This window comes from Triticum aestivum, chromosome 2B (assembly GCF_018294505.1).
Source record: "Triticum aestivum cultivar Chinese Spring chromosome 2B, IWGSC CS RefSeq v2.1, whole genome shotgun sequence".
Lineage (NCBI taxonomy): Eukaryota > Viridiplantae > Streptophyta > Magnoliopsida > Poales > Poaceae > Triticum > Triticum aestivum.
Genome location: NC_057798.1, coordinates 527,677,341 through 527,749,429, shown reverse-complemented (window position 1 = coordinate 527,749,429; position 72,089 = coordinate 527,677,341). Strand labels below are relative to the sequence as shown.

The 72,089-nt window shown below is 47.7% G+C and overlaps 2 protein-coding genes across 7 annotated transcripts; both read right to left on the bottom strand.

Annotated features, from left to right (window-relative positions):
- Window positions 1-15,694: 15,694 nt before the first annotated feature.
- LOC123045838 (uncharacterized) lies at window positions 15,695-32,422 on the bottom strand. 4 transcript variants are annotated; one of them, XM_044469019.1, is made up of 7 exons: window positions 27,563-32,422; window positions 27,160-27,245; window positions 21,319-21,426; window positions 20,627-20,948; window positions 20,482-20,545; window positions 18,728-18,939; window positions 15,695-16,089 (listed from the first exon to the last, which is right to left on the bottom strand). In XM_044469019.1, exon 1 carries the CDS (start codon window positions 31,213-31,215, stop codon window positions 29,305-29,307), a length of 1,911 nt encoding a protein of 636 aa, XP_044324954.1. In that variant the 5' UTR covers window positions 31,216-32,422; the 3' UTR covers window positions 15,695-16,089; window positions 18,728-18,939; window positions 20,482-20,545; window positions 20,627-20,948; window positions 21,319-21,426; window positions 27,160-27,245; window positions 27,563-29,304. The 4 variants fall into 4 exon arrangements, with proteins under 4 accessions (XP_044324954.1, XP_044324955.1, XP_044324951.1 ...); XM_044469020.1 differs by lacking the exon at window positions 15,695-16,089 and adding an exon at window positions 16,111-18,211 and having other exon boundaries at window positions 18,728-18,910; XM_044469016.1 differs by lacking the exon at window positions 15,695-16,089 and adding an exon at window positions 16,303-18,211.
- Window positions 32,423-35,805: 3,383 nt separating this feature from the next.
- Window positions 35,806-41,094, bottom strand: LOC123045839 (uncharacterized). 3 transcript variants are annotated; one of them, XM_044469022.1, is made up of 4 exons: window positions 40,613-41,090; window positions 37,575-37,714; window positions 36,189-36,261; window positions 35,806-36,110 (listed from the first exon to the last, which is right to left on the bottom strand). In XM_044469022.1, exons 1-4 carry the CDS (start codon window positions 40,928-40,930, stop codon window positions 36,105-36,107), a joined length of 537 nt encoding a protein of 178 aa, XP_044324957.1. In that variant the 5' UTR covers window positions 40,931-41,090; the 3' UTR covers window positions 35,806-36,104. The 3 variants fall into 3 exon arrangements, 2 of the variants coding, with proteins under 2 accessions (XP_044324957.1, XP_044324956.1); XR_006421609.1 differs by lacking the exon at window positions 37,575-37,714 and having other exon boundaries at window positions 40,613-41,069; XM_044469021.1 differs by having other exon boundaries at window positions 35,806-36,261; window positions 40,613-41,094.
- Window positions 41,095-72,089: the final 30,995 nt, after the last annotated feature.

Genomic DNA, 72,089 nt, shown 5'->3' with positions numbered 1-72,089 from the left:
CAACAATTATGCTCTCTCTATCCAATTCACCTCTAAGCACAATGGGGAACAATGGATTCTCACCAATGTATATGGGACATGTGAATCACAAGAGAGACTGCTTTCCATTGACTGGTTTAAAAACTTTCACATTTCAGAAGATAGGAGTTGGATTATTTTGGGGGATTTTAACTATATCAAATATCCTCATAACAGGAATAGAGGGGAAGGTTGCATTGAGGACATGCTCACATTTAATGAGGCCATAAATCACCAAGATCTGATTGAAGTCCCCCTTAAGGGCAGGAACTATACTTCGAGTAACATGTAAGATGCTCCACTGTTGGAAAAGTTGGACTGGTGTTTTACCTCAGAATCATGGACATTACAATATCCTGCCACATTTGCTTACCCATTGGCCAAGACTACCTCTGATCATGTGCCCATCAACATTAAAATTGGCTCCTCTATCCCTAGATCCAACATCTTTAGATTTGAAAATTTCTGGATCAAACATCCCCAGTTTAAAGAGGTGGTCAAATCTATCTGGTCACAAGATGTGAATGAAGTGGATAGTGCTAAAATTATTGCAGCCAAATTCAAGAGATTAAGAAAAGGGCTTAAGATTTGGGCCAGACAACTCTCAGACCTGAAGAGTACTATTGTAGACACTAATTTCCTTATACTCTGCTATGATCGTTTTGAAGAATTCAGACCACTTACCACAGATGAAACAAATGGGAGAAAAATCCTTAAGGATCATATTGCTCAGCTACTGGATCATCAGAGAATTTATTGGAAGCAGAGAGTTACCATTAGGCAAATTCAGATGGGGGAGGCAAATACTAAATATTTTCAAGCCAAGGCCACTATTAAACACAGAAATAATTGTATTGCTATGCTCATGGATGAATCTGATAATGAATTTCATGATCACCAGGCCAAGGCTGCCATCCTGTTCAGGGCTTTCAGAGATAGATTGGGAACAAAAGTACCTTCTGAAAATCCCCTCAATCTTCATGAGCTACTGCATCCTTCAGTTGATCTAGCAGAGCTAGAAATCCCATTCACCAACAAGGAGATTGATGAGGTGGTCAATCATTTGCCATCAGACAAGTCACCTGGGCCAGATGGTTTTAATGCTGCTTTCCTTCAGTCATGTTGGGATATTGTGGCTGTGGATTTTTACAAACTCATTCATGATTTCTACCATGGCAATGTCAATATACAAAGCATCAATTACTCCTTTATCACTCTCATCCCAAAAATTGATGCTGCAGCTAGACCATCTGATTTTAGACCCATCTCTTTGCTCAACTGCACACTCAAGATCATTACCAAGTTGCTGGCAAATAGACTGCAGAAAGTTATCCTAAAATTGGTCCGCACCAATCAGTATGGTTTCTTAAACAATAGATGCATACAGGATTGCCTTGCATGGTCTTATGAATATATCCACCAATGCTTCCATAGTAAAAAAGAACTGGTCCTTTTGAAGCTTGACTTTGAGAAGGCATTTGACATGCTTAATCATGAGACCATCATTCAGATCATGAGAGCTAAGGGTTTTGGTCCAAGGTGGATTCACTGGATACAAATGATCTATGGGTCTGGGTTTTCTTCTGTTCTTCTCAATGGAGTTCCAGGTAAACAGTTTCTCTGTAAGAAGGGTGTTAGACAAGGTGATCCACTATCACCCCTCATCTTTGTGATTGCTGCTGATCTTCTTCAATCCATGATGAATGAAGCCATGCAGAACAATTTAATACAATCTCCATTGATGCATCATTCATGACCTGACTACCCTATAATTCAGTATGCTGATGACACTATCTTGGTGGCCAATGCTGATAGTAGGCAGCTGGAACATATCAAAAATCTTCCGCTCCATTATGCTGCATACACTGGGCTCAAAGTGAACTACTCAAAGTCAACTCTCATTGCTATCAACACCCTCAGGGACAAGATGGACACACTTTCGTAGTTATTGGGCTGTCAAATTGGAACTTTGCCACACAAATATCTGGGTCTTCCTTTGTGTCATTCTAAGCCCAAGATTGTGGATTTTATCCCTATGTTACAAAGGATTGAATCCAGGCTATTGAGCTGCTCTACCTTGCTATCAACTGGTGACAAATTGACCCTCATCAAATCTGTCTTCACCAGTATGCCCACTTTTTTCATGTGTACACTTTGGATCCCTAAAACAGTGGTCAAGCAGATCAATTCTTATCTCATGAACTGTTTTTGGAGAAAATTTGGTACCCAGGATAGAGGAATGGTTATGGTTTCTTGGGATAAAGTTTGTCAGCCCAAATCTCATGGTAGCCTGGGAGTCCTTGATTTATATAAGCATAACAGGCTCTGCTCATGAAATTCTTGCACAAATTCTTCAACAAAGATGACAAACCTTGGGTCAGGATTATATGGGAAACTTATTATCAAGATGGTCTGCCAAGTAACAAATTGGTGGGCTCATTCTGGTGGAAAGGCATTCTGCAGACATTGCCTGAATACAAGAAGCATTCTAGATGTATTCCAGGAAAGGGGGAGACTATTCTGTTGTGGCATGACAATTGGTCGGACCTACCACTTCATCAAAATATGCCTGAGCTCTATTCTTTTGCCATCAACAAAGATATCACACTAAACCAGATACATGAGCTACATGCACTGGAGAACTGCTTCCACCGACCTCTCTCACAACAGGCGTTTAATCAATTCTACATCCTTCAAGATCAACTGCATGGTCTGACTCTCACTGATGACTCTGATAAGTGGACATACACTTGGGCCTCACCAAACTACTCTGCAATGAAGATGTACAAAAATCTATTTGACAAGAATGGGGCTCACTTCATCTTCAGGCAGCTATGGAAATTGAATTGCAGACTAAGACACAAGATTTTCCTCCGGATGCTACTCTATGACAGAGTTAGTACGAGGAACCTGCTACACAGAAAAAACATGTATCTGCCAGACTACAACTGCGCTCTTTGCTTGGACAGGACACAAGAACCTGTTCTGGGACTGCCACTTTGCATTTAACTGCTGGAACTGTATCCTCCCAAACAGACAGAGGGGGATTTCGACCTACGATGAGATTGGAATGATGATTACGCTTCTTCCCCAGGATTTGGCTATGGAGATCATTATCATGGGCTGCTGGGCCATCTGGATGGTCAGGAATGATAAGATTTTCAGATCTTCTCCTCCTAGTTTGAACTCCTGGAAATTCTATGTTCAGGAAGGCATGCAACACATCAAACTCAGATCGAAGGAGGCCAAGGCCGCAAAGATAGACCAGTGGCACAGACTCTGTAATTCTTTTTATTATGATACCTAGAACTGGCATTGGGTGATTTGTTGATTCTTGTACTTTGTACTTTATTTATAGTTTATATGAAAATACCGTAGAACAATTGTTCTACGGTCACAGGGTCAAAAAAAAAACATTTTGTATGAACTAAACTGGAAGCCATTGATCATGGCCGGTGCAGCAGTTGTTGTCACCGTTTTTTTCGGATAACGTACGTGGTATGGCCGGTTAGTTAATTACTCTCCTATGCCGTGAAAACAACACGGCTGGCAACAGAGAGACGTACGCGTTTTTCACCGCCGACGTGAGGTCACTCTCCGTCTAGTTAGTAACTAGCGAAAGGGCCCGTGCGTTGCAACGGGAGAAAAACAAATCATAATCTCAAAGGCCATGACAACATTTTGCTGCATCAATGATAACATTTTGATGAACAATTTCGTTCAATTTCATTAACATTTTTAAGTACATGAGTTTTTTTTAAAAATCATCAGGAATATTTTTTATTGTGCAAACATTTTTTTGAAATTGTGAACATTTTTTGAATATGCGAATATTATTTTCAAAAATTACACACATTTTTTAATCCACAATCATTTTATGATTTATTGAACATTTTATTTGGAAAATTCTCTTTTTTATTTTAAAATTCTTTTTGAAGTACGAAATTATTTAAAGGAGAAAAAAATGAAAATGGAAATGAAAAACTAAAAATAAAAAACGAAATTTTAAAACAGGCCGTCCGCATATGGGCCGGGCCAAACAGGCATGTTGCGTCCTCTCCCAGCGTGATCCATGGGCCGGCCCAGGCGGGGAATTCCCCTGTGTGAAACGTTTGTCAATTATAGGTGGCATCGATGGGTAATATTTTGCAACTTAGGGGGCGATTTATGCGACGTGCCGTCAGAAATACTGATGACTTTATTATTAGGTATAGTAAATTGCCCTTGTGTTTCCACGGGTATAAATATTCTAGTGGTCCAACTTCAGTCATGTAAAACATACATCTTTATGATCCTCATGCACATTAAGCAACATTTGTTTTTTATTTCTACCGATCTTTTATGTCGTCGTCCTCCCCCTCCCGCTCTTCATCCACCACTGTCTCCCCGCTCTAAGCTCACTACCACTGTTAGTGCCGCACCTGGCTCAAAATCATCAAACCTTCCATATTCACACTATAAATTTTGAGGGATTATTTTGCCATTTTTTTCTCCTTTCAGAATCGTCAAACAATAATATCAACATAGAAGTATTTAGCGTAAAACATTCCACCTATGAAAGTGATGTTCTGATCCCGAGCTCATGTGAGCTAGGGTGAATAGTAAAACCAAAGAAATCTATTTTTGTAGTAAGTATTTATTAATGTTTTCATTGCTTGCAAAGTTTTAATGCAGGATGACATTTGTATAAAACATAGCAAAAAAAATCGATGCTCCAGAATGCTTTTGAAAATGACATTTTGGAGCATTGATTCTGGCTTTTTTTGCCATGTCTACCACAAATGTCATCCGAAGATTAAACTTTGCAAGCAGTCAAAACATTTGTCAATGTTTGGCAAAAAAAAAATCAGCATTTCTGAATTGATCTTCCATTTTTTTACTGTTCATCCGAGCTCGCACAAGCTCAAGGATCAGAACAGACATGTCCATGTCCACTCCCCCTTTTCCCCTTCTACTGAATCAATATTGTATCATCTGGTGAAAGAGAAATTGGCGTAGTGCGCATGAAATATGTGGAGAAAGTTACGGTCGGACACTACAGAGGTAGAGCAACATGACAAAGAAAAGATCATGCTTCTCATCTTCAGACTTCTATCTTTCCCACCTCAAAAGGAGCAAGGTTCCCGTTTCTATTTGATGCAAAACAATATATTATCTTCTCAGCCGACATACAATTAGTCTATTTTACAGTCAGCGTGCTGTAATAATTTGGTAATCTTAGAAGAAGCTTTGTACACCCTTCTCTTCTCTATTGCAAACCACAATACCCCATCATCTACATGCCTTTCGATTATTTAGTTGGTGTTGTGCATGTGACAGATCAGGTCGACCAAATGGGGGTTACAAAATGAGGAAATGAGGATTCAGTACCTACTGTAATCTTCAGTCCACTAAAAATAGAGAATAAAACGTATGCACTTCAGAGTTCAGGAAGCGGATATAAATTATCCAGGTTATGAAAAACATGACCTCCTGAAGACAGCTCTAAAGCTGAACCTACAATAAAAGAACTTGTACAGACATCTGGCCCTCTTTATTAGAGAGAAAAGGTTTGCTTACTCTCTGCTAGCCAACAGATGTAAGCATGACAATGTAAACACCACCGGGAACCATTTTAGACTCCTCAATGAACTGCTAGTTCAGAATCTACAGGAGCAAATAAGTCAAGGAACCATGTCGAGTGTTTCAGCTGTAATTTAGCAAATAATATATGGTCTTATATGTAATGCAAGCATGAAAGAATGGTAATAAAGGTGGCTCTGAGATAATTCACTTCCCTTTTCATCGCATCAAGAACCATGTGAATCAACGAGAAGATTAGGTAGAGATTAAAGTTAGAAATTGGGAAAAAAGTAATAATAGTTTAAGGATGACCAAAAAACAAAAAAATGATTTTTTTCACTCCTTATAGAAAGAAAAAAAACTGTTAGTCTTAGAAACCTGAAATTATATATTTATAACCAAAGAACGAAAAAAATTAAACTAATTCAGAGACTTTCATGATCCTAGAATATACACCATGCAGATATACATAACCGTGGCACCACTAATTCGAAGCCACGACAAAGTGGGGGGCATCATGCATCCCTTCTTGACATAGATATATAATCTAGCACATATGATAGATTCATAAAATTGCAACGCAATTTGAACAATTTGTATGTATCACTCGAATTTAATCTCTGGATTTACATGCCAAATCGCCGAACAAACTATGTGCACCTCCAAATCGGCACAAACAATTGGGTAAAATGCATCTGCGATACTGGAATCAACACTAATATTCTACCTGGGGAGGAAACATCAAGCATTGAAGTACACATAGCATTGAAGGATGCAATCTGGACAACATCTGAAAGTTTTCTATCTTAGCTCTGTATAGTCCAACAATCTGAAAGGATTCCAGAAAATCAATCTAACCACGTAGCCCAACCAGCCAAGTACACACCCATGCATCATTAAGTAGAGGAATAAAAAACCTGAGAGTTGGAGGGATCAGAGTTGCTTTGCTGACGGAGTACCACAACCATCCTTGTATGATATATTGCCAAAGTTATCCCTAACAAACATGTATCAACAGTCGACTCATATGTAACAAATAGGATTCAGAAAAATAATCCATTTGTCGGTTAGGTTCCTCATTCGCCGAAATGCCTGCGGATTATCGCCCTTGAATCAACTGCTGAGCTGAGCTGGGAGACTGGGTGGAGAGTTTTACACGAAACTGTTTTTCGCTTTAACCAAATTCCCTTTGTTGTCTTTCCTCTCTCTGTTCTTTCCTCAACTGGAACTTCACTGACAAAGTTTGGATTGCCTCCTTCCACCATCTGCACAAAGCAGTCTTCCAAGGCATGAAATCTGTGTCCAAATTGTTTAGCTGCGTGAGTGAGAAATTTATGTGATTAAAGATTTAGTGTTCTACCAAGTTTAGCATGTGATGTACACTGAAAAATGCCAAAAAAATGGAGGGGGGAGCTAGTCTACCTTGCTGGCAGCAAGCCCATACTGCTGTTGCCGTTCTTGGTGCTGCCCTCCCATTAGGTGGAGTGCCTCCAGGTCGAGCTCCGCATGGTCCTCGGAATTTGGCGCTGGATCAGAGAAGTTGTGCGCGATGGGGCAGGCGCTGACGAGCACGGGGCCCTGGGTCGAGGAGATCGAGTCGGCCAGCCCACGCCCGAGCAGCATCTCGTGCAATCGCCAAGCAGGCAGCCACCAGGGGCCCCGATCCCCTCGCCCACTCGCTCGATCCCGAGCGCCTCCAGCTGCTAGGGAGGAGAGCTCCCTCGATCCCCGACGCCTCCGCGCACCCGCGCACCGGCGGGCGAGGACCGCCGCGCCACCGCCAGCGCCCGCGACGAGCGCGCGCTTTTGGAGGAGGTGGAGGGCGAAGGCGGCCCTGGTGCATAGCGTACCCACCTTGCCTCCTTGCCTTCCCGTCCTCTGCTGCTCCACCTCGACGCGCGGCAGAAGCCGTCTCCGTCGCACACGCCCCGGCGAGCGTTGTCCATCCTCCCGCGCGAGGCACGACGGCCGGTCAACCACCGCCACTGCCCGGCCTTGCCGCGCCGTCTCCGCCACACACGCCACCACCACTACCCCGCCTCGCCGTGCCGTCCTCCATCCTCCCGGCGAGCGCCCTCCGTCCTCCCGCGCGAGGCACGGCGGCGGCCATCGCCGACGCACGACGGAATGGGCGAAGCCGCCGTCGCGGTCGCAGGAGAAATGGATAAGACGACGGGAGGACAGCGGGTGGAATTCAAATAAGTACAGGGTTTTTTTTGCAAAATTGAAACGTTATATAGAGACCCATTAAAACGAGGACTGCGGGTTGAATTCTCAAAAGTAGAGGGGCTTTTTCGCAAAAACGCCGACGACGTACGGGCAGAAGCACTCTGTGCTTATTAGTAGGTAAAGATAAAGAGGTAAAGATAGTATCAAGCAGTTTTCATTAGCGAGAAATAACGAGTCTCGAGCTAACAAGATTTGAACGGCGAAAGCACAGTCCGGTGCTTGGCACTTGGCAGCCAAGATAGATAGAAGCGGCTGAAGCTGAGCTGAGCTCGTCCGGTTGGGAGAGTACGACACCACAAGGTGCGGGCAGATGTTTCCTTTCCTGGGCAGTTTCGTGTCTCCCCGCCTTTTCCCTCAACTGCTCAACTCTCCCGTTCCTACTCCCTTTGTTTCTAAATACGGAGCATATATTTTTATAGAGATTTTACTGTGTTTTTTTGAAACAAGGCAAAAGACTTGACATTTTCATTTAATAAGAAAAGGTTTCAACAGACATCGCCAAGCAACGGAAAAGCAAAACAATTACTCTCGCAGCATTATATTACGCAAATGCTTAGCGCCTGCAGTGGCCTAAGTAGAAACTTCCTCTTTGATGCGCCGCATGACAGTCGCCACCGGCGCTGCTTTGCTCCTAAAGACACGAGCATTCCTTTCATTCCAGATCTCCCATCCCACAAGAAGTAACAGGGAAGATAGGGCCTTCGTTGGGAGTGTGTTATCAGAGAGGACCGCGTCCCACCAAGATTTCACCGAATCGAACAGGAGCCATGGGGCCGTGGGGATAGCGAGCCCAAGCCATGAGAAGACCGCATTCCAAATCCGAACAGAGAAACGACACTTGAAGATCATGTGTGCTGCAGATTCTTGCACCTGACTGCAGAGTGGGCATTTGTCACAATTTGGCCATCCTCTCCTCTAAAGCCTATCAGCCGTCCAAACTCTGTTTTGGATAACGAGCCACGCGGAAAATTTGCATTTGGAGGGAGCCCACGCCTTTCAAACCGTAACAGCCAAACTTGAGAACGGGAGGTCATGAAACTGCACCAAATAAATAGACTTTGCAGAGTACTGCCCATCATTGGTTGACTTCCACACTATAGAGTCCTAGACACCCGGCTGAATGGCCACAATTGCTAGCTTCTCCCAAAGGGCCAAGAATTGCTGAAGGTGTTCTAGAGTGAGGCCAGCGTCAATGTTGATTTGTGCTATCCAGTGCCCATCCCTTAAGGCCGTGGCGACCATGACACCTTTTTTACGTGAAATATTCAAAAAAATTGGGGCAATATCTTTGGGCCTAACGCCCTGAAGCCAAGAAGATTCCCAAAAGGAAGCCTTCTTTCCATCGCCGATCTTGACCTCAGTCAAGACCACGAAAAGGTCGCGGTCAGAAGTCGTGCAAGGCGTCCTCAATCCACACCACGCAAGAGGACTACATACGTAACAAAATGAGTGAAGCTATACTCTAAAATACATCTATATACATCTGTATGTGGTTCATAGTGAAATCTATACGAAGACTTATACTTTAGAAACGAAAGAAGTAGTTATGGGCGTGAGCGGCATGGGCATGTGCGCCAACAAGACTTCTCACATATCCTGCAGCTGTGTCTCCCCAGCGGAAATCCCTATGCGCCGCTCACTGCGTCAAATTGTCGACAGAACGCACAGGCATACCCCCGCATTGCTTTCAACGGGCCGGCCCATTATACGAGAGCTAGTTAGCCGGTTTTGGGAACCTTCTAGAAGGTTACCTGAACCGTTTTTTTCCTTTTTGACCGGTTTTCCTGTTTCTTTTTTGGTTTTTTTGTTTTTTGTCTTTCCTTTTTCTGTTTATTTTTTCTTTTCCTTTTTCCTGTTTTCTGCTGTTTTTTTTCCTTTTGAAAATTGTTCGGAAAATTCAAAATTTGTTCATTTCAAAACGTTTAAAATTCCCAAAAATGTTCGTGTTTTAATTTTTTTCATAAATTCAAAAAATATTCGCATTTTTCAAAAATTGTTTGGGCATTTCAGAAAATGTTCTTGTTTTACAAAAATTGTTTAAATGTTTTTGTTCAACTTTTCTAAATTTTTTTAAAAGCGTTCCCGTTTTCAAAAAATGTTCATAAGTTCCAATTTTTTTTTCATGTTTTCATTTATTCAGGAGTTACAAAAAATGCTCCAGTTAAAAAATTGTTCACAAATTTCTATAAAATCGTGTTTGCAATTTTTGTTCAGGAATTTCAAAATATGCTCACGTTTCCAAATTTTGTTTTGAAATTTTAAAAAATGTTCTCGTTTCAAAAACAATTGTTCAAGATTTTCAAAAAAATGTTATAGTTTTTAAAATTTGTTCACAAATTTTGGAAAGTGGTTGCGTTTCGCAGAACATTCCATTTTCTGAAAAAAAAATTGCTTCCGAAATTCCTAAACTGATTCGGATCTGCACAGAATGTTTGGTTCTTTAGAATCGATGCTACTCTTTAATCAGCTACAGCTGCTAGCTCAGTTGGTATGAACTCATCATGTATAGATGTGCGTCATGTGTTTGAATCCCGGCAAAAGCATATATATTTTTTAGGCTCAGTGCGCGTTCGATTTCGGTTTGCTCTCTTCATGGGCTGGCCCAGTTGAAGCCCCGCCTGTGCGAAACGGCAGCAACTTGATGCAGAGAGCGTCATATAGGAGGTCTCCTTCCCAGCAGCCAGACACAAGCTCGTCTTGCCGCAGCCTCTCAACTAATGGACCGGCCCAAGTAGCTTTGCATGTTAATACGTTTTTCTTCTCTTTTGTTTATATGTTCAAAAATATTCTAAGTACATACATTTCAAAATTTAAATGCACTTAAAATTTTAAAAACCACAAATTTGAAAATTGTTAACACAATGTAAATAAATATTAACGTAACTACAAGAAATGATGATAGCAATAAACAAAGATTTTTTACATTTAAAAATGTTCACAAGATTCAAAAAAGTGTATGTGACATTTAAAAGTATGTTTATACAATGTAAAAAATGTTTCATAATTCATAAAACAAATGTTTGTACCATTCAATAAAGTAAAGGGTACATTTAAAAAAGTGTACACACTTTCAGAAATATGTTCTTGATAAAATGCTCAGCACATATCAGGAAAATGTTCAAAAACATGTATATGAAAAAAATGTTAATCATGTAACTGAAAAAAGTTAATTGTGTATAACAATAATGTTTCAGATGTATACCAACATTTATGACGTGTATGAAAAAAAGTAGACATCGAATCATATATTTCCAATACATGTTACGTATTTGAAAAATGTTAAACATGTAAAAAATATATTTTAAATGTGTACGGAAAATGTACAGATGTATGAAAAAAAAGCGTAACAACAAAACATATATTTGAGCGTACCAACCTGTACATTTGTATCAAAGTTTATGTCAGCCTTTCTCCTAAAAGAGAAAATTTTATCTTGAATTGGAGAATACAACCTTGCGACTGCAAATTAGCCAGTGCAGTAAAGTTGAGTGCAAACCTAGTTGTGGTCAGTGAGTAGGCTTACTAGCTTATGATTTTAAAATTCTACTCATGAAGATAATTATGTGTGATATATGGAACTTTTGAGTATTCACTGCTTGCCACACTAACATGAAGATCCACAAAAAAATCATAGTTTTTTGAAAACATTTACTATTTTTGTGTTACTGTTCACCCAGGAGCATGTGCCCCCGGGAGCCAAAACGCCCCTCCTGCCAAGAATGCGCTAGACAATTTATCCCAAGTGTCAAAAGTACATGCAGGGTGAGGGCGGCGATTTGATGTCCGGGCTCAGATGAGCCCGGTCATGAACAATACCGCAATTTAAAATAGAAAAAAGTTCAAAAAAATTCAAATTCTTTTGTAGTGCAAGATGCTCCTGTGCGTGAACTCCGTGCAAAATTTTGTGAAGTTTGGATATTCGAGGAACTGATGGCAAAAAGGACAAATTTTGGATGTAAGAGGAACTTTTCAAAATCGCATTGTTCACGCCTGATTTTGTCTTTTTTGCCACGAGCTACTCGAATGTCCAAACTTCACAAAATTTTGCATGGAGTTCACTCACAGGAGCATCTTGCACCACCAAAAAACTTGAATTTTTTTGAACTTTCTTTCTATTTCAAATCGAGGTAATGTTCACCGGGCTCATCTGATCCCGGGTTCCGGGTTGAATTATCGATGCAGGGTGAGTTAATAGCCAATCTCGCTTCGACGACAATGAATGACAGAAAACTTAAGTTTCATTTCATCTTAAGTAAAGATTTTTAATTTAAAGTCCCACATAAATCTTCAAACTGATACAAATATTTATACAGATCCGTACCATCACTTGTGAATTGCTTACCGAGTAGAATCGGATTAGTTTCCCTCGCAAAAAAAAAAGAATCGGACTAGTTTCATAACTCTCCTCGGGTCTCGGATTATGAGAACCTCAATGAGAGGATTTATGGGACAAGATAGGTAAACTGGCAACCGTTTTTGGTTAATGTGGATCATCATGTAGTATAACTGTATGAATCATCAATCTGCAGGGTTAATGTGGACAACGATCGAGTCATGTGGTAAATGTAATGCATGCAAAGATCAAATCTACATACTCCCTCTGGCTGATCTGATGGATGAGGCTCTGAGTATATCTAGGATGATCTATAATTTTCATATTGCAAAGATCAGTCGGACTGCCAATGGAGTGGCACATAAGATTGCTAAGTTTAGCTTTAGTTCTATGTTCGATGGGATTCTTTTTTAATTCTGTTCCGCCCTGCGTGGTGTATGCTGTAACGAATGATTGTAAGAACCTTTCGTTGGCTTAATTAATATATGGGTGTTTCTCAAAAAAAAAAAAACTACGTACTACCTGATTCACGCGCGATGGGAAGAGCAAAGAGCAGTCCTGGAGTCGGCATGGCATGCTCGTCGCCTCGGTCTGGATCGTCTCGCTCGGCTTGTCAGTCCCATTCGTCTCGCTCGGCTTGTCAATAAACCAGCTAGCTGCAGGACCAAGAGGAGGAAGATATGAGGCGATACCCATCCTTATGCGCTTCACCGGCTTCTTCTGCGCCATCGAGCCCCTGCCGTTTGTTTCCCCTTCTGCTTCCTTCAGCGACCAAGACGCTCCTCCTTTGGCTCATCCCAGCCTACCTCGTCTCGGGGCAAACAAGCCGTGAGTGATCTCAAACTGAGGAAGGAGTGGAGAGGGGGAGAGCACTTGCCTGCGATGGCTCCGAGGAGCGTGGATCTGCATCCGAGGGTAGAAGCACCTTGTCGCCGTCGCCCCGGCGTCCCAAGTCATAAGTCGCACGCGCACCCTGCACGCGGATGAATCACTTCTTCCAGTATATATAGAGATGGTTTGATCTCAGAAGTAGGCATGACGTAGAGATTTAGGAGGCTGTGGTGCCGCGGATCGATGAGGTGGGGCAAGCCAGACCCTTGCGGGCATCCTAGAGCGTTTAATGACATGGTGATCTTTTTTCACCAAAGAGAATTATTAAATTTCGTCAAAAAGAAAAGAGAATTATTAAATGGCACGAGGAGCCCATCCATCCGTGTATACAAAGCCAATATTATAAGACAGTGCACACGGCCGCATGCAAGCGATCCATACGATTTGTTCGCAAGTCATGATCATAGTTCCCGAACTAAAATGCTCAATCAACGCTGCCTCCATTGGAATAATGAATTTTGTAATCTCTGATTATAGACGTTTCATTTCCATGGATCCGGACAAACGTTCCTATAGGTTTCACCATCGCGATGAATAACTAACTTAATCTTAAATGGATTCCGATGTGGAAGTGCTGCTTTAAATGTCTCCACGCCGCCGCCGCAGCCGCTGCAACGATACCGTTCAAGAGGTTCGTCGAGATCGGGCGGGTGGCCCTGGTGAACTACAGCCGCCTCGTCAACCAGAACCGGGCACTTGTGGATGCCCCTGATATGGTCAGGTGCCAGATGAACTTCAAGCGTCTTTCGCTGACGACATCCAGATTGACATCCAGTGTGAAAACCAAACTGGAGGACAGTTCATGGGGCAAGAAGCTTTTTGAATGAAGAGCTTGCCAAGCTCAAGAAGGAGGTTGCTGCTTACTGCACATCATTCCACCAATGTGAACCGCAACATTGCTACAAAGCGAATAGCCCATGAGCATTATTTTTTATTAATTTTTTTGAAACGGAGGCAAAAATTGCCTCATCTATTAATTAAGCAGAAGAGAATTGCCCAGTTAATTACAGAAAACCGGACGAAAACCGGAACAACAAGGGCCAAGCCCACACCCAAAGACTGAAACACACAGGGCAAAGCCCACCCTAATCGACGACATGTCGACCTACGGCCAGACAACGCAGCTCCGACTCTGACGGAGAACTCAGAGGAACAAAACCAGGCACGGCTGGCGCCACGGAAGATCACCGAATGGACCATCTGCAGCCAGTCATCGTACACCACAGGGTCCTGCCACCGCAGCTTCGACTCCACAGCAACAAACAAACCGAGGCAATACCGTGAACACGTCGGAGAAGAGTCGACTACCGCAACCATTGCCGCGTTGTCGACATCGCTCCCACCATCATCGTTGCCATAGAAGTTTGGTCGCCACAGTGATTCTCTTGGGGCCGCCGCCCCGACATCCACCGCTCCGTCGCGCCCAGCGCAATCAACCGGCACCGCCTTCCGGGGCCGCCGCCCCGACATACCACCGCTCCCCCAGAGCAGCAACGCCGCACAACCCAGCTGCCCGCAGCCCACGCTGCTCAGGGCAACCGCTCGCAGACCACGAACGTCGCACCACATCTGGTGCCGCCGCCCCGACGTAAAGTCAGATCGCCCCCTCTGGAGCGCATCGACCGAGCTGACACTCCTACCGCCCAAGCGGGACAAGGATGCCACCCAACCAATGTCGAGATAGAGCCCCGCCACATAGAGCTGCCACTCACATTGTTCCCGAGATCGCCATCTCGGCGCACAATCAGAAACCACCCGGAGCCGCCGCTCCGACGTCCACTGTCCCCGACGACGAAGAGATCCATGCAAACTGCAGTATGTTGACTCTCCAAGGCAATGCCTCAAAGAAGGAAACGACGTGGCCGCCGTCATTGCCCGCTTCGACCATCCGAAGCTAGGGGTTTCTCCCGGAGAGTCGTGCAATGGAGCTCCATGGCAACGCCTTCAAGAAGGGGAACGGCGCCATGGCGCCGCCGTTGCCGGTACCGACCCAAAGTCAGTGCTGGACTTTCGCCCGAAGCTCCTCCACACCTCTGAATCCAAGCAGATCCGAAGCACTGCACAACACACAATCCCCATAGTCGACGTCCACCGGCTCCACCTCGTGGAGCAGCTGCCGCCGCACCTCTCAACCGCGCCGGAAGCCAACGCATCCACCGCTGCACCGCCCAAGGCCCGCTCCCACCAGCCACCACCGGCGCGCAACCGCCCGACCATCACCCAAGCCGCAGCCCGCCCCGCAAGGAGGCCCGCTGGCGAGCTCGTCCCGGGGCCGCCGCCCCGGCCTCCTCTTGCAGCCCCGGCGCGCGAGACCACCGCCGCGCCGCCCCACTCCGCGCACCGCCGGAGCCTCGGCAGCTCGCGCCGGAGTCGCGCCCGCGCGCCTGCCCTAACCCACCGCGCCTTCGTGCCAGATGCGCCCCTGCGCGTCGCAGAAAGAAGCCCCGCCGCCACCCTCCCTGGATCCAGACCGGGCTTCGCCAGCGGCCTCCTCAGGCGGCGGCGAGGTGAGGGGTGGAGGGGGGTGGGACGGTGGCGGCGCCGGAGGGGATCCCCCCGTGTTGCCCATGAGCATTATCAGAAAAATAGAAAGGGAGATAAAAACAGCTTCAAGAACACAAGAGGCCACAATGTACTTTGTGGCACAGTTTCATTCCTGCTTGTATGCTTTACTTATTGATCGGGGTAAGAATACATGACTTTTGTCATCTACCGAGTGGGAATTATCCAATGTATGTGCCTCACGCCCATACATGAAAATAGGTAGTTATAGCAGGCAATATACATCACATTTGCAATTGTCGCAATCTTTGCATCGTGCATCACATTCAACCCAAAAGACCCAACCAAATTTAGATAGGAAAAGCATGTAGAATGATAACTTTCCAGGCTCCTATATCCTTGCTTACTAGTTCATGCACGACCAAAGCCAACTTGTACAGTACAGAACAATATCATCAACTTGGAACACATAAAGCAGCACGTCCGGCCCTTCTTGCCATTTTGTCTCGTGCTTCCAGACCTCATCTCTCCAGGACGAAATATTGTCGATAAATCTGAAGCACAACACATGCAGCATCATGTAAACAACAGCTTAATGCAGCACTTGCAAATCCTATAATAATGTAAAAAAAAAATGTATGCGCAACAAGTTACTTAACAACCAGGGAGCAATCAATATCATCGACAACGATCTTCTGATATTTTGAGTACTCGACAACAATCTTGAACTCACCATCCTCTTTGCAAGTTTGAGAATAGAAACGACAAAGAATTACAAAGGTGTGACATCTTTTGTAGAGGCAGGAAGGAAATCTACAGTCATAACAACATAGCACGGCTCTTGTGATATTCGTAAGTGAGGGACTCCTCTCCCCCCGCTCCCGCAACGCGCCCCGCGAGCGCGTCACGGGAGATTCCCCTCCGTCGCCGGCGCAAGGCTCCGCCCTCGCTCACTCCTCCTCCTCGCCGCTGCCGGAGGGCGTCCGCCGGGCGAAGCCCGTGCGGTGCTGGCAGCGGCGGGGCTCTCTCCTTCCTCTCCTCGTCGGGATCTCGGCGGCGCGGGCCGCCGCTCGTGGGGGAGCTGGGTCCGGCGGGGCCTCCGGCGGCGGAGGCGTGCGGATCTGGCAGCTTTGGTGCTGGGAGGCGGCGGTGCGGCCCCGCGGCGGCAGCGGGGGTTTGGTCTGGCGCGGCCGATCTGGCCCTCTGGGGGCTGCGGGCGTTGCGGGTGGCGGCGGCCACTGCTGGAGAGGGCGTCTTCCCCTTGTCGACGGGGTTTGACGCCGGCACTCGGTGCGCCGTCTTGGCCGTGTTGGGCGGCGAGTCGGCGGCGGGCTTGGATTCGATCTGAAGTTGGCGGCTTCATCACGCTTTCCTCCTCTGCTGGCCGGTCTGCGGCCTTCCTCCGGACGTCCTGCTCGGCTGGTTGGCGGAGCAATGGCGATGCAAGCTCTGGGTCAGGGGAAACCCTTGACCGGCGGTGCCGGTCACGATGTTGGCGACGCTCGCGGCGCCGTTCTCCCTCTGGTGGGCGACATCGAGACCCTCTCCTCGCCTCCACCCCATGGTCCCGGGCGAAAGCCTAAAATCTCTTGATTGGGCGGCGACGGCGCATCGGCGTCGTTTTCTTCTTGAAGACGCTGCCTTGGGAGTCCAGGATGGTCAGGGGATCGGCGCGGTGGTGGTTTGCCTGTTTCTGTCGTGTCCCTGCTCGGCAATGGCGATGGGCTTCTTGGTCTTGGCCGGTGACGTGCGTGATGTATGGGTTCCTGTGAGAGGTGAGGTGGCCAGGGCTCGTCCTCTCCCCGGCAACATGTTGGCCAGTCCATCCGTGCTCAGGGGTGAGCTGTTCTGCCTCCTGACGGGTCGGCGTCCTTCGATCCAGGACGAGAGGGCAGGGGTGCCCTCTTCGGAGGCAGCGGCAGAAGGTAGGACAACAGGGTTGGCCCTTGGGAGTTGATGGAGCGTGGCCTCCCTCCGGTGGCGAATTGCTCCCTTGTCGCAGTTGCGTCGATGGCATGATCGGAGGCCGTCGCTTGTTGTTCCGTAGTGTTTGTACCCTTGTCGATTTTGTTTTATCTTCTTTTCCTTCTTTGTTGTGGTGATGGCTGTAATGTGTGGTTGGTGCTTTATATATAAAGCGGGGCGAAAGCCTTTTTCGGTATAACAACATAGCACCCACAGAATCTTGCAAAGCACAAATATTGTGACGACAAGCTCGGATTTACGCTTTTGGGGATAACGACATCAGTATCTATCGCACCAACACTAAACACATGCCCTAAATAAAGTTTGGAACTAAGTTGCCACTGTCGTGCATCCGAAGCAATCCGCACCACAGAAAGAAATATATGCAAAAGCCATGGGAGCAATCAATATCCATTAACTCCTTTGGAGTGACCCGATCGCTAACTATGAATTTCATACTCTGGTTATAAAAGTATCATTTCCGGGGATTCGGACAAACATTAAAAGGTTTCACCATTCTATGAAAAAATATCTTAATGCTACCAAAAGTATGTTGCTAAACCGGCAGGTGATCATAATGTGATGATTGGAACAAAATTTAACGAGGGAGAGGGAGTACTCTCGGAGCCTAGTTTTCCTTGTATTTCAACCCTTTCTAATCAACCTGTGTGAGTTTCCAGGATTTGTAAGGGCCAACATCTTTATTTATCCCTGCAATGCATCAGGCAACAAAAAACACAAACAGAGATGGTTTTACGATTGCGAACTCAAGCAAGCAAAACAGGACGCTGATGCACTCCATATCAAGGATGAAGCTTCATTCATGCACTGCAAATCCACCAAACAATTCTCAAAAGAAGTAGCTTTATCCAACACCACAACAAACTAACTAAGTTGATGAAAACCCTTCACTAACATAATGTGCTCTAAATTTATCCACATGTTGTTTACCTAGTGCGGTGCTAAAAAAACACAAGTTGCTCTAGCCAATTAAAATGTAGGCTAACATTAAAAAGCTCAGACTTACACTTTTGGGGGTAACTGCATCAATATCTATGGCACCAACACCAAACATTTGGGCTAAAGTTTGGCACTAACTTATCACTGTCGTAGCATCACATAAGTTTTGTTGCAGAACTCAAAACCATGCTGAACAGCTACCGTAGCTCAATACCCATGGGCACACAGAGCATAAGATAAAGCAGGAGAGAGGAACCAAAGTCCTACCTATGCCGGAGTCGAAGAGGAAGCAGCAACCAAAGGCACCGCACAGGAATGAGCACCGAAACAAGCAGGGCTGCTTTGCTGACCAAACTCATGCTAGACAACATCGTCTCTGCACCGTGGTCCATGTAGCCATAAACGGAAACAACTCTGCTCGGCCACCCTGCCCTGGTGGTTCTGTATTGCCTGTACGACAAGGTTCTCGGCCTTAGAATCTGAGACATCAAAATCAAACAAGCAAGCACATCAAGCACAGTAACATAATATGTGAAGCAACACAACATAAATGGAGGCTCCGTGCAGCAGTGATGATTTTCTTATTTCATTTTATATCCTACATTTTCTTATTTCTCTCTACCTTGCACTGCTACATATGGTTTTGCAAATCATGAGTAAATAAATAAACAGTAAACCATGACATTTGTTAGTAACAATTAAGAGTCTTTAAATTCAGAGAAAACTAATTGTCCCGATGGGATGAAGCTAGCCAGTCTATAAGCTTCACTTGTGGAATACATTCAAGTGGAACCTGAACAATACTGCCTCTGTAACTAAATATAAGACGTTTTTGTAGTTCAGATTGAACTGCAAAACAATTTTATATTTAGTTACAGAGGTAATAGAATTCACCTTCACATGTACTCCCTCTATAGCAAAATATAAGACATTTTTTAAAGTTCAATTGAACTGCAAAAGGAAAAAAATAAGGGCACTGTTCAGAATACAAGCTTAAAGTGTCTCACTGTCTTAGGTGCAGAAAACCTAGTCTCAATTTTCTTCCTTTCGTGTTGTAAGGTTCTTTACCTTGTTCTGTTTTGCTAATTGTGTAGATTTCAGGCATCTTTATAATAATTAACATAGTGTTATTTCTCAAGTACCATACAACCATCAGATCTTTTATAATTACATTATCCCAACCAGCTAGCACCACATTAAACAATCAAATGCAATCAGCTAGTCCATTTAAATAAGCAACCAATACCAAAAATAATAACTCGCACCGAACAACCCAAAATCAACTGATATCACTGTGCGAGCCAGCCAGCCACCATATTATTAGAACATAAGACAAAGTCAAATCACACAGCGATCGAGGACATGGCAAACTGACAGGGCGACATTTGCCATCAAGCCTCCAAAAAAATTCATAAAAACACAAGATTAAGTTGGCCTCACAACGACGGATTCGCTGGTGCCCGTGCATCGACAACAATTTACTTGATTATAACGATTTGACAATCACAAATTCATCGTATCTTTAAGTCTCAGAACAGAAACAACAAGAGGCTATCTCATATTTTGATGAGATTTTTTCCGAAGTCCTAACAGAGTTAGTTGACGTGCCAGAGTAGGTTGCTTTTATTTCTAGGTGAACCATTCTGGTACTACTGCTGCCCACTTGACCCCTTCCAAACAACAAAGTTGATGCGTGAGGACAGCACTAACTGAATCATAAGGAAACAAGGTTTTCCAGAAAGAAAGAGCCTAACTATAATATCCTACTAACAAAAAAGTGGTATAGTTAGACCGCCCTTCATGGTAAGGAACCAAAAACCCACAAGCACCAAATTGTTTCCTTTGTGAGTCAGCCAAATAAGCTTTTGCCACAGGAGTGAAATAATTGAGTCAAACATCATAAGATTTTAATATGTTTACCCCTCAAAAAATTAATAATGCTTGACACATATGTGCTCATTTGATCTAATTTGACATGAAAAGACTTACAAAGTCAAAGTAAAGTATTTGACAGTAGTTACCATAAGATCAACACAGGTCCGATGCTTGGCGTTATCAAAAGCATGAAGTTTAACATCTCGCCGTCTACATGAAAGATCACAGCTAGTCAGAAACAAAACAGAGATATTTTCCATGTCAGGATGAATGAGGAAATACGGTATGCACCTTCCAGTTCCAATCTTTTCGACTGCAAGCACAAGTGTTTCCACTTCAGCAACAGAGAACGGACGTCTAATTTGAGCTGCCTCTTTTTCTAATGATCTCTTCACCTTATTTGTTGGAACTATCGCCTCTGCTCGAATCTACAGGTGTAACTGGAACAATAGCTCGCGAGTTCGCTACAGCTTTCTTAGCTGAGGATATGACCCCAGGAGAGTGCACGAAATCATGATCATTCCCTCGGTAATTAGCTGTCAACGGTATCAATGCAAGTGCCTTTGAGGCATCGACTTCTCCGTGCTTCAAAGACGAGTCAACATGTGTGATCCTGCATTTAATAGAGTGCACCAATCAGGCTCAGGTTTTCATAACAGGAGGCGTCCTTAGGCCATATGAAAAAGCACTCTAGTAGTAAGCGCGAACCCGACACCTATATCAAACAATGTTTGCCTACTCATGTTGGGACTTGTCTACAATTCACCTATAACCATATTTTGCCAAATTCACCTACAACCATATTTTGCTAAAATCATCGCAACCACAAGATTGTGGTGGCCGCAAGACCACCTTCACAGACAGCATGATCATAGAACCAAACCGTAAATCATTGGCTCGATGGCCAGCACCACAATATGCCACGACTCGATAGCCGGATCATCACGTGGCACAGGAAGAAAGGGAGTCGACCATGGACTCACTAGAACCGAGGAAGCTGCGGCCACCACCTCCACGGTGCACAGAAGATGCGACACCAACTGGGCATCATCTCCTTTCTAATCCCATGTAATCAAGAAATCATAGCAAATCTGAATAAAAGCGCATCCATCGGTCAGTGTGCAGAACATCAAAAACTGAAACTCATACAAGAACTCATTAACAGAGATAAGAAAATCAGCTCATGTTCATATAAGAACTAAGCCATGTACTGTACCACTAGAATCCTGGTAAGAAATCTTTAACATGGTGTACGTACAACAAGCAGTTCGGTTCAACTCAAACACACAAATCCTACTACGAAACCTTCGCCAACAATGAGACACTGCGCTTGCTTGGGTTCATTCCGAGTGGTTAAAGAGCCAAACAGAACTGCATCCAACAAATCTTTTCTTTATGCAGCGGACACATCGAACGTATCCTACTACTCGTACTTATTTTCATGGTCACGAAGAAAAAAGTGTGTATTCTTTGAAGATAAAAAACGAATCTACATTGGTAGATTGGGGTGCAATACAACCACCCACAACACTACAAGTCAGGACCTCTTCAAGGCTGTCAAATAAAAAGGAGCCCTTCGAGAGAACTTCTCCACAAGCTGCAATATGTTCTTCGAATCAAACACATTAGGAATGTTAGGAATAAGCAACTTGTATTCCCATGAGGCCATAGGCCGATATATATATACATGTACAGGTGTGTAACATATGCAGGAAACCCCTTATACAACGGGATAAATACAAAGGGGTACATGACTTATATTATAACTCAAACACCCCCCTCAAACTCATGGTGGATGAACACTGAGTTTGGAGAGATAAAAGCCATGTTGTGCTCTAGTCTGGGCCTTCGTCAGGAAATCCGCCAACCGTAACTCGGAAGGCACATACTGAAGAGCAATAACCTGATCCTGCACACCAGCGCGCACATAGAAAGCATCAACACCAATATGCTTGGTGAGCTCATGCTTCACAGGATCGGGCGCAATGCTAATAGCACCTGTACTGTCAGATAAGAGCAGAGTCGGTGTAGTGACAGAAACACCAAAATCCTGAAGTAACCACCATAACCAAGTCACCTCTGCCGTCAAAAGAGCCATTGCTCGCAACTCAGCCTCGGCACTCGAACGGGAAACTGTAATCTGTTTCTTCGTCTTCCAGGCAATGAGAGAACCACCAAGAAAAACACAGTAAGCAGAAAGTGAACGGCAATCTGAAGGATCACTAGTCCACATAGCATCCGAATAGGCCTGAAGCTGTAAAGAACTGGAGCGAGGAATGAATAGACGGTGAGAGATCGTGCCCCGAAGATATCGGAGAACACGAAGGAGATGACTATAGTGAACCGATGTGGGAGCAGAGACGAACTGACTCAGAATATGAACCGGATAAGAGATGTCCGGACGAGTGACAGCTAGATAGACAAGTCTGCCAACAAGATGACGATAACGCGTCGGGTCAGGGAGAGGATCACCATCAGTAGCACGGAGGTGAACATTGAGCTCCATAGGAGTCTCAACAATGCGCTCGTTAGTAAGAGCAGCACGAGCAAGAAGATCCTGGATATACTTTTCCTGGGATATCAAAAAGGCATCAGAGGTAGAAGAGACTTCAATCCCAAGAAAGTAGCGAAGAGGTCCAAGATCAGACATAAGAAACTGCTCACTAAGACGGGCCTTTACAAAGGCAATATACTCGGGGTCATCCCCAGTGATGATCATGTCATCAACATAGAGAAGAAGAAGAGTCCGACCACGAGGAGAAAGGTGAATAAACAATGCTGGATCATGAGCACTGGCTGAAAAACCAGCGGCAGTGACCACAGAGGCAAAACGCTCAAACCAGGCGCGGGGGGCTTGCTTAAGGCCACAGAGAGAGCGACGAAGACGACATACCATGCCATCAGGAACAGAATACCCAGGTGGTGGCTGCATGTACACCTCCTCACGCAACTCACCATTAAGAAAGGCATTCTTAACATCAAGCTGAGATATAGACTAGTGGCGTGCAGAAGCAACGGCAAGAAGTGTACGAACAGTGGTCATATGGGCCACAGGAGCAAAAGTCTCGTCATAATCACGACCATGCTCCTGCTGAAAACCACGAGCCACAAGACGAGCTTTGTGACGCTCAAGAGAACCATCAGAGCGAGTCTTAACCTTGTAGACCCACTTACAAGTGATGGGACGGACTCCGGGAGGAAGAGAAACAAGATCCCAGGTACTAGTGCGTTCAAGAGCAGCAATCTCCTCTGCCATCGCAAACTGCCATTCAGGATGAACAACAGCCTGACGATAAGAGGTCGGCTCAAGAATAGCAGCACCAGCGGTGGGAAATCCAAAGTGATCAACAGGCGGACGAGGACGAGAACGCAAGCCATAAGTAGGCTGAGAGGAAGATGACGACTCATCCACAGAGGCATCCACAGGGCGTGAACAACGAGTGTAATGCTGAGGAAAAGATGGAACAATAGAAGGAGGAATCGCCAAGGTAGAATTGGGGGGTGGCGACGAAGAAGTCACCGGAGATGAAGGTGTAGAATCCGATGACATGCTAGGCGAGGAGACCGGGGAAGATGGTGGCTGCAAATCGACTAGAGTTGGAGAAGCAGAGGGAGTGGAACGAATAGGCACGGGCTCGACGGGGGTGATAGGTGAGTCAGGAAAAGTGAGGAAAGAGATATCCTGCACTAAAAAGGTCAAGGAAGATGGGCGTGGGTAGAAGGGACGAGACTCATCAAAAGTCACGTCTCGAGAGATATGCATCTGACGACCAATAGGATCCCAACAACGATAGCCCTTATGCTCACCACTGTAGCCTAAGAAGACACACTCAACAGACTGAGCGGTCAGTTTGGTGCGTTCGCGAGGGGCAAGAAGAACATAGCAAACACAACCAAACAAGTGAAGCATCGAATAATCGGGAGAACGATCAAAAAGGCGCTCGAAAGGAACACCACCCTGTAGAGCAGCGGAAGGCTGTAGGTTGATGAGATAGGTGGAGGTGGAGACGGCCTCAGCCCAAAAATGAGGCAGGAGAGAGGCAACAATCATCAATGCACGAGCCATCTCAAGAAGATGACGATGCTTTCGCTCAGCCACACCATTCTGAGCATGAGCACCAGGACAAGAGAATTGAGAGAGAGTTCCTTGCTCAGCAAGAACACCACACAACATCTTAGAGATATACTCGCCAGCGGAGTCAGCACAAAAAACACGAATGGGTGAAGAGAACTGAGTATGAACCATGACAGCAAAACACTTATAAATAGACAACACCTCACTACGAGAAGTCATGAAATAAAGCCATGTGTAACGAGAGAAGTCATCTATGAAAATAATATAGTATTTACGACCACCTTTCGAAGCGAAAGGAGCCGGACCCCATACATCAGAATGGACTAAATCGAAAGGACGCTTAGACACTGACTCACTATGTGAATATGGTAACTGAATCTGCTTGCCAAGACGACAACCCTGACACTCTAAAGAGACATCTCCTGAGACAGACCCCAGAAGACCTCGACGAACTAAAGACGACAACCGAGAACCACACAGATGACCAAGTCGATGATGCCACTGCTTGAAGGAACCAGTAACGGAGGCGACTGAAGCGGAGGAACTGGCGATAGTGGTGGTGGCGGAAGGAACATGAAGCCAGTCCAACTCCCAAAGACCCTGAGAATCACGGCGGCGAGGGCCAGCCCCAACTAGAGTGTGCGTGCGACGGTCCTCGACAGAACGAGAGTCAACGTCAAGGATGACGCGACAACCAGAATCAGTAAGTTGACCAGCAGAAAACAGATTCATGGTAAGTCGAGGAACATGAGCAACATCAGGAACAGAATAAGGAGTGGTAAGATTGCCTCTACTAACGACAGAAAGTGGAGTACCATCAGCAGTGAGGACATGAACAGGAGAATCCAGCGATCGAAGAGAGGACAAAGTGGAAGAATGAGAAGACATATGAAAAGAAGCTCCAGAGTCCAGAACCCATGGGGATGTACCTGACTGTGTAGAGGGTGGTTGCTCAGTGCGGGAAGCATCAATCACAGAACCAGCAGTACCCATCGAGGAAGAACCTGAAGCCGCGAGCAAACGCTTAAGTCTCAGAATATCCTGCTCAGTCAAAGCAATGGCTGAAGCTGTCGAGGTAGATGACGAAGTCCCTGAAGATGATGATCGCGCCTTGCGCAGGTGTTTCCTCTTCGTGTAGCACTGGTACTCAATATGACCATCATTGTTGCAGTAGTCACAGTGTGGACGAGGGCGACCTGAGCCTCCAGAAGGAGTGGGCAAGAGCGGCGGAGCACTCGAGCGAGAAGGGGTCGGTGCAGCAGGTGGCGTAGAAGGAGCCCGAGTAGCGAGCACAGAGGGAACCTCCAGCAAACCAGCACCACGTAAGCGAGTCTCCTCAGCACGAATCTCAGAAAGCGCCTCCATGAGAGAAATACGGCCACGAGCAAACAACTGAGCACGCCCGGGCTCAAACTCCTTACGAAGCCGAGACAGGAACTCGTAGACGCGATGAAACTCCAAATTGGCCTGGACAGCCCGGCAACAGGGGCAAGTACGACAACCAGCACTGCGGAGAGAATCAAGCTGGCGCCAGATAGCAGAACTCTGTGCATAGAAGTCATCAACAGTAGAGTCACCCTGCTGAAGAGCATGCTCCTGACGGACCACAGAAAGGTATAAGGCATCACCAGAGGGCTCATAACGTTGACGAAGACGGGTCCACATCTCAAAAGCAGTAGGAAGACCCAGAAACTCAAAAGCAAACTGAGGCAGAACACTAGCAGTGAGAACAGCTGCAACACGAGCATCATCATCAAGCCACTAGGTGTAAATAGACAGAGCACCATGATACGTCTAAAGAGCCTCCTCATAAGCCAAAACCCTCTCATCATAAGCACGGTCAGCAGCCTCATCAGCAAGCTTAGCCGCATCCTTGGCGGCCTGATTAGCATCCGTAGGAAGAACTGGTGGAGTCAGCGGAGTAGGGGCGACCGAAGGAACCGGACATGGCGGACAGCAGACCTTGCCAGAAAGAACACCCCAGAGACGGATGCCACGCATGTGAATGCGCATGAAGCCAGTGAACTCGGTGTAGTTAGTACCATCGAAGATCACCGGTCAGCGAGGGACAGCAAGATAGCCCGATGCAGTAGACATTTTTTTACCAGAGATCGATCTGGGACGAAGACCCGCAGAGGGCGGCGGGGTCCGGGGCCGGCGGGAGTCCGGGGCTAGCGTGCGGGAGTCCGGGGCCGCGAGATCTGATCTCCTGCACTGCTCTCGCCGGGATCAGATTGGGGCAGATCAGGGCTGCGGGAGTCCGGGGCGGGCGTGCGGGAGTCCGGGAGTCTGCGGAAGACAGAGCAGAGCTGCCGATCCAATCGGGAGATAAAGGGGGCTTCGATCCAATCTCGAGAGGAAAACGAGCAGGCGGCTTCGATCCGATCTCGAGCAGAAGTCGGGCAAGGAGCGATCGGGCGGGCAGCTTCGATTGAGGAGACGCCATGGGGACCAGCAGCAGGAGCGGACGTGGGAAACCGGTGGCGGAGAGAGAAGCAGTGGCGGCGCCATGGGAGGATCAACCACACGAGTTGTGGCGTGTAAAAAATTGACCTAGCTCTAATATCATGTTAGGAATAAGCAACTTGTATTCCCATGAGGCCATAGGCCGATATATATATATATACATGTACAGGTATGTAACATATGCAGGAAACCCCTTATACAACAGGATAAATACAAAGTGGTACATGACTTATATTATAACTCTAACAAGGAACATGGTTTGGATTGACAGAGGGGGTCTCACCTGTACTTATAGCAGGCGAGCTCGACAACCTGGGCATGTGGTCCCGCATGTTCCTCGTCAATGTCGTCCATGGAGGGTGCCTCTTGCTATGAATCGAACAAATAAATTAAGGGATCTGAGAGACTAGAACTCCAAGCAACAATCTTTTGAGTAGAACATAGTGCTCGTAGAAGCCAACTAAGAGTGTACTGTCAGACATCAAAAGAAGACTAGCTAACTGTCAACCATCCTAGCAACATCAGGAGCATGACTATAAACAACACTTGCGCCATATATCTAAATAATCTAGGAGATTGTCATCCACCAGAATAGTCTAGCATGAATCCTAACATGTAGAGCAATTCTTAACCAATCTGTTGTCAATTGCAATAGACAAATAGTATTGCCACTAGCAACAACATACCGGAGGCCAAACATGGTTAAGCATGAACCATAGAGTCATTAGTCAAGCTAGCGAGTTAAACCATGATAACACCAGTAGCTTAGAGTTGAATAATTGATCATGACCAGACCATGGCATTAATTCCATGAAGATAACATCCCAATACACCAACCACTAGCAAAATTTAGCATGCAGCCAGAGAACACATTCATTAAACACACCCTCCCTTCATGAACTGCCTCCCGCGTTTCGCGCAGAAGTGCCGCGAGTCAAGGCCGAAGGAGGGCGGGGGTGGGGGTGGGCGCGAGCCTCGATCCACCGAGCGCCCACGGCCTCGATAAACCCGGTCTGGGAGAGCCAGAAGGTCTCAAACCGGAATCGAGGGGTGACTGGCGGACGCTCGTCAGCAGAGGAGAGGAGAAGGGGCACATGATCCGAGCCAATCCTCGTGATGGCGCGAAGGGAGGCTAAGGGGCAGCGGATGTCCCAATCTGGGGACACTAGGACCCGGTCCAGGATGGACTGGGTCGGGGAGGCTTGCCGGTTGGTCCAGGTGAACCTGGCACCAATCCTATCGATCTCGCGAAGACCGAGATCAGCAATGAAGTCATTGAACATTTGCATCCGCGCAAAGCAGACATTATCATTGCTCTTGTCTTCCACCACGCGCAGGAGGTTAAAATCGCCTCCCACCACCATCGGAAGGGAGGCTGCAGAGATCTTCTGGTGGAGCTCCTCTAGGAAGGCAGCCGACCGACTATGGTCAGCAGGCCCGTAGACGATGATGACCTCCCACTTGAAGTTTAGAGATCTCTCGAACAGCTCCATGCTAACGAAGAATTCCCTTCGATCCATGCTCCCCACCTCAAAGGTGGCATCCTTCACGCCTAAGAGGATGCCACCCGAGTTTCCGGCGCTCCCACTAGAAGGGAGCCAATGCCACGCAAAGAGGTGGGAGCTCAGACGGTCAAGCTTAGGGAGCGAGAATTCAAGATGCATGGTTTCTTGAATGGCAACTATGTCAATGTGCTCCTCCCGCATGTACTCCACAAGTTGGCGGCGTCGGCCATCATGGCCGAAACCGCGGATGTTCCAGAATAATGCAAGCATTAAGGCGCCATCGGGGGGCTGCTTGACCCTAGGACACGAGAGGCGCTTTGAGCGCGGAGGGCCGCGGTGCGGGAGCGGGTGCGACCACGGATCTCCACCCCCACCGATGGGGGGGGGGGAGGGGGGAGCTGTCAGCCGCGGCGCGGACGGGGGAAGGGGCTCACCAGCCGCAGGAGGGACGGGAGGTAAAAGGAAGGCCGCACGGGCCTCCGCCAACCTCCCGTCAAGAATCTCGCGGGCTCTAATAGCCGCGATCTGGACTAGGGTGGGACCAGCTTCCCCCTAAAGATGATAGCGGAGTCAGAGGCAACCTTAGAGAGGTTGCCGAGAGGAATGGACTCGAGCGCAGAAAAGGAGCAAGAAGAAGCCGAAGGGGGGACGGCAGGCGTACCTGGCTCCAGGTTCCGAGCAGCAGCGCGGAGCTCTGCCCACTCGGGGATGGGCAGAGCCGGACTGCCCTCGGGGTGAGCAGCGTCCAGCTGAGCGCTCCGACGGGAAGCAATCACCGGGGAGGAGGTCGACCGGCCGCGGCGAGAGTAGGCGGCGGACCGTGGAGGGGGGGGGCTGGGCAGCCATCGGGGTGGTCACCCTAGCCTCCCCGTCCAAGGTCAGGGCCTCCGCGGGCGAAGCCAGAGGTGCAGTCCCGGAGCAGCCTAGGAGGAGAGGAGACGGAGACAAGGTCGCGGATGAGCGCAACATCGGCGGAGGGGGGGGGGCGCAACCCGCGGCAGAAGCCGCCGACGGAGGCGGCGGGGGAGGCGGCGCCTCGGTCGGGGTGGGCAGAGCGACCGTGGGTGGCGACGCCGGAGGGGGGAGTCCACCGCAGGGGGGTCATCCCCCTCAGGAGGAGCCACCGAGGTTGCAGGAGGCAGCCTGGGGACCGGAGCCGCCGGGTCCATCGCGACGGGAGCAGACGAGGAAGGGGAGCGAGGTGAAGATGCCGGGCAAACGACCAGGCCAAGGCTGGAGATGTCGCTCGCCCCGGAGGAAGTCGCCACAGAGACTGATGGACCGCTGAGGAGCATGCTGGGTGCGGCCTGGTGGCCCTTACCCCCCGCGGCAGGGGGAGGGGGGCGGGGAGCGGAGCAGGAGTCCTTCGAACCCCCCTCCTCATCCGAGCGGTGGGAGCGCGCACGGTGACGACCGTGGTAGTCCCCATCAGTTCCCGGGTTGCCACCCGGGAGGCCGGCGTCGAAGGAGCGGGGGCGGCCGACATGGTTGGGGGGCTCGGGGGCGATCCTGAGGTCGAAGTCCTGGTCGTTGAAGAAAACGCGGACGGTGGTGTGAAGCTTGGAGGAGTCAAGGCACTTGACCTTGACCCGGACGACCTCCTCCTTGCGCAGAGAGAGCTCATCGACCACCACCACCTTGCCCAAGAGGCGGGACATCTGGCGGATGACGAGCTCAGACCGCGCAATGTGAGGGAGGCCGGAGACAAGGATCCAAGCGGTGTCGAGGACGGCCACGGCCTGAGCGTCGAGGATCGGCTCGGAGATGTCGACAACCAGCTGGTTGAGCGCGAGCGTGATCCGGCCACTACGCGTCGTGTAGCCGAAGCTGACAGAGTCGGGGAAGACGACGGTGAAGATGTGGCCAGCAGTGGGGGTGACCACCCAGTCCCACTGGCGGCGGTAGAGGTGGTTGAGCTCGGCCTCAATCATCTCCGGGGATGCCACCCCGTCAACCACCGTGACGACCGCCTGGAGGGAGGGGGAGGAAGGCGGGACGTCGGGCACCTCAAGGTGGAAGAAGCCCAGCCCCTCGATACCGTGTCCGTACATCATGAGCTCCGACACGACCGGTCGATCCGGGCATAAGAGCGCGGGGTGGCCTGGATCCTTGCAGAGGTAGTAGCATTGGGGATTGACACAGTTGACTTGCGAGTGTCCCCCCACCCCGCAGTTGAAGCAGGGGGGCGAGGGAGACCAGAGACGGGCCCGGGCGTGGTGGAAGATCCCGGGGCCGTCGAGGGGGGCATGGGCGGAGCACCGCGGACACCCCAACGCTTCTTCTTCTTGGCCGGCCCCGTGCGGCCGCGATCGGCGCCACCGCCCGAAGCACGAGCCGGGGCCGTGGCCGTGGGGGCGGATGCATGGGGCGGAACGTAGCATTGGGGAGTCGGAGTCGGAAGGATCCCATCCCGAGCACGGGGGGAGATGTGCCGTGAAGGTCGGGGAGGGGAGGGGGAGCGCTCCCCGAGGCAGCCGGCCGAGGAGACCGCGATCGGCCCCGACCCTCCCGACGCTCGGGCGAGCGGCGCCCCTCCCGGAGCTCCCGGAGCTCGCGCCGGAGGCCGTCCGGAGAAGGGCGGGATGGCCGCGGGAGTCGTCGGCCTTCCTCTTGGACCGGGCCGCCCCATCATCCCAGTCACGCGGCATGGGGGGCCGGAGTAGGGGAGGGGGGCGGGGGCGGTGGGAGAGGCGAGGGGGAAGGAGGGGGGCGGCCGGCTGGGGCGAGGGAGGTGCCGGACTTGGAGCAGGGAGGGATGCGATGGGCAGGGGTTGGGCACGAGACGAAATGGCGGCGTAGGGGAGGGGGGTCGAGGGAGGCCGCACGGTAGCCATATGGAAGGGGCCACCGCCCTGGGCCTAGGGCAACCCGGTGGCCCAGCGCAGGTGGGCCGGCCCAGGGGGAAGGGGAGCCACCCGGCATGGCAGAGATGCGGCCCAGCAGGTGGGACGGGCCGGGGCCCAGTAGCCCAGGGACACCAGCAGCCCGGCCCAGGCGGCGGGGGGGGGGGGGGGGGGCAAGGGTTTCCCTGCCAGGGGCGAGCGCCGCCGCCGCCGCCGACGCGACTCCGGCACAGGCGGCCAGGGCGGAGAACCGGAGGTTGGAGGACCCGAAGGTCGCGATGAAAGGCCTGTATGGGGAGGAACGCAAGAACGGGGTCGGGGAGGAGCCCGCGGAGCGCGACGCCGAGGAAGAAGGGGAGGCCGCCGGGCGGCGCCAGGAGGAGCGGGCGGTGCCCCGGTCGGAGCGGCCAGCCCGCGAGCAACCGCGCCGGTGGCGAGCGGATCCACCAGTCAAGCACGCACCTTGGCCCTCCTCCGCCCAAGACGGGCTCGAGGGCGTCGCCGGCGGCGACCGCGGCGCACGCGGGCCTGCAGCAGAGCCCCTCACGTGGGGGGCTGAGCTGCCAGCCCGGCGCGGCGCGACGAGGGGCGGCGGCGAGCGAGGGGGCGGGTACGGCGGGAGGCGGGAAAGGCTCATCGTCGGCGAAGTCCGCCCAACGGTTCCGAGGCGTGGAGGGAGCGGCAGCGGGAGCTGCAGGGTAGGAGGGAAGAGGCGCGGCCGCCGGCGCGGGGCATTCGCCGGAGGGGGCGGCAGGAGTAGAGGCGGGAGGCGCCACCGGCGACGGGCACGCGCCGTCGCAGGCGCCAGAGTCGCCAGAGCTCGGGAGCGCCATCCGTTTTGATGTCACACGCTAACAATCATGCTGCCATTTCAAAACTGGCCGCAGGGATTGAATAGGCCAACCCCCTCTGATCCCCATGAAACTCTCTCAATCCACGTGGTACAGAAAACCCTAGTAGCCACTCGTGGAACAGAAAACACGCAGGGACGCTCACTATGCTGCTGCTGTTGTAGGAGGCTTAAAAAATAGAGAGATTTATGAGGGGATGGAGATTAGTGAGCAATTGAGGGGATTGGTGGAGGAGAGGGATTCACCAAACCCTCTCAAATCCTCGTACCCTTTTGGAGCTACAAAACCTCCCCTATCAAACAAGGCCTCAGGAAAGAATGCATTTTTCCACCGAGCATGGCAAGTGAGGCAGAAGGGCACTTACCGTTGGGAGCCTTTTACAGTTGAAGTAGGCCTCACATCAACGGACTCGCTGGTGAAGTTCTCCCCCGCACACACCACACGACAGCCTCTGGAGTATATGACTCGACAATCGTCTAGCAGTTACGGTAAATACCTGAGAAAAATATTAAATATCTTCATCAGCTAATCCATAAATCACAATATAATTCAGCTTAACAAGTAATGAACATACTAGAATATTCTGTAACTTAAGGCATGAATGAACGAATGAAATTGGCTACAGCCAAAAATAAGGGCACTGTTCAGACTACAAGCTTAAAATGTCTCACTGTCTTAGTTGCAGAAAAACTAGTCCAATTTCTTTCTAGGGTGATGTAAGGTTCTTTACCTTGTTTTGATTTGCTAATTGGGTGGGTTATAGGCATCTTTATAATAATTAACATAGCATTATTTCTTAAGTACTGTACAACCATCAGACCTTCTATAATTACACCATCCAGTCTCAACAGATTGACTGATACTTAAACAATTAAGTGCAATAAGCTACTCCATTTGAACAAGCAACCAATACCCAAAAACAACTGGGAACTAACATCCCAAAACCAACTGATATCAGTGTCCCAGCCAGCCAGCCACCATATTTTTAGAACATAAGAACAGAGTCAAGTCACACAACGATTGTGGACACATGACAAACTGACAGGGTGACATTGCTATGAAGCCTCCAAGAAATTTCACAAAAACAAAAAATTAAGCTGTCCATACACCTTGGCGCCTTACAATAAAATAATAGCCTCCCATATAAACCATCATCAGACTAACGTCAATCTAAAAAATGTTTAAAAAATTCAAGCTTTCGGACAGCAGAGAGATGAATGATTACCTTGGATCTAGAAGCTGCTACAAATGTGGGAAGCTCCAGTGGTGTGGTTTGTGGTTGTACGGGATGTGCAGCTACCTGACAGAGCTTGTGCACCCCAAGGCAAGAATGAGGCCTTGCTGAGGCGGCGAATCCGCATTGATCCATTCTGGATCCATCCACACGACACGCCACTTACAAGCTTCGTTGGTCGGCATTGACCACTCCTCTGCGCCTCCTCTGATGTTCCTCCATGGAGGAATCAGCGGCAGCGTGGACGGTAGAAGATGGACGTGGGAGGAGCCGCTTCACACTGAAAGAATCTTAGTTAGGAGATAAAAACATAAACAGTGTGCTCGGTTCATATAAACTAATATTGATGATTATCATGAAATAAAATGCATGATCAAACTGCATAACTTAAGTGTTCAGATCAGAGTTGTGACGGTGACAAACTAACTAAGAGCATCTCTAGCCGCACCCCCAGAACGGCCTCCCTAGGCGATTTTTTCGCGCCGGCGCCGAAAAAACGGCCCAGTCGCGCCCCCAAAGGCCCATTTTTCGCCGGCTCGGACCGAAATTGGCGCCGGCGGACCCAGCCCGAACCCGGCGCGCCGGCCGAAACGTTTTTGGCGCGAAAACCGGCGGGCCCTCCTTGGCAGCGACTCGGCTCTTCTCGCCGCTTCGTCGTCCTCATCGCCTCGGTTCCCGCGGTGAATCAATGCCAAAGCTGCCGCGCCGGTCAGCCTCCTCCATTGATGCCTCACGGGCGGCGCAGTGAAGACCGGATGACGCGCGTCCCTCGCCCGCCACGCGTACACACGGCAGCCACGCGTACGCGCGGCGCCTCCGCCTATATAAGCCGCCCCCAGCGCGCCGGTGACGCACAGACACTGCATCGCCGACGCCCGCTCCTCCCCCGTTCCTCCCTCTCCCCTCGCCGTCTCTAGTTCAGCCATGGTCGAGCGTTTCCCAGGCGATGGCGCGGCCGCGAACGGCTTCGGCCGCCGCCACCTTCACGAGGACGAAGCTCGGCTCCTCTTTGAGGCCGAGTACCCGGTCCCGCCGGACATGCGGGTGCCCGGGGCGTGGAGGATCAGCGCCGGCGGGGTCCCGGTGCCATCACCGCCCACCGGGGCGGCGTGGCATGCGGAGATTGTGCGTATCCGCGTCTCTCTGCCGCAGGCGGCGAGGGAAGGTCCACGGTACGTCCCCGACAGCCCGCTGTGGGAGCCCTACTTCCGTCGCCGCCACGCCGAGCAGCTCGAGGCCACCAACGGTGTCGTGCCCTCAGGGAGGCTCAACTCCGAAGGCCGCCGCCGATGGTGGGGCGTGCCCGGCCGCACGCTGGAGGCCGTCCTCGAGTACATCGAGGGCGGCAACACGCCCAGGCTGGAGTACCCCGCTCCACCGTCCTTCTCCCACCGGCGTGGGAGCTCGTGGACGCCGAGGCACATGGACCCGGGGGCGTCCTCCTCCTCGTCCGGCCGCTCGACCGGCTCTCCCTGCCTCCCCCCCGTCAAGCCGGAGCCCCAGGACACGCCGGTCAGCCACCGCACCCGCAGCTCCGGCGTCCGCATCGCCGACCCCTCCCCCGCCTTTGGACGCCTCAACCTCGTCAGGCCGAAGGCAGAGCCCGGCCTCCCCGCGGAGTACGAGGCCATAGCCTGGCGCGGCTTCTCTGATGAGGAGGCCCTAAAGTGGGCGCGGGACGACTACCTCCGCGACGAGATGGTCCGGCAGCACAGAGCCCTGGAGGAGATAGCCGCCCACAGGAGTGGGCGCGAGGACGAGCACGTCATGGTGATCCTCGACAGCGACGAGGACGAGGACGCCCCCGGACCGTCCAACCCGCCGCGCCAACCTGGGGAGGGGTGCAGCAGGGATGGTGGCCGCGGAGGAGGCGACGACGACGACGACGACGATGACGGCGGCGGCGGCGACTACACGCAGTTCTACAGGCGCCTCGGCATGTAGAGCTTCAAGGGCGGCGGGCGGCGAGGAGAGGTGAGGGCAACAGCGGGCCTAGTAGCGTTTTTTTTTTCTTTTGTGTAAAATATTTTAAATATGTATGAACTCGCCGAAGTTTGGTTGAATTTAGCCGTGTTTTAAACGAACTCGCCGAACGTTTTCTTTTTTTTAAACAATTAGACGCGCCTGGGGGCGGCCCTGGGGCCGGCGACTGGGGGCCAGCTCGCCCCCAGACCGGTTTTTTGCGCCGGCTCGCCCCCAGGCAGCGATTTTAGGCGCCTCCTGGGGGGCCAACGGCTGGAGATGCTCTAACAGTAGTGTGTACTACTAGAAAGCATATCTATTTCCCTAGTTGTTTGTCTGAAAACACAAGGAAAATGGTAACTAGAAAGAAAGCCGCACATAGATCACATGCATCAACTATTTTCTCATGTCAGCCATTCAAGCATCACAACCCTCTTCTAAAGGACTGCGATGGGCTAATCTCATGTTACCATATATACTTGACTAGTACAATTGAAAGTCCGAATAATTTTATTTGCGTGGACAAAAGTCAGATAATTGATATGTTTCCATGTGAGATTAAATCAAGTTACTGGGGAAAATCCATACTTTAACCGTAACAGGAGCATAACAACACATACCCAATACAAAAAGAATTGACTAGTATAGGGTCTGCACTTGTACAACTCGTGGATATACAGTACAATGGCACTCGTGATCATAACAGGAATACAATGGCACCAGTGAGCAGATAAAGAACATGCAATATGCTAGCCAGTAGTACCATTGTGGAGTAGACCCTCTCATGGGACTCGTCGAGGATGGTGTTCCTGGCCAATCGAACCCCATGCTCTTCATACCTATCTTGGGAGAAGATATTGTTAGGTGCCTGAGATGATTAAGCAGGGCAAACAGAAAAGAACCGAGAATATCTTAACTTGCTTGGCTTTGAAGAACCACATTTGCTGGAATGACCCAAGAGATGCAAGGATGCTCTCTTCAACCGAAACACTGCACTCAAATTAAAAATATGTAAGACATGCCAATGAAAATCTAAAAAGATGAATCTCAACACTACCGTCCACCTAGACAGAACCAATCTCCCTCGCACCCATTCAGACAGTAAGCATTTTTTGGCAGTGCCCCTTCCCTATGGACACGAAAAACTTTACAGTTTTACTGGAATGGCGATCAGCATGCTTTCACCAAGTTTTATACCAATTTCAGGGCAACAACTTACAACCACTCATGTAGTCAAATCAGTAAAAAAACAATTTTACTTTCCACTGGCAACAAAAGCAAACATTCGAACTGCTCTGCTTCTAACAGGATCCATTGAGGATAGTCAGTGCATACAAAGACAAGCAAATATACTAGTCTAACCTGCTTCATGGATAAAAACAACAAAACTATCTCTCAAACAAAGGAGGAATAATTGAATCCGTGTTTCTGTTGTGTTTGGCTCTGTAGAGTGGGTACGATGTTGTCTGTCCATGCCAATAGAGGAATGATTGACTAATGTGAAGGGTTAATAACCAAAGCCCACTAAATTTTAAACCTCAATTGCTAAAGTGGATAAAAAATGGTTGCATTGATTAGGCCCATGTGACAGAAAAACAGTCTCTTCTAGAAGAAGTAATAGGAAGGGCAAAGATGTCATGTCCTCTCATGATACCTCACTACACGCTCGCAACAACAGCAACTACAGCTCTGCACTGACGCACTAGTATATATACAGCAGATCACAGTCACTTTTGACTTCTCGAATATTTTTAGAACTCCTAATTAACCTATTGAAAATAGATACCCCTTGCAAAGAAATAACAAGGTGATTTTACCGCACTCATTTCAATTTGCAAACTGACATTGGAAGGTGATGTAAATATACAACAAATCATACATTTGAATTTCCAAATGGTTCGCTTCTTTTCATTCCACATGATTGTGGCAATAGAAGCTACACTGATCACATATAGGACAAGATCACATCCAGACACTTTGCCTTTGCTAAAGTCTTAATTAATCTACTGATTGCACATGAAATAAACACACTGTTAATGCTCTTGCTATATAGCTGATCTGGCAAACACAACAATAGTCGCTAAATCGAGGAACACAAGAGAAACTCCAAGTCACAACCACCAAAAGCACCTACTACAGACCGACCTGTGGTATACCCTCATCCCTTGAACTGCATTTTTTTTCCTCTCAGAAAAGAAAATGCATTTTTCCTCTTAGGAAAGAAAATGCATTTTTTCTCCCATAATAGATTGCAAGAAAACACACGCCGCCACGCATGTCAAGTGAGGCAGAAGGGCACTTACCGTTGGGAGCCTTTTGCAGTTGAAGTAGGCCTCACACCAACAGACTCGCTGGTGAAGTTCTCCCCCGCGCAAACCACATGGTGGTCTCTAGAGTATATGACTCGACAATCGTCTAGGCATGAATGAATGAATGAAATAGGCTACAACCATAAACATGGGTACTGTTTAGACTACAAGCTAAAAATATCCCACTGTCTTAGGTGCAGAAAACCTAGGAACCAGTGGCTTATTGCCAATCTTGTCAATCATCGGCTGTTGACATTTGCGGTTGTTATGCAAAATTGTTTTTTATTGGAATTATGACCCATCGACATAAAAAGAATTATATGTGTCAAGTACTCCCTCTGTAAAGAGATATAAGAGCCTTTTTAGATCACTCTTTGCAAACCTAAACGCTCTTATATTTCTTTACAGAGTGAGTAATGAACAATACAGTGGATAGTTGCTCCTATTGTATCATTAAACAAAACCATAAGACAGAATTGCTTCATTAAACAAACTTTGCCACTTGTGTTAGGATGTACAATGGGCCTATGGTGTCAGGTGTCACACAAAGACTTGTACTCTGCTCAAAGCCACAAAATGGCTAAATTTTGTGCGAACTTGATTTTTGAATATACAGTTTATTGACAGACTTGCTGCCATAATATACATTTAGTTTTGCAAATAGATAAAGTATCATATGCATGCAGTGCATAGCAGAGAGATAGATTAGGTTCTGACATTAACGAGAGATATAAATGATAAGACAACTTCATTTGTTGATCATGCTTACTCCCACATTGGTTACATTTCCAAATTTGGATTTTTCTTAGCAAGAGTGGGTCGACTACAAAATCTATTAACAAAGCTAATCAATCAGCCTTCGAAAAACAAGGGCGGATAAATCAAAGGCACAAAGTAAACATACACCCAATAGAAATATATTTTGCAAGCATAATCAAAATAATAAACTATGAACTGCAATTTCAGTACTAAACGGCAACAGATTGGTGTGGAAACTTAAAGGAAAACCATTGCCACATGTCTATGCTGGTTAAGTGACATCAATGGATAGCTCCTACATTAACTGATCGAATCCCTACAAGCAGTTTCGCCGTTATGAAATGCACATCAGCGGATGCACTCTAGCTAGGACCTCTCTGAAAAAAGTTTCAGTTTTCACACGCCTAATGTAGTGCAGTAAGCAGATTGCACGTAAGAAGTGATCAAATTCGGGACTTTCTACTCGTTATTGCAGGTACGAAATCTGCATCCCAATCCTCATTACACATACCTAGTATGCATCATGTTGGGGGCAACTTGTATGAGATCAGGCCTTGAGATGAGATCATGTGATCCAGTTATATTGGCCATTGGATTTCCATCTAGTGGTACAGGTACTGAAAATGCATCCAGATCCCTAAACGTATAAAGCATTCCCTCCGTCCAGAAATACTTGTCGCTCAAACAGATGTATCTAGCACTGAAATACGTCTACATACATCCGTTTGAGCGACAAGTATTTTCGGACGGAGGTAGTACAAGATTTAGCGACGATAATTGTACATTTGTAGTGTACGACATAATAGGTTTGAAACGGTACTGTACGTGCGAAAATACATGAAATGGACACTTCGTTCAAGTCAAAATGTGACAATATATACATAAGTAAAATATACTCCCTCCGTACGGAAATACTTGTAGGAGAAATGGACTTCGACAAGTATTTCCGGACAGAGAGAGTATTTGTAGCTCCTACTGTATACACACAATCAGCATACAAAATAAGATTATTATTTCAAACTAATGTACTGAACCCAACTCATTACAACAATACCAGTACACAAATTTGAAATGTTATATCAACGTTTGATAAGCATGATCTCATCTGTACTCTGTAGTACACAGCAGTTACACAATGCTTGTCGGCATATCCAAAAAATTGTAGTACTACACAGCAGTTACACAATGCCTGTTTACAAATGATATCAGGTGCGCAAACTTCTCTAAGATATTGGAGAGAACACAACCAGTTGATTAGAATGATTATTAGCTGATCAAATGAAGCTTAGTTGGTTAGAGGAGGTGATGTTTCAGTTGCGTAGGTCGTGATGGACCGGTTGCTGCTATGAATGTTTATTGGTCGAAGGCATATAAGTAACCGAGGAGTTGGTAAGTCTCACATGATGATGAGTTAGTTTCCAGGGAGTTACTTACATATGATAGAACAAGAAAGAAAATGAAATTAAAACTGAACATGCTAGATAAACTAGACATGAAAATAGATCACACATCAAGCTTTCTTCTCTACCAAATGATGAGATCAACATATTGGAGTTATCAGTTATGTCAATCATTGGCCATGACAAAACAAAAATTCAGTCAGGAAAAGGACACCTAATCATGAATTACAAACTTAATGGGACGAGTGGAACTTCTGTTGTTGCACACGGGGTTACCACTTTTCATAGCATGTTCTTCGTTCATATAAATCTGAATCCAGCAGGCACCTCCCCTAATCTGCGTCATGTTTGAACTGTGTCCAAATCTAAATTGGGAACTGATCTGCACCAACCAATAAGGCACCCAACAAGAAGCGGGCATAAAATTGGTGCACAAGACACAACACCACACCACATGATTTATTTGGTGCTTAGCATCGATCAAGACAGACAACTAGTTGATAAAAATGAAGATTAGTTGGTCCGAGGAGTTGGTGTTTCAATTGTGTAGGTCATGATGGATCAGCTGATGCGGCAAATGTTAATTGATCGAAGGCACACAAGTAGGTAAACGAGGATTTGCCAAGTCTCACATGATGATTGGATAGTTTTCAGGGATTTACTTACATACAGTCTATAATTGCTTCGAATCAAACATCATAGTCAAATGCTAGTCGTGGATAGGAGGTGTCCATCAGCCATGGTCGTCTGTACCCTTGCATAATCTATCTACCATAGGTAGGGAACTCAAGTGGTGGGCGTATGAAACTGCTACCGGGGGGGGGGGGGGGGGGGGGGGGGGGGGGGGGATTGAGTTGGATGAGAAGAGAATACCTTGGGGGATGAGGGAGTGGAAGAGGAGCGTCTCCGTGGAGTCCAACAACGGCCTGTTCCTCCTTCCTTCCGCGTCTCTTCCTCCTTCCTGCCATGGCGTGGGCAACGGGCGAGCAGAAGCAGCCGCCGCGTGAGCATCTCCTTCGACGGCGCGAATCCCTCCATCGCGCCCCCTGGGTTGGCACGGCACGGAGCAGGACCACCATGGAGGCTGATGTTGAAGAAGCCCCGGGCGACCATGGCGGATCTGGGTCCATGAGGTTCAAGGTGTGGTGTGCCTTGCATCCCATGAGCTTCTGGATTGAATGAGGCGGCCATCCTAGGGACTGGGCGTGCAACTGGACCCTGCCACGCATCAGATCAGAGGGCAAAATGAGTTAGTTGTTCATTTTCAGAAGTCAACAAACTGCACTTGAAGTTTCAGAGAAGCCAAAATCAGTAAATGGAATGAAGTGATATACATATATTTTGGTTTAAACCACAGTTTCTCAAAATAGACAAGAAAATCAGAGAGCATGGCTAACTCGTAGCAATTTCGAGTATTTTTTTGCAGCTCAAAATAGATTACAACATAGTATTGTTTTTCTACTAGTACAGAAACACACCCAGACTCTGACTATTTTTGCCAATCTAAACAAACATGCAAGGTTCATAGACTTATCTAGACAGTAAACAGAGGCATAAATCAATGACAAAATTGAGATACCCAAACATTATCATCAACTTTCACCCTTCCCAACTACTCCCTGTGTTCCACCACACTTAATACGGAACGGAGGCAGTGATAAAGTTGTTATGATGACACACAACACCACCAACGACAAAGGGATCAGACTTAAAACTGTCAAGGATGGAATTGATCCATCATAAAGCATGCATGTGTATGAGTGAAATTGAAGCCTTACTGGAGCATCATGAGACCACCGAGTAGTAGGGCTTGTCTGATCGCCGATCTTGCACATGTCTGAAACCTTGTCATCCTTCAAAAGATGATGCACAGGATCACATAGAGTACTAGTATGAAACAATGGAAAGAAAGCTACCTCCTCTGTTCCAAATTATAAGACGTTTTGGTAGGCTAAAATAGCCTAACAAACCGTCTTATAATTTGGGACGGAGGCAGTACAAATTTAGTTAGTGCCAACTAAGAAAACTTAATTGCAACACATGAACAAAATGAAGTTAACCCTCTCAAATGCAATTTACATTTCCAGAAACAGAAAATAGTGATGCATAATTACTGATCGTCCGGATCAGATTGCATACAAACTAGAGAATATAAACAGCCAATACCAAAAACAAAACTCAACCATCAAAACTGAAAATCATACTATAAGAATTCCATAGCAGGGATAAGAAAAACAGCTCATGTTCATATAAGAACTAAACCCCTGTTCTGTAGCACATCAACATGATCTGCTAATGTGCAGAAAACATTTTCAAGACGCATACACTTGGTAATTTCCTGCTCATATGAGCATAGCACACACACATGGGCTAGAGATGAGCACAGACCACCTACATGAGAAGGGAATTGCTGGAATCAAGGAGAGGAGCTCACTGTGGCTATTTTTGTAGCCGATGCCTGGCACGCTGAAGGCCTTGCCGTCTGAATAGGTGATGGTGTTGTACCACGAATCCTGCGGCACAAGAAGGGCGAGAAACAACAAGTTAGTTTAGCATGACAATCTGCAACAACAAAATAAAGGAAGGATGATAACCAAGAGAAACCCACAACAGTGAGCAAACTCGATCCTTTCATGAGATCATAACAACAGAGTGCAATGCAAGCAGAAGCATGGAAGAAGATATCAATTATCTACATAAGAAGTAACAAGGTGCTCCCCAGTTATGGTATGGGATTTTACATTCAGTTGTGCAACCAACAATAAGGTCGTGCATAGTGGCATTTGACTAGAAATCACCAGACAGATTGGAAACTGAGTCTGAAGTGGTATGTATTCAGTTTTCAACTTTGAGCTTTGTTCTGTTACTATCTATCAGGCTAGAAGAGATTATTGTTGGTACTCCCAACAAAAATCAGGAAAGCATCTACATCAATATATACTCTTCTTAGGAAGAAGAAAGTGCAGCCTAAATACATACATACTGTTCATAAAACAGCGTCCAATGTGAGCAGAAACAAGAATAGCATCAATCATCTATCTACATAGTAAGAGATGGCTAAGCTAGCATTACTAAAAAAAAACTGCGACTCGAGTTATGCTATGATGAAAAAACATATTCAGTTTTGAGACACCAACAGTTAAGATCCTACTCTATAGACACACACCAGCTAAACCATTATGGCTGGCCGGTCTTAAACAACGATGACCTAAAGTCAGATCCAAAATCATGGGCATCGTGCAAGATTTAATAAGACGGCGTGAAAAGAAAACCAGCGAAGCAACACCGCTGGTAAAAGCTTATCCTTGAATATAGAGATGGAGAGGGGAGATGAGGGTGACCTTCCATGGCGTCGCCCTTGTGGAGAAGGAACATACCACAAGCAGCTTCCATGGTGTCGTCCTGGTTGCTGGCACCTACAGAGATGAGACCATGGTGAGTTTGTGGAGAGGAGAACACCATGGAAGAAAGAGCAAAACACATTTTCAACACACATGCACTTGGTAATTTGCTGCTCAAATGAGCACATCACACACACATGGGCTAGAGATGAACACAGACAACCTACATGAGAAGAGAATTGCTGGAGGCAAGGAGAGGAACTGAGCATGGCTGTTTTTGTAGCCTATGCCGAACGGAACCACCACCGCCATCGCATGGAAGCAGCAGCAACAAGGTGCCTGACACACTGAAGGTCATGTTGTTTGCATCGGTGATGGTGCTGTACCAAACCGAATCCTACCACACAAGAAGGACAAGAAAAATAACAAGTTAATCTTAAGCTGAAATCCAAGAAGAAAAGAAGAAACCCACAACAGTGAGCAAACTCGGTCCTTTCATGAGATCATTGAGGGAGACCTGGATTAGGGGATCCTTGGACAGCCGGACTATATGCGTATGCCGGACTGTTGGGCTATGAAGATATAAGATAGAAGACTTCGTTCCGTGTCCGGATGGGACTCTCCTTTGCGTGGGAGGCAAGCTTGACGATTCGGATGTGAAGATTCCTTTCTCTGTAACTGACTCTGTGTAACCCTAGCCCCCTCTGGTGTCTATATAAACCGGAGGGTTTAGTCCGTAGGACAACAACAATCATAACCATAGGCTAGCTTCTAGGGTTTAGCCTCTACGATCTCGTGGTAGATCAACTCTTGTACTACTCATATCATCAAGATCAATCAAGAAGGAAGTAGGGTATTACCTCCATCGAGAGGGCCCGAACCTGGGTAAACATTGTGTCCCCCGCCTCCTGTTACCATTAGCCTTAGACGCACAGTTCGGGACCCCCTACCCGAGATCCGCCGGTTTTGACACTGACATTGGTGCTTTCATTGAGAGTTCCACTGTGACATCGAAGATAGGGTTGATGGCTCGCCTTGTTATCAAGGACAACATCACCTCTAGGGGAGATCTAGCCTCAGGGAGTCACATCGCCGCTCTGGGAGTCGCTTTGGACTATGATCAGATTGGGCTTAAACCCGATCAGAGAGAGATTGAATCTCCGCCGATCACCCATCACATAGCGGTGGTGGAGGAGCGATCCAACAACTCTTCCCACATATTGAGGACGAAATATGTCCAGATTTCCAAGCTCACCAAGCCATATACATGCCCACGGGAAGACGCGCCCCGAACTCCGAACTTAGAATCGGACTGTGGGCCAGAAAAATTGGTTTAGACCTTGGAGTCCGAACTATTAAGTTCGGAAACTCCTCAAGCTCTGGGTCACGAATTTGATCTGGGTCCGGACTTAAATCCACCCACCCGCCCAGACTCAAGCGATCTTTCTCGCATCAGACAACAGTCCCAAGAGACCGTACATCACTTTTGGGCCAGATTCCTCATCGTCAAGGACAAGGTCAAGGACTGCTGCGATGAAGACGCAATCTCATTATTCTGCAAAAATTGCACAGACAAGGGACTTCTCAACGCCATAAATCGCCGTCACATATCACGCTTCAGTGACTTGGTGATCATAGTACATAAGTACTGCGCGATGGAAAGCGCCTGGAAAACTCAGGCAGCCTTTTGGGACCCACTGGCTCTCGCTAAACCCCTCGTCCGAACAAAAAGGGTGTACCCTCGTAGGTCGCCCAATCCAATCGCGAAGAAATCGAAGCCCACTTCAGGGCGCGCAACTGTTTTGGAGGGATGGCTCGATAGGCCATGCAAAATGCACACCACAACGGATACCATACCAACACACAACCTTAGAGCATGTTGGATACTTCGGCAGGTGGCCAAGAGCGGCGAGGATCTCCTCATAAGAACACCACAGAGCAACATCCCGCAGAACACACCGCTACAATATTGACAGTCTTCGAGACTTTTGCCTCAGGTAATAGGCGCAAGAGAGCACTCCGCGGCCTCGCCGAAGTCTGCCAAGTCGCAGCAGTAAACCCCTGGAACGACACGGCCATAACTTTCAGCGCCAGTGACGAACCGCAATTTAGAACAGTCCGGGCACTAGCCGCTTTGGTCCTCAGTCCAATCGTGGACGACTTTCGGCTTACCAAAGTGCTCATGGATGGTGGTAGCGGACTAAACCTCATTTACGAGGAAACTCTCAACAAAATGGAAATAGACGGGAGCCGCATTGAGCAAAGCAGCACAACCTTTCGAGGAATTATTCCTAGCCGGGAGGCAAGATGCGCTGGAAAATCACACTCGATGTGGTATTCGGCACGCCGGAGAACTATCGGTCCGAAGAGATAACCTTTCAGGTGGCCCCCTTCACCAGTAGATATCTCGCCTTGTTAGGGCAGGATGCATTCGCGAGCTTCCAAGCTATACCCCATTACGGGTACATGAAGCTCAAAATGCCGGGGCCCAATGGAATCATCACCCTCGCCAGTGATCCGGACACAGCACTCCGCGCCGAAAATAAAACAGCTGCCTTGGCCCTCGAAGCATTGTCTGAAGCCCTCGCAGCCGAAGAATTAACCGCATTACTCTCCATAGTGGATAGGGACGAGGATCCCTTCCCCCTCCCACGCATTGATCAGATCATCGATGCCACCGCGGGACACGATTCATTGTGTTACCTCGACGCATACTCCGGATACCATCAAATCAAGATGGCGGAGTCCGGTCAAGCTGCAACGGCATTTATAACCCCATACGGTCCTTTCTGCTTCAACACTATTCCTTTTGGGCTCAAAAACGCCGGTGCCACCTACCAACACATGATTCAAACATGCCTAGAAAAACAAATCAGCAAAACAGTTGAAGCGTACATCGACGACGTAGTCATCAAGACCAGACACACTGAGTCTTGAATAGACAATCTAGGCTCACGTTCGATAACCTCCGAACATATGACATTAAGCTCAATCCGGAAAAAATGTGTTTTCGGCGTTCCCGCAGGAAAGCTGTTAGGCTTCATCATTTCAAATAGAGGAATCGAAGCAAACCCAGCCAAAATCCGAGTTTTGTCACAATTGGATACCCCAACATATCTCAAACAAATCCAGAAGCTAACTGGATGCGTGGCAACTCTAAGCCGCTTTATCTCCAGATTAGGAGAAAAGGCTCTGCCACTTTATCGCCTTCTTCGACAAACTGAACACTTCGAGTGGACGGACGCGGCGACGGCCAGACTGGAGGAAATAAAGGCTCTTTTAGCGAGCAACCCAATCCTGGCCGCGCCAAACGTTGGCGAACCCATGTTGTTATACATAGCCGCAACACACCAAGTTGTGAGTGCGGTGCTCGTCGTTGAACGAGAGGAGGACGGACACAAATTCCCTGTTCATAAGCCGGTATACTATGTATCCACCGTCCGCACACCATGCAAATCCCGGTACCCACAGTATCAGAAAATAGCATACACGGTCTTCATGGCATCCCGGAAACTACGACACTACTTTCAAGAGTGTTCAATCACGGTGGCCTCCGAAGTACCACTTAATGACATAATAAACAACCGCGATGCCACGGGCCGGATTGCTAAGTGGGCCATAGAGCTCCTCCCATTTGAAATCACATATAAACCACGACGAGCAATTAAATCCCAAGTACTGGCGGACTTCATCGTCGAATGGACAGAGGCCGAACTCCCTAAAGAGTACGGCGCATACTCCAACTGGATGATGCACTTCAACGGCTCTAAAATGCTGGCAGGTCTTGGGGCAGGTGTTGTCTTAACATCTCCCACGGGAGATACATTCCAATACGTACTCCAAATATTATACACAGACTCTAACAATGCAGCCGAATACGAGGCTCTGTTACATGGTCTTTGGATGGTCGTCTCCATGGGCATTCAGCGCCTAGAAGTGCGTGGGGATTCAAATCTCGCAATATCTCAAATAAATGGAGACTTTGATGCCAAAGATCCGAAAATGGCGGCATATCGTAATGTTGTCCTTTAGATGTCAGCTCGGTTCAAGGGGCTCGAATTTCATCACGTGGTCCGAGAAAACAATCAAGCGGCCGATGTCCTCGCCCGCATCGGCGCTAAGCGTGACCTTGTCCCACCCAACATCTTTTTGGAAAGGCTTTTCAAGCCATGCATCCGTGGTGTGGGAAGGGGAGACCGGCAACATCAGTTCGGATCCGACCACAACCCCAGATTCCGAACACACAGACATAATCGGGGGCTCTGCCACCGAAATAACACGGCCCATCTCATCATGGTTGTTATCGCCCCATGGACCGAACCCTTCTTGGCCTACCCTAATAGGCACGAACTCCCTGAGGACCAAAACGAGGCACGCTGCATTATCCAGCGCTCTAAAGCCTACAAGGTCCATGAGGGAGAGCTTTATAAGAAAAGCGCTACCGGGGTACTTCAAAGATGTATCTCCGAAGAGGAAGGGCGGCAGCTCTTGGTTGAAATTCATGCCGGCCTCGGCGGTCACCACGCCGCAGCTCGGGCCCTTGTAAGCAAGGCCTTCCGTACAGGCTTTTATTGGCCGACGGCCCGAGCAGACGCACAAGACCTTGTCCAACATTGCGCCGGATGCCAGCTTTTCGCCAACCAAAGCCATATGCCACCCACTGCCCTACAAAAAGTCCCCATAACTTGGCCTTTCGCGGGCTGGGGGCTCGATATGGTTGGACCCCTTAAAGGAGGAAGCCATAAGAAAAGGTACTTGTTGGTCATGGTGGACAAATTCACCAAATGGATAGAAGCCAAACCAGTCAAAATGGCCGAATCCGGACCCGTGATAGACTTCATATCGGGTGTAGTACACCGTTACGGTGTCCCCCACAGCATCATCACTGACAATGGCTCCAATTTCACGGTTGATGAGGTGAAAACTTGGTGCGGCAAGATGGGCATTAAGCTCGATTACGCCTCCGTCCATCACCCCCAAAAGAATCAGACTAGTGTGATCCTTAAAAGAATCAGACACGCACTAGGTCGAGGAGCTTGACTCCGTACTCTGGGGGCTGCGGACCACGCCAAATCGCACTACCGGATACACACCCTTCTTCATGGTGTACGACGCAGAGGCTGTGCTGCCCTGCGATATTATTCATGACTCACCTCGAGTGCGCATGTACGAAGAGAGAGAGGCCGAGCTCGATCGGTAGGACATTTTAGATGCCCTGGAAGAGGAGCGCGACGTCGCCAAGGCCCGTTCCGCATTCTATCAACAACAGGCTCGCAGGTATCAAAGCAGAGAAGTACGGGCTAAGACTTATAATATTAGCTCTCTTCGCACCTTTCCTTTTTGAAAAGCTCTAAAGCTCTATCGTGGCTAGATTACACACTTGTAACACACTAATCTTCAAGTATGTGCGCTCATTGTACCTGGGGGCTTCTTATACAGAAGCTTAACATAATTATCTTCTGGGCATCAATCCCACTACATATGTGTTCTTTTTCCATATGTACCTTTTCTTCGCCATTATATGCATCGATATGACTTAAGTTTTGGCCAAGCTGGGTTGCCTGGCTCCTGTGCTTATGCCCTACGTTCCCGTTAATTCAGCTAGGGCATAAAGGAAGCACCTCTGCGATTGTTACTGCCGGGTACTCCAGACGTGTACCTCAGACTGGGTGAAGCCGAAAGCTAGCATTCTTAAGGGAATGCTCGGTCAGTGGACTAAAGATGTTTTTTACCTATCAAAATATAAACCCCCAAATGTTTCACATACTGCACTTTTTTATCACAGTTCGGACATGCACGTTAATGCATTCGTACCCAGGGAAAGGAACCCTTAACGGAACTATTATCTCTGGAAGATGTTTCTTACTAACCATGTAATATAACATAGCTAGTTGGGTACTTGTCTGTTCAAGCAATTATGACCCCTATGCCTGTTGGGGAACATAGCAGAAATTCAAAATTTTCCTACGTGTCACCAAGATCTATCTATGGAGAAACCAGCAACGAGGGGAAGGAGAGTGCATCTACATACCCTTGTAGATCGCTAAGCGGAAGCGTTCAAGAGAACGGGGTTGAAGGAGTCGTACTCGTCGTGATCCAAATCACCGGAGATCCTAGTGCCGAACGGACGGCACCTCCGCGTTCAACACACGTACAGCCCGGTGGCGTCTCCCATGCCTTGATCCAGCAAGGAGAGAGGGAGAGGTTGAGGAAGACTCCATCCAACAGCAGCTCAACGGCGTGGTGGTGATGGAGGAGCGTGGTAGTCCTGCAGGGCTTCGCCAAGCACCTACGGGAGAGGAGGAGGTGTCACGGGAGGGAGGGAGGCGCCAGGGCTTCTGGTATGGATGCCCTCCATCCCCTCCACTATATATAGGGGCAAGGGAGAGGGGGGAGGCGCAGCCTTGCCCCTTCCTCCAAGGAAGGGGTGCGGCCAAGAGGGGGGAGGAGTCCATCCTCCCCAAGGCACCTCGGAGGTGCCTTCCCCCTTTAGGACTCTCCCCTTTTTTTCTTCTCTTGGCGCATGGGCCTCTTGGGGCTGGTGCCCTTGGCCCATATAGGCCAAGGCGCACCCCCTACAGCCCATGTGGCCCCCCGGGGCAGGTGGACCCCCCCCGGTGGACCCCCGGACCCCTTTCGGCACTCCCGGTACAATACCGATAAAGTGCGAAACTTTTCCGGCGACCAAAACAGGACTTCCCATATATAAATATTTACCTCCGGACCATTCCGGAGCTCCTCGTGACGTCCGGGATCTCATCCGGGACTCCGAACAACATTCGGTAACCACATACAAACTTCCTTTATAACCCTAGCGTCATCGAACCTTAAGTGTGTAGACCCTACGGGTTCGGGAGACATGTAGACATGACCGAGACGTTCTCCGGTCAATAACCAACAGCGGGATCTGGATACCCATGTTGGATCCCACATGTTCCACGATGATCTCATCGGATGAACCACGATGTCAAGGACTCAATCGATCCCGTATACAATTCCCTTTGTCTAGCGGTATAGTACTTGCCCGAGATTCGATCGTCGGTATACCGATACCTTGTTCAATCTCGTTACCGGCAAGTCTCTTTACTCGTTCCGTAACACATCATCCCGTGATCAACCCCTTGGTCACATTGTGCACATTATGATGATGTCCTACCGAGTGGGCCCAGAGATACCTCTCCGTTTACACGGAGTGACAAATCCCAGTCTCGATTTGTGCCAACCCAACAGACACTTTCGGAGATACATGTAATGCACCTTTATAGCCACCCAGTTACGTTGTGACATTTGATACACCCAAAGCATTCCTACGGTATCCGGGAGTTGCACAATCTCATGGTCTAAGGAAAAGATACTTGACATTAGAAAAGCTTTAGCATACAAACTACACGATCTTTGTGCTAGGCTTAGGATTGGGTCTTGTCCATCACATCATTCTCCTAATGATGTGATCTCGTTATCAACGACATCCAATGTCCATAGCCAGGAAATCATGACTATCTGTTGATCACAACGAGCTAGTCAACTAGAGGCTCACTAGGGACATATTGTGGTCTATGTATTCACACGTGTATTACGATTTCCGGATAATACAGTTATAGCATGAATAAAAGACTATTATCATGAACAAAGAAATATAATAATAACACTTTTATTATTGCCTCTAGGGCATATTTCCGACAGTCTCCCACTTGCACTAGAGTCAATAATCTAGTTCACATCGCCATGTGATTAACACTCACAGGTCACATCACCATGTGACCAACATCCAAAGAGTTTACTAGTGTCACTAAACTAGTTCACATCATCATGTGATTAAGACTCAATGAGTTCTGGGGTTTGATCATGTTCTGCTTGTGAGAGAGGTTTTAGTCAACGGGTCTGAACCTTTCAGATCCGTGTGTGCTTTACAAATCTCTATGTCATCTCCTAGATGTAGCTACCACGTTCTATTTGGAGCCATTCCAAATAACTGTTCCACTTGGAGCTATTCTAAATTGTTGCCCCATTATACGTATCCGGTATGTCTACTCAAAGCTATCCGGATAGGTGTTAAGCTTGCATCATCGTAACTCTTTACGTCGAACTCTTTATCACCTCCATAACCGAGAAAATTCCTTAGTCCACTAGTTACTAAGGATAACTTTGACCGCTGTCCTGTGATCCATTCTTTGGATCACTCTTGTACCCCTTGACTGACTCATGGCAAGGCACACTTCAGGTGCGGTATACAGCATAGCATACTGTAGAGCCTACGTCTTAAGCATAGGGGATGACCTTCGTCCTTTCTCTCTATTCTGCCGTGGTCGAGCTTTAAGTCTTAACTTCATACCTTACAACTCAGGCAAGAACTCCTTCTTTGACTGATCCATCTTGAACACCTTCAAGATCATGTCAAGGTATGTGCTCATTTGAAAGTATCATTAAGCATTTTGATCTATCCTTATAGATCTTGATGCTCAATGTTCAAGTAGCTTAATCCAGGTTTTCCATTGAAAAACACCTTTCAAATAACCCTATATGCTTTCCAGAAATTCTACATCATTTCTGATCAACAATATGTCAAGAACATATACTCATCAGAAATTCTATAGTGCTCCCACTCACTTCTTTGGAAATACAAGTTTCTCATAAACTTTGTATAAACCCAAAATCTTTGATCATCTTATCAAAGTGCACATTCCAACTCCGAGATGCTTACTCCAGTCCAAGGAAGGATCGCTAGAGCTAGCATACCTTTTAGCATCCTTAGGATCGACAAAACCTTTCTGATTGTATTACATACAACCTTTCCTTACGAAAACTGGTAAGGAAACTCGTTTTGACATCCATCTGCCAGATTTCATAAATGCAGCTAATGCTAACATGAATCCGACGGACTTAAGCATCGCTACGAATGAGAAAATCTCATCGTAGTCAACTCCTTGAACTTGTGAAAAACTCTTCGCCACAAGTCGAGCTTCATAGATGGTGACATCACCATCCACGTCCATCTTCTTCTTAAAGATCCATTTATCTCAATGGCTTGCCGATCATCGGGCAAGTCCACCAAAGTCCATGCTTTGTTCTGATACATGGATCCTATCTCGAATTTCATGGCTTCTAACCATTTGTTGGAATTTGGGCCCACCATCGCTTCTCCATAGCTCGTAGGTTCATTATTGTCTAGCAACATGACCTTCAAGACAGGATTACTGTACCACTCTGAAGTAGTACGTATCCTTGTCACCCTACGAGGTACGGTAGTGACTTGATCCGAAACTTCATGATCACTATCATAAGCTTCCACCTCAATTGGTGTAGGTGCCAAAGGAACAACTTCCTGTGTCCTGCTACACACTTGTTGAAGTGACAGTTCAATAACCATATCAAGTCTCCACCATCCTCCCACTCAATTCTTTCGAGAGAAACTTTTCCTCGAGAAAGGACCCGATTCAAGAAACAATCCATATTGCTTTCGGATCTGAATTAGGAGGTATACCCAACTGTTTTGGGTGTCCTATGAAGATGCATTTTATCCGCTTTGGGTTCGAGCTTATCAACCTGAAATTTTTTCACATAAGCATCGCAGCCCCAAACCTTTAAGAAACGACAACTTAGGTTTCTCTAAACCATAATTCATACGGTGTCGTCTCAACGGAGTTTCATGGTGCCCTATTAAAGTGAGTGCGGTTGTCTCTAATGCCTAACCCATGAACGATAGTGGTAATTCGATAAGAGACATCATGGTATGCACCATATCCAATAGGGTGCAACTATGATGTTCGGACACACCATCACACTATGGTGTTCCAGGCGGTATTAATTGTGAAACAATTTCCACAATGTCTTAATTGCGTGCCAAAACTTGTAACTCAGATATTCATCTCTATGATCATATCATAGACATTCTATCCTCTTGTCACGAAGATCTTAAACTTCACTCTGAAATTACTTGAACCATTCAATAATTCAGACTTGTGTTTCATCAAGTAAATATTCTCAACATCTACTCGAATCATCTGTGAAGTAAGAACATAATGATATTCACTGCATGCCTCAGCACTCATTGGACTGCACACATCGAAATGTGTTACTTCCAACAAGTTGCTATCTTGTTCCATCTTACTGAAAAACGAGGCTTTTCAGTCATCTTGCCCATGTGGTATGATTTGCATATCTCAAGTGATTCAAAATCAAGTGAGTCCAAACGGTCCATTTGCATGGAGTTTCTTCATGCATATACACCAATAGACATGGTTCGCATGTCTCAAACCTTTCAAAAACGAGTGAGCCCAAAGATCCATCAACATGGAGCTTTTTCATGCGTTTTATACCGATATGACTTAAGTGGCAGTGCCATAAGTAGGTGGTACTATCATTACTATCTTTTGGCATGAACATGTGTATCACTACGATCGAGATTCAATAAACCATTCATTTCAGGTGTAAGACCATTGAAGGTATTATTCAAGTAAACAAAAGTAACCATTATTCTCCTTAAATGAATAACCGTATTGCGATAGACATAATCCAATCATGTCTATGCTCAACACAAACACCAATCTCGATGGTAGAGGGAGCGTGCGATGCTTGATCATATCAACATTGGAAACACTTCCAACACATATCGTCAGCTCACCTTTAGCTACTCTCCGTTTATTCCGTAGCTTTTATTTCGAGTTACTAACACTTAGCAACCGAACCGGTATCTAATACCCTGGTGCTACTAGGAGTACTAGTAAAGTACACATTAACATAATGCATATCCAATATACTTCTATCGACCTTGCCAGCCTTCTCATCTACCAAGTATCTAGGGTAATTCTGCTCCAGCGGCTATTCCCCTTATCACAGAAGCACTTAGTCTCGGGTTTGGGTTCAACCTCGGGTTTCTTCACTGGTGCAGCAGCTGATTTGCCGTTTCATGAAGTATCCCTTCTTGCCCTTGCCCTTCTTGAAACTAGTGGTTTCACCAACCATCAACAATTGATGCTCCTTCTTGATTTCTACTTTCGCGGTGTCAAACATCACGAATATCTCAAGGATCATCATATCTATCCCTGATTTGTTATAGTTCATCACAAAGCTCTAGCAGCTTGGTGGTAATGACTTTGGAGAAACATCACTATCTCATCTGGAAGATCAACTCCCACTCGATTCAAGTGATTGTTGCACTCAGACAATCTGAGCACAAGCTCAACGATTGAGCTTTTCTCCCTTAGTTTGCAGGTTAAGAAAATCGTCGGAGGTCTTATACCTCTTGACGTGGGCACGAGCCTGAAATCCCAATTTCAGCCCTCGAAACATCTCATATGTTCCGCGATGTTTCGAAAGCGTCTTTAGTGCCTCTACTTAAGCCATTTAACTGAACTATCACGTAGCTATCAAAACGTGTATGTCCGATGTTCGCAACATCCACAAACGACGTTTGGGGTTCAGCACACTGAGCGGTGCATTAAGGACATAAGCCTTCTATGAAGCAATGAGGACAATCCTCAGTTTACGGACCTAGTCTGCATAATTGCTACTATCAACTTTCAACTAAATTTTCTCTAGGAACATATCTAAACAGTAGAACAGAAACGTGAGCCACGACATAATTTGCGAAGACCTTTTGACTATGTTCAGGATAATTAAGTTCATCTTATGAACTCCCACTCAGATAGACATCCCTCTGGTCATCTAAGTGATCACATGATCCGAGTCAACTAGGCCGTGTCCGATCATCACGTGAGACGGACTAGTCATCATCGGTGAACATCTTCATGTTGATCGTATCTACTATACGACTCATGCTCGACCTTTCGGTCTCCGTGTTCCGAGGCCATGTCTGCACATGCTAGGCTCGTCAAGTTAACCCTAAGTGTTTTCGCTGTGTAAAACTGTCTTACACCCGTTGTATGTGAACGTAAGAATCCATCACACCCGATCATCACGTGGTGCTTAGAAGCGACGAACTGTAGCAACGGTGCACAGTTAGGGGAGAACACTTCTTGAAATTTTGTAAGGGATCATCTTATTTACTACCGTCGTCCTAAGTAAACAAGATGCATAATCATAATAAACATCACATGCAATTATATAGTTGTGACATGATATGGCCAATATCATATAGCTCCATTGATCTCCATCTTCGGGGCTCCATGATCATCTTGTCACCGGCTTGACACCATGATCTCCATCATCATGATCTCCATCATCGTGTATTCATGAAGTTGTCACGCCAACGACTACTTCTACTTCTATGGATAACGCGTTTAGCAATAAAGTAAAGTAAGTTACATGGCGTTCTTCAATGACACGCAGGTCATACAATAAATAAAGACAACTCCTATGGCTCCTGCCGGTTGTCATACTCATCGACATGCAAGTCGTGATTCCTATTACAAGAACATGATCAATCTCATACATCACATATATTCATCACATTCTTCTTGGCCATATCACATCACATAGCATACCCTGCAAAAACAAGTTAGACGTCCTCTAATTGTTGTTTGCATGTTTTACGTGGCTGCTATGGGTTTCTAGCAAGAACGTTTCTTACCTACGCAAAACCACAACGTGATATGCCAATTGCTATTTACCCTTCATAAGGACCCTTTTCATCGAATCTGTTTTGACTAAAGTGGGAGAGACTGGCACCCGCTAGCCACCTTATGCACCAAGTGCATGTCAATCGGTGGAACCTGTCTCACGTAAGAGTACGTGTAAGGTCGGTCCGGGCTGCTTCATCCCACAATACCGTCGAAACAAGATTGGACTAGTAATGGTAAGCATATTGTACAAAATCAACGCCCACAACTACTTTGTGTTCTACTCGTGCAAAGAATCTACGCAATAGACCTAGCTCATGATGCCACTGTTGGGGAACGTAGCAGAAATTCAAAATTTTCCTACGTGTCACCAAGATCTATCTATGGAGAAACCGGCAACGAGGGGAAGGAGAGTGCATCTACATACCCTTGTAGATCGCTAAGCGGAAGCGTTCAAGAGAACGGGGTTGAAGGAGTCGTACTCGTCGTATTCCAAATCACCGGAGATCCTAGTGCCGAACGGACGGCACCTCCGTGTTCAACACACGTACAGCCCGGTGGCGTCTCCCACGCCTTGATCCAGCAAGGAGAGAGGGAGAGGTTGAGGAAGACTCCATCCAACAGCAGCACAACGGCGTGGTGGTGATGGAGGAGCGTGGTAGTCCTGCAGGGCTTCGCCAAGCACCTACGGGAGAGGAGGAGGTGTCACGGGAGGGAGGGAGGCGCCAGGGCTTCTGGTATGGATGCCCTCCCTCCCCTCCACTATATATAGGGGCAAGGGAGAGGGGGGAGGCGCAGCCTTGCCCCTTCCTCCAAGGAAGGGGTGCGGCCAAGAGGGGGGGAGGAGTCCATCCTCCCCAAGGCACCTCGGAGGTGCCTTCCCCCTTTAGGACTCTCCCCTTTTTTTCTTCTCTTGGCGCATGGGCCTCTTGGGGCTGGTGCCCTTGGCCCATATAGGCCAAGGCGCACCCCCTACAGCCCATGTGGCCCCCCGGGGCAGGTGGACCCCCGGACCCCTTTCGGCACTCCCGGTACAATACCGATAAAGTGCGAAACTTTTCCGGCGACCAAAACAGGACTTCCCATATATAAATCTTTACCTCCGGACCATTCCGTAGCTCCTCGTGATGTCCGGGATCTCATACGGGACTCCGAACAACATTCGGTAACCACATACAAACTTCCTTTATAACCCTAGCGTCATCGAACCTTAAGTGTGTAGACCCTACGGGTTCGGGAGACATGTAGACATGACCGAGACGTTCTCCGGTCAATAACCAACAGCGGAATCTGGATACCCATGTTGGCTCCCACATGTTCCACGATGATCTCATCGGATGAACCACGATGTCAAGGACTCAATCGATCCCGTATACAATTCCCTTTGTCTAGCGGTATAGTACTTGCCCGAGATTCGATCGTCGGTATACCGATACCTTGTTCAATCTCGTTACCGGCAAGTCTCTTTACTCGTTCCGTAACACATCATCCCGTGATCAACCCCTTGGTCACATTGTGCACATTATGATGATGTCCTACCGAGTGGGCCCAGAGATACCTCTCCGTTTACACGGAGTGACAAATCCCAGTCTCGATTCGTGCCAACCCAACAGACACTTTCGGAGATACCTGTAATGCACCTTTATAGCCACCCAGTTACGTTGTGACGTTTGATACACCCAAAGCATTCCTACGGTATCCGGGAGTTGCACAATCTCATGGTCTAAGGAAAAGATACTTGACATTAGAAAAGCTTTAGCATACGAACTACACGATCTTTGTGCTAGGCTTAGGATTGGGTCTTGTCCATCACATCATTCTCCTAATGATGTGATCCCGTTATCAACGACATCCAATGTCCATAGCCAGGAAATCATGACTATCTGTTGATCATAACGAGCTAGTCAACTAGAGGCTCACTAGGGACATATTGTGGTCTATGTATTCACACGTGTATTACGATTTCCGGATAATACAGTTATAGCATGAATAAAAGACTATTATCATGAACAAAGAAATATAATAATAACACTTTTATTATTGCCTCTAGGGCATATTTCCAACAATGCCTGGTTTCCACGCATACCCCAATTTATATTACCGAGCGGGTATTCGGAAACACTCCGGACTGTCGGGTCCAGAGGCCAAAGCGAAAAGGTCTGCCTTGACAAATGTTTTACAATCCGGTTAGGGACAAATATGTCAACTGAAGTACATAGTCATATAGACCCAAATACTTCCTCCTCTATGCCATCCAACAGGCTGTCTAGCCTACAATCCTATTGGGAATATCTTGCGGCTACTTCTACCTGGTCATATACCAGAATAACAGGGATTTCTTTCCCATCTGACCCTACTGGTCCGACCCGGGCCATATGATTCGGATCGAGCTTGGTATACCGTGTTTTCACCATGGCCCAAGCCTCCCTCGTACCTTCTTGACAGGCAGATATCTTCCATAGTCGGAAACGCCGCCGTGCTCCTTTGAAAAGTTGTACAAGCTCCCCCATACTTCCTGGTAGGGAGGCGGATGGCCATAAGGCCTTGGCAACACTCCGCATAACCTGTCAAACTTGCTCGTGCAGTTGCGAAAGCTCTTGTAGCTGATCGCTTGAGAATCCGGGCATCTCCTCTTAAGGACGGCCCATCAAAATACCTACAGACATAACTCTGTTAGTTCCTATCTTTGCCGAACTATGTAAATGTTCGTTTGAGAACATACTAAAAATGCCGCGCCGAAGCCTCTTATTTTCCTTCACGGAGTCAGCCAGCTGGGCCCGAACATCTTTCAATTCTTCACCCAGCTGGGTATTAGCATCTTGGAGATTGTTATTCTTCTGTATGACCCGTGTAAGTACACGCTCGCCAGTGGCTGCTTGCCTTTGCACCTCTTGCTCACCCTCTTATGGGATTTCTGGATTCTGTTCCGGATTATCTGAGGATTTTTGGTCACCAAATATTGCTAGCGTTGTTGATTCATAAACACAATTCGCTTTTTCTCAGTTCGGGAATACATACCAGTCGATGCCTCTTTGGATCTTGATAGCTTGGCCATAGCAGCTGTTAGCTGGGTTCGACACTGAAAGCACAAGTGCTCCCTGGGTGGTTTTGGTAATTAATGTCAACATATCTCTTGGTGGGCTAACACTTTTACCTAGTATACTTCAGACAAGTTCAACAATGGAGTGGCATGGACTAAAGGATGTGGAACCCCTTCAAGATGCTAAAGACAAAGGATTGGCTCAAGCTCAAAAGCTCAAGACTCTACATTTTACATTTTAGTGATCCGAGATCACATTGAGTCTATAGGAAAAGTCAATACTATCAAGAGGGGATGAGGTGTTGCTTAATGGCTTGCTTGCTCAAAGTGCTTAGTGATATGCTCCAAAGCCCTCAACTACCTTCCCACATCCACTGATCCACATATGTCCTAAACCTAAAAGTCTAACTCAGCCCCATCGATTCTTTCTATCCGGCGCCACTGAGTTCAGATGTCTTAGCCACTGCCACAAACCCTAGGCAAATCAGTCTCACCGATAGGGATCTCGGTCTCACCGAGATGGGATTGTAATCTCTTTGTTTCCCTTCGTAATGTTTCGGTCTAACCGAAGTGAGCGATCGGTCCCACCGAGATTGCAATGTAAACTCCCTGCTTCCTTTTCGTAACATTTCGGTCCCACCGAAATGAGCGAACCGGTCCCACCGAGTTTGTGTAATCGGTCTCACCGAGATTACGTTATTCCCTAACCCTAACCATATCGGTCCTACCGAGTTGCATGTCAGTCCCACCGAAAACCCTAACAGTCACTAGGTTTACTAAATCGGTCTGACCGAGTTTGTTGATTCGGTCCCACCGAATTGGTAAATTGTGTGTAATGGTTAGATTTTGTGTGGAGGCTATATATACCCCTCCACCTCCTCTTCATTCATGGAGAGAGCCATCAGAACAAACCTACACTTCCAGCATCTATTTTCTGAGAGAGAACTACCTACTCATGTGTTGAGGCCAAGATATTCCATTCCTACCATATGCATCTTGATCTCTAGCCTTCCCCAAGTTGCTTTCCACTCAAATCTTCTTTCCACCAAATCCAAATCCTGTGAGAGAGAGTTGAGTGTTGGGGAGACTATCATTTGAAGCACAAGAGCAAGGAGTTCATCATCAACGCACCATTTGTTACTTCTTGGAGAGTGGTGTCTTCTAGATTGGCTAGGTGTCACTTGGGAGCCTCCGACAAGATTGTGGAGTTGAACCAAGGAGTTTGTAAGGGCAAGGAGATCGCCTACTTCGTGAAGATCTACCGCTAGTGAGGCAAGTCCTTCGTGGGCGACAGCCATGGTGGGATAGACAAGGTTGCTTCTTCATGGACCCTTCGTGGGTGGAGCCCTCCGTGGACTCGTGCATCCGTTACCCTTCGTGGGTTGAAGTCTCCATCAACGTGGATGTACGATAGCACCACCTATCGGAACCACGACAAAAACATCCGTGTCTCCAATTGCGTTTGAATCCTCCAATCCATTCCCTTTACATTCTTACAAGTTGCATGCTTTACTTTCCGCTGCTCATATACTCTTTGCATGCTTGCTTGTTATGTATTTTGAGTGTTAAACTTGTGCCTAAACTCCACTCCAACTTAAAGAAGTTAAAAACTGCAACTTTTGGTACTTAGTGTCTAATCACCCCCCTCCTTCTAGACACCTCTTCTCGATCCCTTTCAATTGGTATCAGAGCTTTGGTCTCCATTGCTTTGGTTTAAACACCATTGGAGGAAGATGGATGAGTCTACTATTGGGAGTCTTAGACATAGAGTGCCTATACTTGATGGAGAGTACTTTCATCAGTGGAAAAATGAGATGCTTGTGATTTTCAGTCAATATCATTTGAACAAGTACATTGCTAGCCCTTGTGCATCTCATGTTGATCCTATGCATCCTACTCTTGATGAGTCAATTGACATGATTAGGAATCTTAGAACTGTTAATCTTATCACTAGAGTCTTGCCTAGAAACTTGATTAGAAACTTGCCTACTGTTGAGTGTGCCTACACTATATGGAAATTTCTTGAGGAACGATTTCCAAATTATTCCTTGAAAAATCTAGATGAGATTCTTCATAAGTTGGTTGCCTTGAGTAAGATGAATACCAGTGATCCTATGTTTGGTGATTGTCTATTTGAGCTTACTAACCTTATGCGTGCCAAAGGAAATGTTGGAATCATTAGCGATATTGTTTTCGAAGCTATTAAGATTCATATGCAAGATCATTGTCAAACTCACTCTAACGAATCACCCTCTCTAGGATTTGATCCACCACATGACGATGCTGAACATGGATACTATGATGAGGATGATGATAGTGACTTTGATCTTGATGATGCAATGAGATATTTTGGTCTTATGGCAAATCTTCGCGGATATATGGCAAGAGGAAAGGAATGGGTTCTTGATAGCGTGTGTACCGATCACATGACCGGAGATAAAGACATGTTTCGTGAGCTTGCTGAAAACGATGGACCTCGAAAGTATGTCACTTTAGGTGACAACTCAAAGGGTAAGGTGGTTGGCCTAGGTAAGGTGGCCACATCACATGATAGCTCCATACAAAATGTTATGCTCGTTGAATCTCTTGACTACAACTTACTTTCAGTATCTAGACTTGCTGATTTCGGTTTCAATGTTCTATTCACTGAAGTAGATTGCCAAGTGTTTCGTAGAGATAATCATAAAATGGTCTTTACCGGTGTTCGTAGAGGTGATCTATACATTGTTGACTTCACTAAAAAGGCTCAACCTAGAACTTGCTTTATTGCGAAATCTTCTAAAGGTTGGTTATGGCATAGACAATTAGGTCATGTTGGTATGCGAAACCTTGACAAGCTTATTAAAGGAAATCATATTCTTGGAGTTAATGATGTCATATTTGATAAGGATAGACTTTGCAGCGCTTATCAAGTAGGTAAACAGGTTGGAGGAAGGCATCCCGTGAAGAACGTCATGACCACAAGGAGGCCACTCGAGCTACTTCACATGGATCTTTTTGGTCCCAACGCTTACAAGAGTCTCGGTGGAAATTCTTTTGGTCTAGTTATAGTTGATGATTTTTCAAGATTTACGTGGGTGTTCTTTCTCGATGACAAATCGCAGGTCCAAAAGATCTTCAAAAACTTCGCTAAGAAGGCCCAAAATAAATTTGAAGTGAAGATCAAGAAGGTTCGCAGCGACAACAGAACGGAGTTCAAGAATTCAAATGTGGACACCTTTCTTGACGAAGAAGGGATTTCACACGAGTTCTCGGCTACGTACACACCTCAACAAAATGGAGTTGTTGAGAGGAAGAACCGGACGCTCATCGAAATGGTGAGAACAATGCTTGATGAGTACAAGACGCCAAAGCACTTTTGGGCAGAAGCGATTGAGACAGCTTGTCATGCAACAAATCGCCTGTATCTTCACAAGCTACTCGGCAAGACGACATACGAGCTCCTCACCGGTAACAAACCCCAAGTTGGATACTTTCGAGTATTCGGCTCAAAGTGCTACATTCTTGATAAGCATCGTCGTTCTAAATTTGCTCCTAAGTCTCATGAAGGTTTCCTACTTGGTTATGGCTCAAACTCTCACACATACCGTGTCTACAACTATTTCAATCGAAAGGTTGAAGAAACGGTAGATGTGAAGTTTGATGAACCTAACGGCTCGCAAGTAGAGCAATTGCCAATTGATGTAGGAGACAAAGATCCCTCGGAAGCAATCCAAGACTTGTCTATTGGCAAGATTCATCCAACGGAGGTGAAGGAGAGTACCTCGTCTGTCCAAGTGGAAGCTTCTACGTCACGACAAGGTGAACCAAGAGTTGATACGGAAGCATCCACAAGTGGGACACACCAAGATGAAGAAAACGAGGAAGTGCATCAAGATGAACGTCAACAACCTCCTTCTCCACCACGACAAGAGAACGTCAACGTCAACAATGAAGAAGGCCAAGAAGAAGAACAAGATGAAGAAGATGTTCAACCAAGACCCAAACAAAAGCTTTCACGAGTTCGAGCAAGAATTGCTAAAGACCATCCCGTCAAGCAAATCTACAACGATATCCAAACCGGGAGAATCACTCGCTCTAAAACTCGTTTAGCTAACTTTTGTGAACACTATTCATTCATCTCTAGCATTGAACCTATGAAGGTTGAAGAGGCATTGGAAGATCCGGATTGGATAAATGCCATGCATGAAGAGCTACACAACTTTGAGAGAAATCAAGTTTGGACATTGGTTGAGAAGCCCGACAACAACCACAACATCATCGATACCAAATGGGTGTTTCGCAACAAGCAAGATGAATATGGACAAATAGTTCGCAATAAAGCACGTCTCATCGCCCAAGGCTACACACAAGTCGAAGGTATGGACTATGGTGAGACTTATGCTCCCGTTGCTAGACTTGAGTCCATTCGCATCTTACTTGCCTATGCTAATCACCATGATATCACCTTGTACCAAATGGACATTAAAAGTACTTTTCTAAATGGTGAAATAGAGGAGGAAGTTTATGTTAAGCAACCTCCTGGCTTTGTTAATCCTAAGAAACCAAATCATGTTTACAAACTTCACAAAGCTCTTTATGGTCTTAAACAAGCTCCTAGAGCGTGGTATAAATGCTTGACCAAGTTCCTTATTGAAAAAGGCTTTGAAATTGGAAAAATAGATTCTACTCTTTTTACTAAAAGGGTCAATGGAGAACTATTTGTGTGCCAAATCTATGTTGATGATATTATATTTGGTTCTACTAACCCTCATTTTAGTGAAAAGTTTGGGAAGCTAATGTCGGAGAAGTTTGAGATGTCAATGATGAGTGAACTCAAATTCTTTCTTGGTTTGCAAATCAAACAAACTAAGGAAGGTACCTTTGTCTCCCAAACGAAGTACACCAAGGACTTATTCAAGAAGTTCAATATGCAAGAATGCAAAGGTATGACCACACCCATGCTGTCGGATTTCGGGTTCCGGCAGACCCTTGAGGTTCGAACACTGGGGTGCGCACGAAGATGTCTCCCCTACCAGCTCACGTCTCGAAGTCTTGCAAAGATCTAAGCAAGAAAGATGAACACACAAGGGACACAAGATTTATACTGGTTCGGGCCACCATTGTGGTGTAATACCCTACTCCAGTGTGTGGTGTGGTGGATTGCCTCAGGGGCTGATGATGAACAGTGCAAAGGGAGAATAGCCTCGCGAGGGGCTGTTCTTGAGCTGGTGCGATGAACTGCTTGGGCGAGTTTAGTCGCTTCTCTCTCTCTCTGGTCGATCTCTAGACGATCTAGATCTCTACTGTCGGTGTCAAAACCGGCGGATCTCAGGTAGGGGGTCCCGAACTGTGTGTCTAGGCGGATGGTAATAGGAGACAAGGGACACGATGTTTTTACCCAGGTTCGGGCCCTCTCGATGGAGGTAAAACCCTACTCCTGCTTGATTGATATTGATGATATGGGTAGTACAAGAGTAGATCTACCACGAGATCATAGAGGCTAAACCTTAGAAGCTAGCCTATGGTATGATTGTTGTTCGTCCTACGGACTAAAACCCTACGGTTTATATAGGCTCCGAAGAGGGTTAGGGTTACACAGAGTCGGTTACAATGGTAGGAGATCTACATATCCGTATCGCCAAGCTTGCCTTCCATGCCAAGGAAAGTCCCATCCGGACACGAGACGAAGTCTTCAATCTTGTATCTTCATAGTCCAGGAGTCCGGCCGAAGATGATAGTTCGGCTATCCGGACACCCCCTAGTCCGGGACTCCCTCAGTAGCCCCTGAACCAGGCTTCAATGACGACGAGTCTGGCGTGCATATTGTCTTCGGCATTGCAAGGCGGGTTCCTCCTCCGAATACTTCATAGAAGATTTTGAACACAAGGATAGTGTCCGGCTCTGCAAAATAAGTTCCACATACCACCGTAGAGAGAATAATATTTACACAAATTCAATCTGCTGACGTATTTTGTGGCGTGACATCACACCACAGCCAAGCCTTTATTCGAATCATTTTTACTGTCTCACCTCAGCGCGTTTAGCGAGGCGGTTTCCTTGGCACATCTTGTCAAAGCAGAGATCGTGTCCCCTTATTCCGGGATTCTCATCAATATGGGCGTGGGTAACCCAACCGCGCCATTGATTACGGCGTTTGGGAGATAAGCGAGTTTTACCAGGCTGGTGGGGACGCATATGTAACGCCCCGGATTCGATGCGCCAGGTGTCCGCCAGTTGTTCGCCGCCGTTGCCATGTCTTTTGCTTGCGTGTTGCATGTTATCATGTCATCATGTGCATTTCATTTTGCATACGTGTTCATCTCATGCATCCGAGCATTTTCCCCGTTGTCCATATTGCAATCCGGCACTCCTATGTCCTCCGGCGTCCCCTTCTTGTCTCTTTTCATGTGCGGGTGTTAAACTTTCTCGGAATGGACCGAGGTTTGCCAAGCGGCCTTGGTATAGCACCGGTAGACCTCCTGCCAAGTTTCGTGCCATTTGGAGGTCGTTTGATACTCCAACGGTTAACCGGGTAACCGTAGAAGCCCATTTCTCTTTGCAGCCCAACACCCCTTCAAAGTGGCCCAAAACCCAGCAAACTGCCTTCCATGCTCTTGGTCGTTCGATCACGATCGCGTGGCCGAAAACCGCTCCTCATTTGGACTCTCCTAGCTCCCTCTACCTATAAATAGGCCCTTCCCTTCCAAATTCGCGGTCTAACCCTAGCTTCTTCCTCCTCCCGCCGACGGACACGTCCACCCGCCGCCCGGACATGTCCGCCACTGCCCCTGACCAATCCGGAGGCGCCACATGTCCCTACATCGCCGTCCCGCTGCTGCGGCCCGCGAGGCCCATGGCCGGCCCGCCCGGCCGCGCCCGCCGGATCCCCGCTCCGCCACCTCCCTGCCCTCCGGTCCCGTCGCCGGCGTGCTGCTCCGTCGCCGCCGTCAGCCGGCGGCCGCTTCGCCGCCCCGCGCCCCGCGCGTTCGTCCTTCTCCTGCCGGCGCTCGCCTCTGCAGGCAACCGCAGCGCGCCGCCTCCTCCTCCACCGCGCCCTCTCGGCCCTGCCATGCTCCTCGTTGCGCCGCCGCGTCCTCGTCGCCGGCCATCGCCGGAGTGCGCCGCCTCGCCGGTGTCCTCCTCCATCGCAGGATCCGAAGCTGGATCAGATCCACCAAGCCGGTGAACCAAACACCCTCGTCCCGATCCGGATCTTCCCATCCCAGATCTCCTCGTCCCGGGTTGACTTTCCCCGAAAGGTGATTTGGCCAAGTCCCCGAATCTGTGACATTTTCATGCCATGTTCATCGCATCTTAACTTGCTGCATACTGCTCCATTTTGTGTGTGTAATATGTCAAAATGTTCGTTGTGAGATGCTCCTCATTTCGTTCCATTGTGAAATGTTCATTTGAGTCCATCTTGATGCCCGAATCATCTTTGCAAGAGTGCTATATGATGTTAATCTGCTGAAACTGTTATAACTTGATGATTTGTCATTTTTGCCATGTTTGATGTGTGCGTCCTATGAGCTTGATGTCTACATGTGTTTTGTGCTATGTCATGCCATCTTTACAGGGGTGCTATCCGTGTATTTTTGTGAGTCTTGTGCCGAGTGCATCAAGCTTGTTAAGTAGGGTACTTGCTGTTGCTGTTTTCCTGACTGATTCTATTATAATATGATGCTATGTAAACCTGCTGCTACAAGTCATTCTATGCATAATATGGAGATGTTCACTAAGGATGTTTTGTTATAAATGTCATGCTCTATCCGTTCATGCCCCTGGTTGCATTTATAGCCTGCTGTAATTTGTTGTAATATTGCTCCAAACTTGCTAAATAATGTTGCTGTCAGCCTGTTAACTTTTAAGTTCAGTTTTGCCATGAGCTTTGTTAGTGATCCATGTACTCTATGAACTTGTTCTTGCCATGTTTAGCTTCATAAACATGTCTTATTACTGTTGGTTACCTTGTCATGCCATGTATTGCTCTATGGTGAGTGTTTCAAGCTCACCAACATGCCTACTTATTGTTGTTCCTGCCATGTATGAATCTGTCATATTATTTGCCATGTTTACATGGGTGCCATTTTATCTTCTGATCCTTTTTGGCTCATGGTCAGTAAGGGACTTTTGTTATATGAGATTAGTAGATTTATTCCATGCCTTTGTTTGCCATGATAAGTTTCTGTAACATGTTGTTTGATAGCTCTAAACATTGCAACCTGATGTTATTTCTGCTAAGCCTGAAACTGTTATAATTTGTAATCTTGCCATGTTCTTTTGAGCATGTTCTAGTTGTTTCTGGAGATAGCTCAGTGTCCATGTTTTGTCATGATTTACCTGTACTTCATGCCCATGCCTTTTGTTATTATGTTGGGTTGCTGTAGCTTATTGTTTTGATGTTTGTAAGATGCCTAGTTGCTGTTTTGGACAGCTTGTCCTTTAAACTTGTATAGTGTATGTGTTGAACCGTTGCTCCGTTTTGATTGTGCTCTATATGAAACTTGCTTAGAATTGCATGTAGCTTCTTATTATCATGTTGCATCCTTGTTTTGAGGTGTTTGCTTAATGTTTGGATGCATTTTGCATCAATGCCATGTTTAACTTGTTTTGCGCATATCTTCTAGACCGTAACTCCGAATTAAATGAACTTTATATGTAACTTGACTAGAATCTCGTGTAGATCATCTTGGTGCATCTTAACTTGCTGTTTAACAACTTGAACATAAGGTTTATTCAGTTCTGGACCAATTTCGAAATTTGCATATGAGGACTTACCAGAATTGTTATATGTCGTTTCCGGCCTCATTTAAACTTGCCTTGATGTGTTGCTCTTGTTTGCATCCTCTCTTGCCATGAGTAGCTTCATGTAGCCTTGTCATGCATCATGCTTGTTTTGCATCATGTCTTGTCCATGTGTGGTGTGTTTACTATGTTGTGTGCTTCTTCTCGATAGTTCCCGTTTCGTTGCGATCGTGAGGATTCGTTCGTCTAAGCTTGGTTCGTCTTCTTGGCTTCATCTTCTTCATGGACTCGTTCTTCTTCCTTGCGGGATTTCAGGCAAGATGACCGCTACCCTGGATCTCACTACTATCATTGCTATGCTAGTTGCTTCATTCTATCGCATTGCTGCGCTACCTATCATTTGCTCTTCAAGCCTCCCAATTTGCCATGTCAGCCTCTAACCTTTTCACCCTTCCTAGCAAACCATTTCTTGGCTATGTTACCGCTTTGCTCAGTGTCGTGGTTCTAAGCCTGACAGTAGAGTGGGGGGTAGGTATGGAGAGGCAAGGTCTTAGCTATGGAGAGGTTGTAAACACAAAGGTTGTACGAGTTCAGGCCCTTCTCGGAAGAAGTAACAGCCCTACGTCTCGGAGCCCGGAGGCGGTCGAGTGGATTATGAATGTATGGACTACAAGGTGCCGAACCCCTCTGCCTGTGGAGGGGGGTGGCTTATATAGAGTGCGCCAGGACCCCAGCCAGCCCACGCAGGAGAGGGTTTAAGGTGAGTTAAGTCTGGGGCATTACTGGTAACGCCCCACATAAAGTGCCTTTACTATCATAAAGTCTACTTGATTACAGGCCGTTGCGGTGCAGAGTGCCTCTTGACCTCCTGGTGGTCGAGTGAGTCTTCGTGGTCGAGTCCTTCAGGCCAGTCGAGTGAGTCCTCGTTGGTCGACTGGAAGGCGACCTCTTCTAGGGATGTCCTAGGGTAAGTTACTTGGAACAGGTCCATGACCCTACCCTAGGTACATAACCCCATCATTAGCCCCCGAATGGATTGAGGCTTCGAGTGAAGAAGGAGTTGATGTCGTTTCCGATTAACCTTTGCGCTCTAGTTGTGCGCTGTTCTGGATCAAAGAATCTCTTCGTTGACAGGGAGCAATTTGTCTTCGGTCGACTCGATCCATTCTATTTTTGCGTCGAGTGATCTTTCGAGCTTCGACGATCTCCGAGCGACGGATCGCCGGAAACACCGCGTCTGACAGACTGATTTGTTGCTCGCGGATTCCGCGGGGTGCGAAATTTGGGGGCGCGCGCGAAGCGGGGCAGACCGCGGCGTTCGGATGGGACGGGGCATAGACGCCTCGATCTCCGCGCCGCCTTTTTCGCCACGTATCCAGTCTCCATAACTGCTCCCAGATATGATTAGATCGACCGGGCCCACATGTCAGCCACTCGGAAGGGACCTTATAAATGTGCCCGGCGAGGATTTCTGTGCTGCGCCTCAGCATTCTCCCTCTCTCCCTCTGCTTCCTTCCTCCCTGCTCAGCGTGCTCGCTCTCGCCTCCGCACCACTTCCCTTCGTGCATCTCACCGGCGACCATGGCCAAGGAGAAGACGGCGGCGCTGGAGCGTGCCAAGAAGGCGTCGGCATCGGAGAAGGCGAAGGGGAGATCCACCAGCCGCAGAGGGTCCTCGTCCAGATCCCGCCTGCCGAAAGGCTGGGTCCAAGGAGACTGGATCCAGTCGACCATCACGGAGAAGGACCTCCTCGACATGGCCAACGAGGGCTTGATCCCTCACGGAGCTGCGAGGTTGCCGGGGAAGGAGTGGCAGCCACAGCCAGAAGAGGGTGAGTGTGTGCTTCTGGCCACTCATGTTGATCGTGGGTTTTCCTTGCCGCCAAGCATTTTCTTCCGTGGCTTCTTGAATTTCTTTGGAGCGCAGCTCCACCACTTTACCCCAAACTCCATTGCCTATCTTGCTGCATTCGTGTCCATGTGTGAGGGTTTCTTGGGCTGTCGACCGCACTGGGGTTTGTTCAAACGTATCTTCACGTGTCGCTCTCAGACCGTGAAGAAGGCGAGCCCAGGTGATGAGAAGACCCGAGTCGTCCAAATGTGTGGGGGCCTGGGGATTCAGGTGAGGAATAATAGCACCTTCCCGCCCATGACCTTTCCCGAGTCCGTCAGAGGCTGGCAGTCGACTTGGTTCTACTGCCAGGTCCAGTCGACGCCAGGGCAGTCGAGTGGACTCCCTCCGTTTACCATGGACCGAGTGAACAAGCCCTCCCCTCTGAAGCTGATTCCGGAGGAGAAAGCCGACGTGAAGATGTTGATGGAGCGCGTGGTGCAGTTGGTTCGGGAGGGGGTGACGGGCATGGATCTTCTGGAGGTCTTCCTCAGGCGTCGCATCCAACCCCTTCAATTCCGGAGCCACTGCATGTGGTTGTACTGTGGGACCGAAGACGAGACCAGAGTCCATCCAGAAGAAGTCGACGACGTCACTCTGGAAAGATGGATGGTAGCCGTTACCGGCAACAGGGACAACCCGCGCGGAGCCAGAAGGATCCCTCCACTCGACCACAACAGCGACCCAAACAAGGTACACTTGCTCTGCTCTCCACTGCGCCCTTGTCGTATTCATTTCTGTTAACCCTGCCGACTGGTCGACTGATCCTTGTTTGGGCATCTGTTAGGCCCTCACCGAGCTGTACTCGATGCCCAATGGGGCACAAGCTTCGACTGAGGAAGGCGAGGCGAGCGGGGGCGAGGCGAGCGGGGGCGAGAGCCAGGAAGAGGAGGAATGGGACTCGGATGCTGCAGGGGATGATGACGACGATGATGATGATGAAGGTGATGAAGATGACATCGAGGACGAGGAAGAAGAGGAGGAGGAGGTCGTTCCACCGCGCTCAGAAAGGCGGTCGAAGCTTGTCCACGACCCCTCGACCGAACGTGGTAAGGGGGTTGCGACCGCCACTCAGTCGACCAAGCGCCCTCGGACCACCTCTCCGGCGCCGACTGAAAAGGCGCCGAAGCAGCCCAGGGCGGCCTCATCGAAGCCGACCAAGCTCCTGCCGAAGATGAAGGTGTCCATCCCCACCATATCAGGGTAATTGTGTTGCTCATATTTTCTTATTCTGTGCGAACTTTATTTCTGGTCGACGCTGAAGTTAGTCGACTGATCCTTTGGAGTTGCAGTGCTGCTACTTCTGAGACCTCGGCCCGGGCCGATGACCACGAGATGGAGGATGCGGCAACTTCGAACCCAGGTACTGTATTCTTAACACTGTTTCTAGTCGACTGACTCGCGACCTCTGATCCTGATTCTTCTTCGCAGCTCCGCCCCATACTGTTATCAATCTTCCTGACGACGACGAGATGAAGAACCACTGGCACGCAGGAAGAGTCGGAAAACGCCCGCCAGTAAGGTGCCTCAGGATGTGACGGCGCCTGAGACTCTGACTGTGGAGGAAGAGAACACCACTCGACACACGGTGTCCTTCGCAAATCCATTGACGAGTGCTCAGCAGCCCTCCCTCTTCGTGACTCATCACGTCCCAGAGGACCAAGCTGGTGCAGCGAAGGAGGCAATACGCCAGGCGGGACTCATGATGGAGCAGCTGAAGACCATCCGGGACGCGAGCCAGGCAGCTTATGACGTCAGCTCTGCCCTCCAAAGCAATGTCCAGGTCAGTCGACTGCTGTTTGTTCTGTTGGATATGCTACCAAAAACTTTTCTTTTCCGGGATTTATAGTAATCACCCACTGGGTGTGTCGAATAAACTCCGTGTTAGCGGGGGCACGCTGAGTGCACCCGCTGGGTGTAGTCCCCAAGGCTAAGGTCGACTGCTGGCAGTTGGCCTTAGGCTTTATGATGTCAATCTTTCTGTCAGTCGACTGGTCGACTGGATTTCACAAACCGGTGGGGGCACGCTGAGTGCACCCACTGGGTGTAGTCCCCAAGGCTAAGGTCGACTGCTGGCAGTCGGCCTTAGGCTTTATAATGTAAACCTTTTTTTTTTTGAGGTCGACTGGTCGACTTTGTCTTCAACAGGATTAGTGGGGGCACGCTGAGTGCACCCACTGGGTGTAGTCCCCGAGACTACGGTCAAATGCTTGTATTCGGCTGTAGTCTTAGAAACGTGTGTTCTTCCCTTTTCACTCGGAAGTGAATTATTTTTGACATTTAGTCGATTGGTTCTTCGCAGAACTCTTGTGATCTTGTGGCTCGCTAGTCCGAGCTGGAACAGAAGCATACTCAAGTCGAGCTGAGCTTGAAGCTGGTTCAGGAGAAGCTGACAAAGGCAAAGGAGGAGACTGAAGGTATGTTTGGTGAGACCCTGACGACTGCTTTTCCCCTTGCTTGTTTCAGCATCTGATCTTGCTGTGACTTGTAGGTAAGGTAAGGGAGGCCCAGCAGAAGAAAGACCTTGAGCTAGCTGAGAAGATCAAGCTTGCTGACGAGAAGTTGGCTTCAGTCACCAAGCTCGAACAAGACAATACCAATCTGAAAACTGCTCTTGGGATTGCCAACAAGGAGGTCAGTCGACTGAGAACTGACAAAGCTGCCCTGACCGACCAAGTCAGCAAATTGACTGAGAAGAAAACTGAACTGGAGGCCTTCCTGAGTGGCCTTGCCAAGAAGCTGTTTCTTATGCTTGAAGGTAAACCTCCATGTTTGGCAAATATTTCCAATTGTGGCTTTTTCCATTCGACTATCTCCTTGACTTAGTGATCACC

What these genes read in the sequence shown, in the direction of transcription:
- LOC123045838 (XM_044469019.1), bottom strand. Translation starts at nt 31,215, where the DNA reads ATGGCTACCGTGCGGCCTCCCTCGACCCCCCTCCCCTACGCCGCCATT.
- LOC123045839 (XM_044469021.1), bottom strand. Translation starts at nt 40,930, where the DNA reads ATGGCCGCCTCATTCAATCCAGAAGCTCATGGGATGCAAGGCACACCA. An exon ending in CCACTCCCTCATCCCCCAAG is followed by an intron (nt 37,715 to 40,612) that starts GTATTCTCTTCT and finishes TTATGGTTGTAG; the next exon opens with CCTATTTCATTCATTCATTC. An exon ending in ACTGCAAAAGGCTCCCAACG is followed by an intron (nt 36,262 to 37,574) that starts GTAAGTGCCCTT and finishes ATTTGAGTGCAG; the next exon opens with TGTTTCGGTTGAAGAGAGCA.